The sequence below is a fragment of the Miscanthus floridulus genome, chromosome 18 (assembly GCF_019320115.1).
Source record: "Miscanthus floridulus cultivar M001 chromosome 18, ASM1932011v1, whole genome shotgun sequence".
NCBI lineage: Eukaryota > Viridiplantae > Streptophyta > Magnoliopsida > Poales > Poaceae > Miscanthus > Miscanthus floridulus.
In genome coordinates, this window is record NC_089597.1 from 74,343,173 (window position 1) to 74,415,261 (window position 72,089).

The window sequence follows — 72,089 nt, forward strand, 5'->3', positions numbered from 1 at the left end:
CCGGATGATCACCAAGCTCCCAACCACCAAGCCGTCTAGGTGATGGCTGATCACTAAGAGTAACTAGCACAAACTATCACTTGACCAAGACAAGCCTAATGAAAAAAGTGGATGCACACTTGTTACTCCCTATGCACTAATGAGGTCCTTAATCTTGGATTATCAAATCTCAATCACCCCACTAGGCTCTTGCTCTCCCTTGCACTCCAAAGGTGTTTCTCAACTGAACAAATGGGCAAGAGACCTCAAATGGATGAGTGGGATATGTATTTATACTCCCCATTCAAAACATAACTGGTTGAGGTCCAACTCAGCAAGTATCGAGATGACTGGACGCTTCGGTCAAGGTGATCGGACGCACTAGTTAGTGTAATACGTCAGCGTGTCAGAAAGAGCCATTTGCTCTGACCAGACTCTGGCCTGTGTCTGGTCAGCCCCCACCGAACATGTCCGATCATCAAAAACTATCTCTAGAACCTTACTGTTACTGACCAGACGCTGGCACCCAGAGTCCGATCATTTCTCTATTTAGCGTCTAGTCTATGGTCAATAGCTTGTCCACGCTGCTATAGATACGGCTAGCGTCGCATCCGATGAGCACTGGTGTCTAGCATCCAGTCACACTCTGACTGCTGCTACCAATCAAATGAACTGACCGAACTCTCCAAGCTGTGTCCGGTCACAACCAAACCAGCGTCCGATTAGTCATTTGACTCTCTATTTACTTCCAATTCGAAATTCTTTGTCAATGAAGTTGACTTCTATCGATCTTAGGGCTATTCCTGAGCTACCTAGTGCTAAGTTTGACAAGTGTGCACCACACCTAATCCATTAGACTCACCTAGGTTAAGCTACTAGTCCATACCTGTCGATGTTTGACCACTGATAGCCTGCCATAGGGGTACCCGGGGCAGTATGTTCAGGCTTCAGCATATGTAGAACTCGATGGTAAATGCAAGAGACAGTTGATTTATCCTGGTTCGAACCCTCGATCGTAGATTGAGTAATAGCCCTACATCCATTCGGCGTTAGCCTTTGCGTTGGATTGATCGTAAAGTGTTGTGTTGTACAATTGTTGTCTGAACTCTCAATCCAAGGAGCCCTGCCCTCCTTTATATAGTCAGGAGGCTAGAGTCCTAGTTAGTTTACAGTGAGAGTTCCTAGTAGGATTATAGAATAATACTACTACTAAGATTACAGGGGAAGAATCCTAGTTAGGCTAGTTCTTCTCCCTTCCTTGCGGGGTATCCCATGGGTCTTGCATCGACAAGCCCCCGAGCACTTCATGGTTGAGTTTTGGAAGCCTCGTCTTGTTCCTTCAAGTCTTGTCGAGCAAGAACAAGCATCGTTCGAGTGCTTTCTTGAGCAAAACTATGTAGCGCTTCGTGAGATCTTTGCGTGGTGTGTACCTTTTTGAAGAAAAAAGTACTCCCATTTGAATGTAGCACCCGAACCTCTTGCTATTTGGCACAAAGAGCCTGAGGGTCTTTTTTTGAAATCTCTTTGATTCTTCGTTGAAAGGCTCCTGAGCATATACCCGGTTTCTTTGTTAAAAAGAGCTCTGATTTAGCTATGTTTGGGTTCTTTTTGTCAAAAAGAGCTCGGATATAGCTATGTCCGGGTTCTTTTTATCTTGTGGCCTTGAAGTCATCTATCTTGAAGAAGTGTTTTGAGTGACTGTGCGTTTTTTTGAAGGAAAAAGTGCACTCACTGAGTGTAGCCCCTGAGCCTCTTGCTATTTGGAACAAAAAGTTGGAGGGTCTTGAATCTGAGTTGTTCGAAAGAACTGTATACCTTTCCTTTTGCAGCCCCCGAGCATATATCTGGGTTGTTTTGTTCAGGAAGAACTCGGGTGCGGGGTCTTGGTGTATTCTCTGGTAGTCTGCTGTTGTCAGATGTAGTTGTATGGTGGTGGTTGAGTGTAAATGCCTTTTGTTCACGGGTTGTACTGTGTTGGTATATTCTCCCGAATATGCTTGTTGTTGAGTACTGTTCCTTCACGCCTGAGTCCTCTTTCATTGAATTCTGTCTTTTCACTGTGTCCTTTGTTAGGCTTGTTTCGTTGGTGCTCCTAGTCCATGTGTACCGCTCCTTCGGTCTATAAATACCCTCCTGAAGTGTTGTTTTGATTCATTGAGCGTTTTGTTGCTTGTTCTGAAGTCTCTATAGTCATGAATATGGTAGTTTGTGAGGTAGAGCAGCCCCCTGGGCGCATTTTGTAGTTCTCATATGTCTTGTCAGTAGCTGGAGGAAGTCTTGTGATAGGGATTAGAGGATAGACTAATCCCACAGCAGTAATGTACCTAGGATGTACGTGGCAGTAGTTGGAGGGAGTCTTGTGATGTGGGCTTTCGTTCCTTCATCTGACAGTTCTGGGTTGATCAGTCGCCGCTTGTCTTGAGACTGTCCGGTGTAGATCAACACCATATCCAGCATCACATCAGACTTGGGTAGACAGATGCCTACCAGCCTTCTCTGCTCCATGTTGTCCTACCGTTCTGCTGATTTCTACCTTGGGTGCACTGCATCCGTCCTTTGAAGAAAACAGTGTAGCCGAGTGCGGTTTGTTCTACCGAGTAGCGATTTAGAACACGTAGTTGTTCTTGAGCCTAGTTGTTTCCAGGTTCCTTTTTTGCTACTTGCCTGTCATAGTTCCAAGTTCGTTGGGTCTTGTAAGATGTGTAATCTTGTATCTTTCGAAGTCATTTGTAATAGAAAGAATCTTGTCTTCTGAGTTATCTTTTATTTTTCTACTGTAGTCCTGGTTGTTCATTAGATTCCCGAGTTCTTTCCGTAAGAATTAGGTTCTTATGTTCCTTGTGAGGTAGCCCCTCGGTTCTTCATGGTTGACGGGTTGTTCTTGTAGTAATCTGATAACTCCGCTATAGTGCTGGATGGATAAGTCTAAAATCTGCCTATTGAATTGTACCGTTGTGTGGATTTGTGCCCTCTGTCATTTTAGCTGTGTCAGTAAATGGACCGTTGCGTTCTCACACCATGCTTTAATGGGCCTGGTGAGCCATTTTTATCGCTATAAAATCTATTTAAAGACCTTTCATCTTCTTTTTCTTTACTGCCCTTCTCTTGCCTTGAAACCCTAGCTTTCAGAAATCCACCGTCGCCATTGCCGCCGCCATCTTAGCACCACCATCCAAGCCTTCTCTTCCCCTAGTTCCTTCTTGCCTCCATTAGTACATGGGTAGGAAGAAGGCTGCGAGCAAGTCTTAGGCAACCTTCGTGGACGAGGAGTCGTCTCTTTTCCGTGATCGAGAACCAGGAGTTTGTAGCCATGAGAGCTACCTAGAAAGCTTGGCCAGCTCCGACAACAACTGAAGACCAGCTTCGCGAGCTTGCCGACGATGGTCTGATCCAGAGCAAGGGCATTGCTGAATGGAGAGTTCTAGGCGAGCATCGGGTCCCTGCTCTAGGTCCTGGTGAGATTATCCTTTTTGTCTCCTTTATCCATGCCAGTCTTTGCCTTCCTGCTTCCGCCTTCCTTCATCAATTTCTTGGTTATTTTGGGGTCAGTTTGAACCATCTAACTCCCAATGCCGTCCTCCATCTTCCTATTTTCATACATCTCTGTGAAGCTTTCCTTGGAATTCCTCCTTGTCTTTCTCTTTTCTGTCACTTCTTTCGTTTGAAGCCTCAACCCTGCCGTGAAGACACCAATGTTCTTGGTGGCTATGGGATTCAGTTTTGCCAGGGTCTTAAAAGCAAGTTCTTTGACTATGACCTGGTTGATTCTGTGAGGGATTGGCGTGCTGATTAGTTCTATGCCGCCAATTTGATTCCTTCTCTTACCGTGCATTCTGGATCTAGTCCCTCGGTTAATGGCCGGTGGGAAAAGAACTCCCTGACTCTAGACGACCTCCAGGCGATCCTAGCCGTTCCTTGAGCAGATAAGCACTCTGAAGCAGCAGGGCTTGACTGGTTTCAGAATCGTCTCAAGCTTTCTTCGTCGTCATGTTTAGCCTCTAAAGGAGCAAGAGAACCTTGGTTTCAAGTACTCTAGGGCTGAGGATCCTTCGTGCATGGTCCCTACCCTTGAGTTGACCAATGAGGAGCTACTCGAGCGTCTCTAGAAGATGCTAAAAGGAGCAAGCGTTGTCCCGCTTACTATCTCCGAAGTACTCTACCAACAACCCGCCTCCAGCTGTAAGTCATTTTCTCTTCGTGCAGGTTCTTTCTATATTTCTTTTGCTGCATCCATTTTTGCTTAATTTTCCTTGTCTTGTTGTTTTATTCGTTTCGCAAGAATTGGGGCACAACTTTGTTGACCCGATTCCCCTTGATGTCCTCCCTGCCATGGTGAATACTAGGGGAGAACCTTGCTGGGGCTTCTGTAACTAGTAAGTTCCCAATCACCATAGTGTTTCCTAGAGCTTCTTTCAGAGTTGTTGATGTATATGAAGAATATGTTCCTCATCCAGTCCCTTGAGGTCCTTAGTGTCTCGAAGAGGGGGCGAGCGGATGGTTCTTCATCTGGTTTACCTGCTTCCAAGAAGTCTCGCCAGCCAAGTACTCATCTAGGTACCCCAATTGTAGCTAGCATGCTCTTAGGTGAGCATATTAATACACTCTGTCCCTTTGTCTTCTTGTTTTTGTCTTGAACCGAGTACTTTTCGTTCTTTTCTCAACTAGGAGCTATGGTGGCCTTGGTCGATACTAAGGAAGAATAGGGCGATGATGCACCCCTTATCATGCAGGCGGTGAGTTATTTTCTTATTTTGCTGCTGCTGAATCCCTTCTTTTTGTTTGACTTTGGTCTTGATCTTTTTGTAGTAAGCAGTCAGTCGGGTATGAGTTCCTCTGAGGCTCCTGCACCGGGTTCGTCTATGGCTCCGGTGCTGAGTTCTTCCATAGCTCTGGTGCCGAGTTCTTCTAGGACTCCGGTACCGGCTATACCGCTCCTGCCGCTTAGTGGCGGGGATGTTTTTGCTGCCGTGGTTCCTCCTGCAAGGTCTTCTTTTTGTTTTACAAAGAAGAAGATAGTTGGGTGAGTGGATTCTGGTTTTGTCTCTTTGCTTCTGTTCTCCTTTTCTCTTATTCTCATTGGCGAGTTCTTTTATCAACTTTCAGGCCTTTGTCTTCTCTTGTCCCTCCATCGACTTCTTGCCAGCCCTCTATTGTGCCACCAAGTACTGAGCCTCAGGACTCACAGCGCACTGTTAGTGAAGTGGTTGTGGGGGCGACAAGGCCTTCTGGTGACGATGTTGCTGCTATCTTGGTTGCCCTGGAGGTGACCGTGGCCATTGTGGTGGATTCATCTAGGGAGGTAGCCAGGACTTCCCATGATGTGTCCTTGATCTTGCCTTCTCCACATCAGCCATCTTCTCCCTCCGCTCCTCTTTCTACTGAAGATGTGGTTCATCAATTTGATGCCACTCATCGGTTGTCAGAGTTGACCACTTCTTGGGGAGACTTCGTGACTTCTTTTGGAGAAAAACTCCAAGTAGTTTTCTGAAGTTTTTTCTTTAGATGCCCATCTTTCTCCTATTCTTATGCCTTCTTTCTCTCTTTCTTTTTTGTTCAGTCCTTCTCTCGGGACCATACCTGCTTCTTCTTCTCATCAGAAATCAGAGAAGAAGTTGTCTTCTGAGTTGAGCGCCCTGAAGGCAGAGCTGGATCTCTGCTAGGCCAAGATGGAGGCTTGAGCGTAAAATGCATCAGAAGGAGGAACAAGGTCTTCGTGCCCTGGGTTGTTGAGGTCGAGAAGCAGAGGGATGCTGCTATCTAGGATGCTTTAAAGAATTCGGAGGTCCATGAAGAACTTGGAGGCCATGAAGAAGGAGCGCAACTGGTATTGCGGGTTCTTTTTGTTTCCTTCTATATTCAAATTCTCCTTTCTGCTGATTTGTTGTTCGGTGTCTTGTCCAGCTCTCTGAGTTGAAAAGCAGAAGCTCTCGGAGGGCATTGATGAAATGAAGACTCTTGTTCGTTCTAGTCACAACATGGCTGAGGAGGTAATTACTCATGCTGAGGAAGAACTTGCGCTTGCTAAGTTGATTAGGTGTAGAGCTGATAGAGATCTTGTGCAGGCCCAAAAAACTATTGAAGACTTGTCTAGCAAGTTGGCGACTGGCTACTGAAAACTAGAAAGCTTTGTGGAAATCCTTTCGTTCAGTAGCCGATGTTCTCCGAACTCCAACGGATGATGGACAATCTTGGGCTTAGTTAATTCCTCGAATTCTGACTTGTTTCCAAGAGTTCGTGAAGAGGTGCCGCCCTAATTGTGTACCAAGAATGTCCTAGCCCTAGGTCTGGGTTCTTGCTCTAGAGGTGCCTTTGTCCAAGATAGTAGAGGAAGCCAATAGTCAAGAGTACATTAATGCCAGTTGAGAGGATGGAGCCTGAGGTCGAAGAATTAGCCAGTAGAATTGTAGATAATCTTAATATTGTTATCTCTTCTCCTGATGATGACGCTTGATGTATTTGACCTTTATGCCCGCGCCTTAGTAATATGACATTATACTTCTTCTTGAATGAAAATTTTTGTTGATGTCTTCTTTGCCTGGATGCCTTGTTTATTCTTTGGATGAGTTGTCCAAGTGATCAGGGTTACTCGACTTGCCGAGTACTTTGTCTTGCTTTTGTCTTTGCCATGTAAACAACTCTGCGCATTATCTTGGCAAACTTTCTTGATTTGTCGAGTACTTTTCTGTCCTTCCTCTGTGCCATGTAAACAACTTGTTATATGTAGGTCTTTGTGTTGACAACCTTTCTTGATCTATCAAGTGCTTGTCCGACTTTCGTCTGCGCCATGTAAACAACTCGGTATGGAACATTGTCTTGACAAACTCTGGGCTCTTGTTAGTACTGAAAAGACTGAGGACTACAGATCTCAAACATCTTAAGCTTCTCCTTTTTGGCTTTTTCGCTTAACTCAAACTTTGTTCAGCATCTGTCTCTTTCCTTGAGTGTAGCCCCCGAGCCTCTTGCTTCTTGGCACAAGGAGCTAGAGGGTCTTGTCTTGAAATTGCTCTGATTTATGCTTCAGGCTTAGTTTCAGTCGCTTTGCTTTTTGGTTCTTGTGTTAGCTTGTTAGCTACCCTCATCGGTGGGCTCAAGCATCTTTTCAGCTATTTTGCTCTCGACCGGAATGCTTAGGTGTATTTTCAGCCATTTTGCTTTTTGGTTTGGGTGTTAGCTTGTTAGCTACCCTCATCGGCGGGCTCAAGCGTCTTTTCAGCTATTTTGCTCTCGGCCAGGATGCTTAGGCGTATTTTCAGCCATTTTGCTTTTTGGTTCGGGTGTTAGCTTGTTAGCTACCCTCATCGGCGGGCTTAAGCGTCTTTTTAGCTATTTTGCTCTCGGCCGGGATGCTCAGGCGTATTTTCAGCCACTTTGCTTTTTGGTTTGGGTGTTAGCTTGTTAGCTACCCTCATCGGCGGGCACAAGCATCTTTTCAGCTATTTTGCTCTCGGACGGTATGCTAGGTGTATTTTTAGCCATTTTGCTTTTTGGTTCGGGTGTTAGCTTGTTAGCTACCCTCATCGGCAGGCTCAAGCGTCTTTTTAGCTATTTTGCTCTCGGCCCGTATGCTCAGACATATTTTTAGCCATTTTGCTTTAAAGAAACAACATGGGGAAAGCCATAATGAGACATATGTTTGTCGAGAAAGAATCATCTTTATTGATCATGAATATTGATAGGTCACAATGGTACATATGTTTTTGGTGAGCGCTATCTTTGTTGATCATGAATGTTGTTCTCTTGTGTCTTGTATACATATTTTCCCTTGAGTTGTTTTCATGCGTAGAATCTTCATAGCTGACTGATGTGCCATATATTGTTGACTTCTTTTCTGTCTTCAGTTATGAGCTTGTATGTGCCTGGTCTGATGACTTTTGTGATGATAAAAGGACCTTCCCATGGACTGAGTAATTTGTGGCGTCCGTCGGTTTTTTGTATTCTTCTTAGTACTAGGTCTCCGACTTGTAATGATCGTGACTCGGTATTCTTGTTGTAGTGGCGCCTTAGTCCTTGGAGGTATCTTGCTGATTGCAAGGCAACATTTACTCTGACTTCTTCTGTACTGTCGAGTTCTAATCTTTAGGTGTGTTCTGCTTCTCCTTCGTCGTATTGCTCTATCCTTGGGGACATCCAGATCAAGTCTGCGGGTAGTACAGCTTCTGATCCGTACACCAGGAAGAAAGGTGAGTATCCGGTGGCTCTGCTTATTTGAGTCTGTAGCCTCAATACAACCTTGGGTAATTCTTCGATCCATTTTGATCCATAGTCTACTAGTTCTTCATATAGTCTTGGTTGTAATCCAGCTAGTATGAGTCCATTTGCCCTTTCTACCTGTCTGTTGGCCTCTAGATGTGCGACTGATGCGTAATCTATTTTGAAACCATAGTCTTGTGCCCAACTTTGGAATTCTGTGGCCGTGAAGGGAGAACCCAAATCCGTGTTGATTCGATTGGGCATGCCAAAGTGGTGCATAATGTCTTGGATGAACTCAACTTTTTGGCTACGCTGTATTTTGCTAGTGGTTTGAATTCAATCCATTTGGTGAACTTGTCAATTGCCACGAAGATGTACTCAAATCCAGCCTTTTGCTTTCTTGAGAGGTCCTACTTGATCTAGCCCCCAGCAGGAGAAGCGCCAAGCAGGTGGTATGCAGATGAGGTTGTGGGCTGGCACATGAGCCTGTCTTGCGAACATTTGACAACTTTTGCATCTTCTGACAAGTTCTTCTGCGTCTTTTCAAAGCGGTTGGCCAGTAGAAACCAGTGCAAAATGCTTTGCCGACTAGTGTTCTTGAAGCGGCGTGATTTCCATAGTAACCTAAGTGTATTTCGTCTAAGATTTGTTTGCCTTCTTCAAATGAGACACATTTTAGGAGTACTCCTAATGATGCGGCTCTTCTATAGAGCTTGTCTCCTACTAGGACGTAATTCTTGCTTCTGCGAACAACTCGTGTGGCTTCCTATTTTTCCGCTGGCAACTTATTCTCTTTGATATAATCAATAAAAACCTATGTCCATGAAGTGTTGATTACCAGAATCTGGTTGCCTTTGGCTGTGAGTTTTAGGGTTGTCTCACAGGGTTGTTTGATAGAAGGAGCTGATAGCTCCTCTATGAATACATCGAGTGGGACCTTTGCCCTGTCTGATCTGAGCTTGGAGAGGATATCTGCTGTAATGTTGGAATCGCGCAGGACATGTAGAATTTCCAATCCTTGGAAATGTTTTTTGAGTTTTCTAATTTTAGCGCAGTAAGCACCCATGTTTTCTTTGGTGCAATCCCAATCTTTGTTGACTTAGTTGATGACTACTGCCGAATCGCCGTATACGAGTAATCGCTTGATTCTGAGGGTAATTGTCACTCATAGCCCATGGATGAGAGCTTCGTATTCTACTTCATTGTTGGTAGCTTGCCATAATATCTGAAGGACATACTTGAGTTGTTTTCTATCTAGAGAGATTAGGAGAACGCCCTGCACCGGCTCCGCCTAGCTTGAGTGATCCATCAAAGTACATCTTCTAGTGGTCAAGGATTGTATTTGACATAGGTTGTTGAATCTCTATCCATTCGGCAACAAAATTTGCAAGGGCTTGAGATTTAATTGCTTTCCGTGGGGTGAAATCGATGTTGAGAGCATCGAGTTCAACCGCCCACTTGGATATGCGCCCTGTTGTGTCTTTGTTGTGTAAGATGTCTCCTAGTGGGAAATCTATCACTACAGTAATCTTGTGGCTTTCAAAATAGTGACAAAGCTTGCGTGAAGTGATCAGTAGGGCGTAGAGTAGTTTTTGCATATGTGGGTACCAGATTTTTGATTCTAACAGTACTTTGCTGATGTAGTATACTAGGTGTTGTACTTTATACACATGCCCTTCTTCTTCTCTTTCTACTACTATCGCCATGCTGACTACAGTAGAAGTTGCTGCAATGTATAGCATCATGTCTTTGTCTTTCTTTGGAAGTGTGAGGACTGGTGAGGATGTGAGGTATGCCTTAAGTTTCTTGAAAGCTTCATTGGCTTCTTTCGTCCACTCGAACTTGTCTGTCTTCTTTAGTAGTTTAAAGAAGGGTAACCCTTTTTCGTCGAGTCTTGAAATGAAATGATTGAGTGCCGCCATGCAGCCTATTAGTTTTTGTACATCTTTAATGCTTCTAGGAGGGCCCATCTCTGTTATGGCTTGAATTTGCTTGGCGCTTGCTTTGATTCCACGATGACTAACCAAGAATCCGAGTAGTTGTCCTGAAGGAACTCCAAATACACACTTGTTTGGGTTTAATTTCCACCTCCACCTTTTCAGATTCTCGAAGGTTTGTTTTAAGTCTTCAATCAGTGTGTCTGAGTTCTTTATTTTTACAACCACGTCATCCACATATGCTTCCACGTTTTCGCTGATCTGATCACCAAGGCATGTTTAGATAGCTCTTTGGTAAGTGGCTCCTAGCATTCTTGAGTTCAAACGACATGGTCTTGTAGCAGTAGGCGCCGAACGGAGTGATGAAAGATGTCTTGCTCTGGTCTTGTTCCTTTAGTGCGATCTGGTGATATCCTGAATAGCAATCAAGGAAGGATAATAGGGTAGATCCTGTTGTTGAATCAACTATCTGATCAATGCGTGGTAGCCTAAATGGATCTTTTCGGCAGTGTTTGTTGAGATCTGTGTAGTCGACACACATGCGCCACTCGTTCGTATTCTTTTTCTGTACCAAAACTGGATTTGCTAGCCAATCTAGATGGAGGATTTCTCTGATAAATGCCAGCTGCCATTAGTTTTGTAATTTCCTTTTTAATTGTTGCCTTCTTGTCGGGAGAGAATTGTTGTAGTCATTGCTTCAAAGGCTTGGAGCCTTCATTGATATCAATTCTATGCTCAGCCAACTCTCTTGGGACCCCTGGCATGTCGGTTGGCTTCTAAGCGAAGATATCCTTGTTGTCCCGAAGAAAGTTGGTGAGCGTGAGTTCCTATTTTGCCGATAGGTGTGCACTAATGGTTGCCTGTTTTTGAGGGATCACCGGTGCCTAGGTCGATTTGCTTGACGTCGGCTTCTTTTGGTGGTGCTAGGATGCTTGGCTTTTTAGCCGGTATCTTTAGTTCTTCTTGGCTTATTTCTACGGCAATAGTGGCTATTTCTTTTCTTCCATCGTTTGCCTGTGCTTTTGCTGCAATTTCAATTGCCTGAACGTCGCAGTCAAAAGCGCGCTTCAAATCACTTTGAAGAGAAAGGACACCGTTAGGTCCTGGCATCTTAAGCAGTAGGTATGGATAATGTGGTATTGCCATGAATTTTGCTAGCGCTAGGAGCCCGAGGATTGCATGGTATGATGAATCGAAGTCCGCAACCTCAAACTTGATGAACTCTATATGGTAGTTTGAGGGAGTTCCAAAAGTAACTGGTAGAGTAATTTGTCTGAGTGGCATGGCTGCCTTGCCGGGTACTATGCCATAAAAAGGTGTACTTGTTGGTGTAATCATCCCGGCGAGTTGTAGTCCCATCTTCCTTAGAGTTTCTGAAAAATGATGTTGAGTCTGGCTCCTCCGTCGATTAGTACTTTCGTAACAGTCATACCGGCAATGGTTGGATCAAAAACCAGTGGGTAATGGCATGCGTTTCCTACACTGGTCCATTGGTCTTCTGTTGAAAATTGGATTGGATACTCTGACCAATTGAGATATCTTAGTGTAGCAGGTTCTGCTGCCATGATGGTTCGTAACGCTAGTTTTACTTGATGTTTGCTTCTGGAATCTGGAACCCTGTTGACACCATTTTTTGCACATGTCAAAATGATCAGAGTGGGCTAATCGGCAGGAGGAAAGTTACTGTATACACTGACAGCCGATGAAAATCAGCTTGTAAAGATGGTTGCCGATGAATGGTGGTGATCGATGGAGAGGTTGATTTAGACTAGGGCGTTGCCAATAAGGTTGGAGATGTTATTATCAATGCCGATGAAGGAAGGCTTGAAGGCTACTACCGATGAAACAGGAAGTATGCCGATGGAAAGGAGGTCGGTGAGATTTCCATCGTAATCGAGGCGGACAGGGAAATAGATAGGAGTTGATTTCCTTTTCTATATTTGTTAGAGTGTGATTCATGTAAGAGTCGCGTGTTTCCTTAGATTTGGACTTGGTGTCCTAGTTGTGTTTGGCTATGTCTCTTTAGATCAGGGTATAAATATAGATTGAGGGGCAATGTAATAGATATATCAATCAATATCAAAACCAATTTTTACTCCTATTTTGCATCTACTTACTTTTCGGCGATTTTGTCAATTTGCATATTTTCCCTTTTTACGAGTTCTCATTGATTCGGCAAGTTGCATAGCTTCAGTGCGACCTTCGGCGATTCTCGAGTTCCGCGTGAGTACCTCTTGGTCATGACTTCCGGGCGTATCGCTGTTGTCAGGACCAAAGTGCTCGTATCTTCATCCTTGTCGATTAACAGGTCAAATCGACTAGCACGCTTTGGATATCGATTCGGGTATTAGCCCTTTGTGTTTGCAAGATCCACTTTTGCATCAACACATCTTTTGGCACGCTCGGTGGGACAAATCAATCCGATCAATATGTTCAATTCCGAGATCGATTTAGGGAACATTATCACGGTATCAGAAGAAGATCTTAAGGAAGAGCAGAGGCAGGCTATGGAAAAGGCTGTAGAAGAATACAGGCAGCTTTGTCTGAAATCGTTTAGCCTGAACAAGAGTGGACAAGTCATCCAGAAGCAAGATTTGCCGTTGCCTCGGTAGGTTACCTTTGACTCCAATCCTGGTAAACTTCAAGAGATGGTTAATTCTGCAGTAAATCATGCTTTGATTAATCATTCCAATGTACTGTCCAATACTGTTCATAATGCTATGGTTCGAACTCTCAAAGAAGGACAAGCGTCACAGCATTACGTTGGGCCTGCCTATCACCAACCAGAGCCGGCATCTGTTAATACTCCATCGGCTCCCTCGGCCATTGTGGGTACAGAAGTTACTTCTCCTCCAATATCGGCAGGCTTACCTAATATTCAATCTACACCGATACGATCAGATCTGGTACTATCAGGAGGACGAGTTCAGCTTAATACAGATCTAGCGGCATCAGCTATGTCAGGCCCTGTGTCTCAGAATAGCCAGATTCCTACTAATTGGTGGGGATATGGTATGCCTCTAGAGTCATCTGCTTTCAATCCTGGGTTACCTCAAGTGTTTGACGCAGTAGGAAAAGCTCCTATACCATCGGCTGTTTCGCCAATGGCTCAAGTGCCTCAATATGCCACAGCAACTACTGTGCAACCAACTCCAGGAGGTTTCCAGATGCCTTTGGTTCAAACACCCAATTCAAGTCCATCGGCAAGCTTACTGCCGATGCAGCGGAAAGCCCCTGTTATGAGTCAAACTGGGGTTCAGTTCATGCCTCAAGCTGGTTATAATTATCCAACAATGTCAGCAAATTACCAGCCATCGGTGAGTTTTGTACTGATGAGTTCTAATAATGGTTGGTCAGGACAGATACCTATTCAACATATAGTTCAGCAAAATCAGCAGGTTGCAGGGATTCAACAAGGTCATATGCAAGCTGGTTTCCAGAATCAAGCATCGGTAGCTCAGCCGATGAATCCTTTCCAATAGGTTAATGGGCCACAAGTAACGGCAAATATGCCGATTGCTGGAGATCGTGGGCCACAAAGATATGTGGAGGGATATCAGCAGGCACCTCCCGTAGAAATTCAGCCAGTTCGTCAGCAGGAGGCTGATGCTTTTTGGGCCGATAAGATAGCAGAGATTATGAAGGATCAGTTTGGAATAAAACCCAAGGTCAATACTTATTCTTATCGGACTCCATACCCTCCTGCATATGATTTAATTCCTCTCCCAAATCGGTACAAGGTACCAGATTTCACTAAATTCTCTGGGCAAGATGACACATCAACAATGGAACACATCAATCGCTTCATTATTCAATGTGGAGAGGCAGCTAGCAGAGATGAATTAAGAGTTTGATTATTTTCATCATCTTTGTCTGGATCGGCATTTACATGGTTTATTTCATTACCACCAAATTCTATTATTACTTGGGTTGATCTAGAAAAACAATTTCATAAGTATTTCTTTGCTGGAATCCATGAAAAAAAGCTTACCGATTTAGTAAAATTGAGACAGCATAATGATGAATCGGTAGAGAGCTTTGTGCAAAGGCTACGAGATGTAAAAAATAAGTGCTACAGCCTGGTGCTGGATGATCGGCAGCTTGTCGATCTGGCTTTCCAAGGATTATTGCCACATCTTAAAGACAGATATGCTTCTCAGGAGTTTGAAAGCCTCAGTCATCTTGTGCAAAGGATCTCTGATCAAGATACTAGGGTTTTTGAGCCTAAAAAGAATTGGAGTAAAAAAAGTATCATTTGTTGAAGAAGTAGGAGATTCTGATTCTGATGAAGAACCAGTTATCGGCTTAGCTGAGTGGGTTAAGAATAAAAAGCCGATATCTTGTCCCTTTGGTCAGAAAGAACCAGAAAAGTTTACCTTTGATATCACCAAAGCCGACAAGATATTCGATCTTCTGCTTCAAGAGGGCCAAATTAAGCTGTCACCTAATCATGTGATCCCATCGGCAGAAGAGTTAAAGAAGATCTTGTACTGCAAATGGCACAATGCAACTTCACATAGTACAAATAAGTGCAAGGTGTTCAAGCAACAGTTACAATCGGCTATTGAATCTGGGAGAATTAAGTTTGGTACTTCCAAGGCCCAGAAGCCGATGAAAATTGATCAACACCCTTTTCCAGCAAATATGTTGGAGGCCAAAGGGAAGACCAAGGTATTGACGTCAGAAGCGGCTGAGAAGAACGCATCAGTAGATCCCCAACATCGGATAACTACCGATGATGCAAAAAGTAAGGGTTTGCTGGGAGAAAGCAGTAGTTCCAAAAACCCTCCTCGACCTAGCATTGTGATTACCCATCGAAGGCAGTAGGAGGATTGGCGTCAGCGTAAGGACCGATATCGACAACAGCAAGAAGAGAGACGTCGGGAAGAATGGTATCGGCATAAAAATCATTGGAGGTGCCCGTTTTTCATCCATTGTTGGGAAGAAGGTATTAAATTGCCAACTGTTGAAAATTGCCCTGAGTGCAATGGTTTTTATGGGGTCAATCGGTCAGAAAGGAGGTTTCAACCTGGCAATCAGGGTTTATTCATCAATGAGCCGATCAGAGGCAGAGCGTCAGTGCATGATCGGCTGGGGGGCAGACTTAGTGTACATGAAAGGCTTGGTAAACGCGCTGGATATTTTCCAAGGAATCAAGAGGAGCTTGAGGAGATGGCAAACGCAAGAGTTCCCGATGAAGAAATATTCTATAGGGACCCTAATATACGCCGTGTAGAATCAACTAGGACCTGTTATCAGCTAGTTTGGAAGACCAAGTTTCCTCGATGGTGCCCGGAGGGTCTGACAAAGACACAGAGAAGAAGGATGCAACGTGAGCATCAGGAGGATTTATACCGAGAGGAAAATTCCTCCAATGAGAGGTCCGGTCATCAGCAGTGGCAGGTAAAACACAAAAATAAGGGTCCATCGGCAGATGTTAATATGGTATTCATGTTGCCGATGGAGTTTTTGGCACTATCTGATAATGAGGACGAAGTTGTTCTCTGTGATCAAGTAGCTCAGTTGACACTAGATCCAATGATGGCTATTTTTGAGAAACCTACTGATGACGAGAGACAGCATCTTAAAGCTTTGTTTGTGAAAGGCAGAGTTGATGGGCAGCCTGTATCTAAGATACTTATCGACGGAGGGGCTGCAATTAATATTATGCCTTATGTGATGTATCAGAAACTTGGTAAGGGAGATCAAGACTTGGCCAAAACCGATATGATGCTGAAGGATTTTGAAGGCAATGTGTCACCGGCTAAAGGGGCGGTATGCGTCGAATTGACTATCGGCAGCAAAACCTTGCCGACGACGTTCTTCGTTATTAATGGCAAGGGTGCATATAATCTGCTTCTAGGGAGGGATTGGATTCATGCTAATTGTTGTGTTCCTTCTACAATGCATCAATGCCTCGTACAGTGGATTGGGGATAAGATTGAGTTTGTCCCTGGTGATTCTTCTTATATCATCGCATCGGCAGAATCAGATACTTATGAGCGAACTAAATGCATATCAGGAGAAGTTTAGGAAAAAGAGTTCCTTAGAGTTGCTGATTATGAAATTCCACCGATCCAAGCAGTCGGTTCTGAAGAAGAGTTTTAATGGATAGGTTTGCCGATGATGGAAAATTAGGTCAAGGGTTCACATCGGCAGATGATTTAGTAGAAGTAGATATTGGTGATGGCGATAGGCCAAGACCTACTTTTATTAGTGCTAAGTTAGATTCCAAGTGTAAGCAGCAAACGACTGATTTGTTAAAAGAGTATAAAGATTGTTTTGCTTGGGATTATACTGAGATGCCTGGATTAGACCGATCGATAGTTGAACATCGGTTACCTATCAAATCTGGATTTCGGCCACATCAGCAGCCAGCGCGCCGATGCAACCCTAATATACTTCCTGACATTAAGGCCGAAATAACTAAATTAATTGAGGCAAAGTTTATTCGGTAGTGTCGATATGCAGAGTGGATCTCTAATGTGGTTCCTGTTTATAAGAAAAATGGAAAACTTCGTGTTTGTATTGATTTCAGGAATCTTAACAAAGCCACACCGATGGATGGCTATCCAATGCCGATTACTGATTTGTTGATTGATGCTGTAGCCGGACATCAAATTATCAGCTTCATGGATGGTAATGCAGGTTACAATCAAATATTCATGGCTGAAGAAGATATTCCCAAGACTGCTTTTAGATGTCCAGGTCATGTAGGGTTGTTTGAGTGGGTAGTCATGATGTTTGGTTTGAAAAATGCCGGCGCTACTTATCAAAGAGCTATGAACTTTATTTTTCATGAATACATCGGCACATTAGTGGAGATCTACATTGATGACGTAGTGATTAAGTCTGGAGATATCACAAAACATCTAGCCGATTTACGAAAGATATTGGAGTGCACAAGGAAGCATGGATTGAAGATGAATCCTAATAAATGTGCATTTGGTGTATCGGCAGGTCAATTTTTGGGTTTTATGGTGCATCAACGGGGCATCGAAATTAGTAGGAAGTCTATTGATGCAATTAACAAGGTGGTTGCTCCTGCCACTAAAACTGAATTGCAATCTTTAATCGGTAAGATTAATTTCATTAGAAGATTCATATCTAATCTGTCGGGAAGGATCAAGGCTTTCAGTACATTACTTAAATTGAAAGCCGATCAGGAATTTGTATGGGGAGCTGAGCAGCAGTTAGCCCTAGATGAGATTAAGAAATATTCAACAAATCCTCCAGTGCTAGTTCCACCTCAACACGGGAAACCTTTCAGGTTGTATTTGTCAACTGATGATACCGTTATCGGTTCAGCTCTTATTCAAGAATTTGAAGGGAAAGAGCGTGTTATTTATTATTTGAGCAGAAGATTAGTGGATGCTGAGACAAGGTATTCGGCCATCGAAAAATTATGTCTGTGTTTATACTTTTCTTGTGTCAAATTAAGACATTATTTGTTATCTGCCGAATGTACGGTCATATGCAAAGACGACGTAGTCAAGTATATGCTGTCGATGCCGATATTAAGTGGTAGAATCAGCAAGTGGATTTTAGCATTATCAGAATTTGAACTACGTTACGAATCGACTAAGGCAGTTAAGGGGTAGGTTATGGCTGATTTTGTCACTCAGCATTGTAATACAGTGGACTCTCTGGAGGTTGCTCCTTGGACACTTTTCTTCGATGGGTCCACATGTGGTGAAGGAGCAGGTATCGGCATTGCGTTGATTTCACCTCAAGGAAGGAAGTATGAGTTTTCATTGCCGATTGTTGCTACGTCAACAAACAATCAAGCTGAATACCAAGCCTTAATAAAAGAGTTGGAATTGCTGAAGGAGATACGTGCCGATGCTGTTGAAATCTTTGGTGATTCTATGCTAGTTATAAATCAATTGGCTGGGATCTATGAATGCCGAAGTGAAGTTTTAATTTCGTATTATGAAAGATGTTTGCAATTGTTGAAAGGGTTTAGAGATTTTCGTCTTGAACATATTTCTCGACTGCATAATGAAGAGGCTAATCGACTAGCTCAGCATGCTTCAGGGTATCAGCCTATTCAGGAAGTGCTAACATCGGCGGTCGATACCGATGACTGGAGAAAGGAGATTGTCGATTATTTAAAGGATCCATATAAAAAGGTTGAAAGACGTATAAGGTTTCAAGCTACCAAGTATGTGCTCCTCGATGATGAATTATATTATCGAACTATAGATGGAGTTTTACTCAGATGTGTTAGCAGTGATGAATCGAAAAGCTTGATGGGTGAAATTCATGAAGGAGTATGTGGAGCACATCAATCGGCTTTCAAGATGAAGTGGATGATCAGAAGGAATGGATATTATTGGCCGACTATTCTTGAAGATTGTTTTAAGTATTTTAAAGGATGTTAGGGGTGTCAAAAGTTTGGTAATATTCAAAGAGCGCCTGCATCGGCTATGAACCCTATAATTAAACCTTGGCCGTTCTGGGGATGGGCTATCGATCTCATCGGTCAGATTTATCCGCCATCGAGCAAAGGATATAAATTTATTCTGGTTGCTACCGATTATTTCACAAAATGGGTTGAGGCAATTCCTTTAAAAAAGGTGATGTCGGCTAATATGATCGATTTTGTAAAGGAGCATATTGTTTACCGATTTGGTATTCCTCAAACTATCACTACCGATCAGGGTACTATGTTTACATCGGGAGAATTTGATGAGTTTGCTGTAGGTATGGGAATTAAAGTTTTAAATTCTTCTCCATATTATGCTCAAGCTAATGGTCAGGCTGAGGCTTCTAACAAAGGGATCATCAAACTTATTAAGCGCAAAATTAAAGAAAATCCTAAGAGGTGGCATACAGTATTAAATGAAGCCTTGTGGTCATATCGGATGTCATGTCATGGTGCAACCAAAGTAACGCCTTATCAGTTAGTATATGGACACGACGCAGTATTACCTTGGGAAATTAAAATTGGCTCTAGGCGAATACGTTCTCAAAATCAGCTGATAGCCGGTGATTATGATACTCTTATGAAGGATGAGTTGGAAGATGTGGCGGGTCATCGGTTAAGGGCTTTAGTTAGCATCGAAGAAAATAAGAAAAGAGTAGCCAGATGGTATGACAAGAAGGTGAAGGTAAAGGAGTTTGCCGATGGAGATCTGGTCTGGAAATTGATCTTACCGATTGGGACTAAAAGTTCGAAGTTTGGAAAGTGGTCTCCTAATTGGGAAGGTCCATATCGAATAAATCAGTCTGTTCCTGGTAACGCATATATTCTAGAAACCCTCGAAGGGGTCGTGTTTCCCAGAGCATTAAATGGAAAATATTTAAAGAAATATTACCCTAGTATCTGGATGGATGCATAAAAGTATAAGTGCCGATAACAGTACTATCGGCTAGAATTATACAAGGATGTCAATGTCTCGTAAAGTGCCGATGCAATAGACAAGATTTACAAGTTTAATAAGGATTGGATAGCCAATATCGCATGCAGGCGAATCTGGTCGGCTTCCTTCATTTCTTTGATGTCTTCATCAGCAGCACCCTCCACAGGCTTGAGTTTTTTCTTCATGGCCAAGGCTTTGCGAGCCTGGGTGTCTCTTTCTTGCTGAAAGGCCTTGATGGCATTGGGTAGCTGGCTTTCTTCTTGTTGAGCATGAGTTAAGGCTACCTCGACTTCTTTCAATTCAGCCAATAGAGCCATCTTCTTTGCCGATAAATCTAAGATTTTCTGCTTAAGTTCAGCGCCTAAAGTCTGCAAGTTGCCGATGCCCTTGTGCTTCTCATCGGCAATTTGTTTCAGTTGTAGCATCTCTTCTTTGAGTTGAGCCTGAGCTGCTCTATCGGCAATGCGTTGAGCAGCCCGTTGATATTGCAGTTGGCAGCTTTCTAAATGGGCTGCTGGGAAGAGTACTTCTTCAACATCGGTAGGGACCTGGCCACGGATTGTTTTGAAAATTGCCTTTGCGGGGTCCGAGTCATCTACCAGTTGGGCGGTATCCTGCTGTAACAAGTTCAGGAGAGCTTTCAACTTGGACTTAGTTTCTGCCGATATTGTTCCCAGTGCAAGGGAAGAACTTGTTTCCTCTCCATCATTGTCAGAAACGTCAATGGCAAAGGAAAATAGGCTGTTTGGGGAGTCTTGTTCCTGAGGAAAAGAAAAAGAGGTCAGTTAAGGATAAGTATGAATATTATAAATCGACTAGGTCAATCGGCTTACCTATTTCAAGGCAATTTCCTGTACTTGGCTGGAGGAAGCAGCCTAGAGTATGCCATGTGGAGGATCGGCTGAGCTTGCCGATGGGATATCCTTTGTGACCTCATCGGTGGTTGGCTCTTGGGGTATGATGATCGATGGTATGTCCTGTACAGGAGGATTAATTGCTTGCTCAGTTGCATCGACTGATTCTAGGCGAATTGTAGACATTGGGGCAGATGTGGGGATCGGCATGGATTTCTGTCGTTTTGGCTGTGCCTCGGCATCTGTTAAGGCTTTGCGCTTTGCTTGGGCATCAGCAACGGTTGGCTGGGGGCATCGGCACTTGTTGGTTGTGAAGCTTGGACATCTGGTACGCTTGCTGATGTACCCATTTGTTGCTGCAAAACAAGTGTAAGGTATGATATTTAACAGATAAAATGTGAAATCAAAGGGATACCTCTGAAGGTTTGTCAGAAGAAGTGGTGCTTGATATCGGAGGAATTGCCGATGACGATCCAGCAGCGGCTCTTACACCCTGATGATTAATGTTAATACAGTTTATGATCGGCATGAGTAGAAATAAACAGGGTTGTTACCTTGAATGCCTTGACCAGGGTTGTAGCAGCAGCCGATGGAGTGGCCCTAGCTGTAGCCAATTTGGACTTGGAGGTGATGGTCTTGGCACGGGTCTTCTGGTGAGTCAAAGCAGCTAAGGTGGGGGCGTTGTAGCCGATCGGTGATATCGGGGAAATAGACCGAAGATCGAAGGGTTTCCCACTTTTGCTCATAGTTGGTGCTGGGTTGTTAACCTATCATGAGAAGGTTAGTTACCGATATATGAGAGGAAAAAGCAGAAGAGAGTTAAAAGAAACTTACTGCGTCATCAGGAATGGCGTATTCAGGGTCGATCATGTGTCGATATGTGTGAGCAGATGTTGCAAACAGTTGTTCCCTCCACTCTCACCACCATTGCTTATATGACTCGGTGATGAAAGATACTGGTGTCCAGATGGATAGATCGACATCTGTAGTATCGGCATCAGGGGAGAGTCGCACTACCTTGCTCCAATCTGTTCCGCAGGTGATTGTTTCTCTGGGTTTGATCACATCGGCAAAACAAAGTTTGATTGGCAGTTGCCCAAAAGCCAATTGACGGGATACTGCCGATGGATTGTAAAACTCATACGTGATATTGGTGTTTTTCCCGCTACCGAATGTGTTTACTGGGATTGCCCTGGGAGTAATGATGGCCATCATGAGTTCATTATCCTGATTCAGAGTGTCATCGGCAAAGTTGAAAAGAAGGGGGAATCTATTTTCTTCGTCAATATAAGGTACCCAGGCCCTATGATCACGAGAAAGACCATTGTAGAAGCTTTGGAAGAATCTGCCGATCTGGTCTTCATTGGCCTCTGTTCCAGGGAGGACAATTATGGCTTTACCAAAATTGAGGGGTGAGCGTGTTGCCGATTCCTCATCCCCAAGTACATGGTCTTCAGCAATTTCTCATGGGAATTGTTGGGCAAAGAAGTCCCATTGCAAACGTTTGTGCATATGGGTATTCAGCCACATGTTGATAAACCACCACGGGCCTCCTAAGTTGCCGATGGGTTCGCCAAGCAAAAGTTTCTGAGACACTTGATGAAGAAGATGATAAGTGGAGCTCAGAAGGTATCGGCCAAGAGGGAACCTTACACCATTGGCCAAGAGTTCAGCCGCGGGGAGGAAGGCGTTGGTTGGTCCTACTGATCGACCACAGAAGATAAATTTTTCTAACCACATATTCAAGAATGTGGCATGTTCCCTCTGGTTAACTGTCCCAGTCTTCTGGCATTCTTGAATGTATCCTGTCCAACCGCCGATGTTGCGGGTATTCACCCTATATTCAGATTTTCTGCCATAGATAGAGCCTTCATCGGTAGTTGAAATATCCAAGCCAGTGAGCATGTAGACATCGGCAAGTGTGGGAGTAGCTAGGCCATGTCCAAACATGAAAGTGTTTGTTGTGTCTAACCAGAAGTAAGCAGCTGCAATCATCATTGACTCATTCTTTTGCATATCGGCAATAGATAGCCTAATGCATTGGTCTAGCTTCCGTTCTGCCCAGTGTACTTGCATCGACCTATTAACCCTCAAGTACCAATCTTTCCACCCTTTGGTGGTTTTGGGCCAAGATCAGAATGTATCTTTCCATAAATTCAGAGAGAAATTTTGGGCTATAAAGGGGATTCTGTTAACCTCTGCATTAATCAGATCAGTTGGATCTGGGTTGCCCATTGGTCCTAGGCATTGGACATGCGGCTGATCGGTTGGAATAACTAATTTGTTGCGCAGTTCCTAAGTTTAGAGGATCCAGAGAATAAAAGAAAAGAAAAATTACCAACTGTATGAACTCGCAAAAACTAGAGGAATCGAGGTAAAAGGTAACGGAAGTGGAACGAACCGCAGGGACGTCGAAGTTGATTGCCATTATCTTGAGGTAGATGGGGGCATGAGCCGGAGACTTGAGGTTGACGCTGGAGAAGAGTTCTTGTTGGTTGAGGTCGCGCAGTTGTTCGTCGGAGTCGCCGCCGGAAAGAGAAAATGTCAAAGATTGGAGTCTGAGGGTAGAAGGCGAGCGTTTCGGAGAAATCTATTTATAAGTCGCTTGGAGTAGGGGTATTTTGGACTTATCTCTATGCTGCGCGCATGTAGGTCAAGGTGGTTTAGATGGATATGGTAATTGTTCGCACGATAATCAGGGGATTGTATAGATGAGTTGATGGCAAGTAATCATGACTTGGAAGAGATATCGGTACAGGATATTTTAATTCTAAAAGTGGCGGCATTATTATGTTAGGATCTTGCCGATGGATTATTGTTTCGGTATCTTAACCATAATCAAGGCAAGAGTGGTTGGCAATTGTGCGATATTTACTGAGGTGCGTGAATCAGGATTAGATTTGATTAGATTTGATAACAGATCAAGTTTTGGCTTGGAGGATGAGTTACGGTAATTGGGCGAAGGCAAACATTATCTGGAGTAAATTTTGGAGCATTAATGGTTTTATACTCCGAAATTGGGGGGCATGTGTTGACACCGTTTTTTGCACGTGTCAAAATGATCAGAGTGGGCTAATCGGTAGGAGGAAAGTTACTGTATACACTGACAGCCGATGAAAATCAGCTTGTAAAGATGGTTGCCGATGAATGGTGGTGATCGATGGAGAGGTTGATTTAGACTAGGGCATTGCCGATAAGGTTGGAGATGTTATTGTCGATGCCGATGAAGGAAGGCTTGAAGGCTACTGCCAATGAAACAGGAAGTATGCCGATGGAAAGGAGGTCGGTGAGATTTCTATCGTAATCGAGGCGGACAGGGAAATAGATAGGAGTTGATTTCCTTTTCTATATTTGTTAGAGTGTGATTCATGTAAGAGTCGCGTGTTTCCTTAGATTTGGACTTGGTGTCCTAGTTGTGTTTGGCTATGTCTCTTTAGATCAGCGTATAAATATAGATTGAGGGGCAATGTAATAGATATATCAATCAATATCAAAACCAATTTTTACTCCTATTTTGCATCTACTTACTTTTCGGCGATTTCGTCAATTTGCATATTTTCCCTTTTTACGAGTTCTCATTGATTCGGCGAGTTGCATAGCTTCAGTGCGACCTTCGGCGATTCTCGAGTTCCACGTGAGTACCTCTTGGCCGTGACTTCCAGGCGTATCGCTGTTGTCAGGACCAAAGTGCTCGTATCTTCATCCTTGTCGATTAACAGGTCAAATCGACTGGCACGCTTTGGATATCGATTCGGGTATTAGCCCTTTGTGTTTGCAAGATCCACTTTTGCATCAACAAACCCCAGCAAAGATTACTGCCACTGTCCCTCTAGATTTTTGGAATCCCTTGTCTTCATGGTTGTCTTCTTCTTTTTCTGATTGTCTTCTTTATTGTTTCCCTTGCTATCTTTTCTAGTGTATCTTTCGTTGAAGGTGTAGCAATTCCCGATGGTGTGCTTTCCATTGGGGTGCAAAGGGCAACGTATGTTCTCAATGTCGTCATACCTTCTAGGCTTGGTAAATTTCTTTGATTTGTTAGCCATTGCTACTGTTTGGTCAGGAGCACGCTTTCTCTCCTGATGTCTGTTGTTTCGAGGATTTTGCCTATCCGGGTTGTCTTGATTGTTTCTATCCAAGAATCTTTCTCGTGTCTTCTCCTCTGCAGTAATTATCTTTTCCACTGTCCGTCTGAATTCTTCGTTGTTTCTTGGATTTTCTTTGTAGAAGTCTTGAAATTGCCACCTAGCCATGATTCCGTGAGAGAAAGCTTCGATTACTTCTCGTTGTGTGATGTCATGTACTTGAGCTCATAGTTCGCCAAATCATCGATAGTAATTTCTAAGACTTTCACCTCCTTTCTGCTTGAGTCCTTTTAACTCTGCGTGGGTGATTGGGTGTGTAATAATACCCATGAAATTTTCATAGAAAGCTCTTTGCAAGTCTTCCCAATTTCTGATTGATCCTGGATTCAATTTGTCAAACCATTGAAGTGGCATGGTTTCTAGGGCCATGGGAAAGAACAAGGTTTTGATGTCATCGTCTCATCCGGCTAATTCAATCGATTATGAGTAAATCCTAAGCCATTGCTTTGGTTCGGTCTTGCCATCATACTTGGAGTGGTTGGACGGTTTGAACTTGTGAGGTAGTCGTATTGAAGCAAGTCTGTTTGCGAAATAAGGGAATCTATCGTGCATTCCGGCTTCTGTGTATTCCGATTCGGTGCCCCCTTCTTGCCAACTATCGTCTTGGTGAGAGTAGTTCTGCATGGCTATCTGAGTAGGTGCTTTGCTTCTGTCCTTTCTTGGTTGTTCAACTCGGTTGTTTTGATTATGATTTCTTCGGCTCTCTCCGTTGTGACTTCCACTTGGTCCAAGTCTTTCGAAAGCAAACTTTCTTTGATTTTGATCTTCCTGTTCATGAGATGTTGCCCTTCCGTCGTGCATCCTAAGGACTATTGATCGAAGTAAGTCCCGGAGCTGTTCTTGTTTTTCATTGGGATATGAGGTCGCCCTGAGTTCTTCTAGTGCTTCTTGGATCTTGTCGTAGGGTGTATTCGCTGCTCGTCCTTCTTCAACCTCTCGCTCTATTTTTCTTCTGTTGTACTCAGCTAGATCTAACTCATATTTGATCCAAGTGTCCTTTCGCTGCTTAGCACAGCGTTGACGTCCTTGTTTCAATTTATTCTTTCTTTCTCTTGCTTGCCTCTGACCCTCAGTCTCACCATCATGCCCTTGGATAAATGGTGATATGTTGGATTCAGATTCATCTAAAGACCTCACATCGGGTACTTCTGGGGGGATCAATGGTGATTGAGGACGGCGAATTATGAATACTTCTCTAGCGTGAGTTGTTCTGTCATCATCATTGATTTCCATACTGCCAGAGCTATTGATAACTTCAGTAGAGGTTTCAAGGTCATAGATCGAATCTCCTTCTTGGTAGGGTAGAGTTGCTGTTGTCGTATCATCGACTAGTTGGGTGTCGTCATCTTCAGGAATGGTACCTGGCCAGTGAACGATGCAGTCTTGAGATGTTATAGTTAAAACAAGACCTTCCTAGGCTCCCTTCAATGGCATTCTAAGCACTGGATCGAGGAATCCTTCAGGCCGTGTCTGATAAGATGTTGCCATGTTATGGAGTCCGAATGGAAGAGGACCCGACTTCTTTGAAGTACTCTGAGTGTACTCCGAGTAGTATTCTTGATAGATTGATGTCATGTTCTAGAGCTTTGTTAGAAAAGAACTTGGGTTTCCGAAAGAACTCGGATAAGACTTCATCTTGGAAGCAGAACTTGAGTTTGAATTGGATGCGTGAAGTCGTGAAATCCGAGTTGGATTGGACATCACGAGCTACGCGAATCTTCCGGCAAGCTGATCTGTCGTTGTCACCAAAATGGAAAAGTCCTGATGATGGTCTGAATCTTCGAGGAGATGGCCTTGGAGCTTGCCATCGTCGCCTGCCTCGTAGATCCATGAACTGAAAATAAAGGTTGATCCCGTTAAGAAGATCATGTTGTCGAGGTCCATCGAGCTCTCGGATGCAAAGTCACCAAAAGCCCCTACTTGGCATGCCAGCTGTCGATGTTTGACCACCGATAGCCTGCCATGGGGGTACCCGGGGCAATATGTTTGGGCTTCAACGTATGCAGAACTCGAAGGTAAACGCAAGAGACAGTCGATTTATCCTGGTTCGGACCCTCGATCGTAGATTGAGTAATAGCCCTATATCTAGTCGGCGTTAGCCTTTACGTTGGATTGATCATAAAGTGTTGTGTTGTACAATTGTTGTCTAAACTCTCAATCCAAGGAGCCCTACCCTCCTTTATATAGTCAGGAGGCCAGAGTCCTAGTCGGTTTATAGTGAGAGTTCCTAGTAGGATTACAGAATACTACTACTACTAAGATTACAGGGGAAGAATCATAGTTAGGCTAGTTCTTCTCCCTTCCTTGCAGGGTATCCCGTGGGTCCTGCACCGACAATACCCCCCTTAATAGTACGACCAAAGGAAAAACAAAGTTCTATACTACTCTAAGTGTCTCTCCAACACCAAACAACACTTAGAACTAGTCCATCCTTAACCTTGTTATCCATCCTTTGAAAACCAAAATGATTTCCATCGATAGGGGCATGACAACCATGATTGCCCAATCAATTTCCATTACTATGACATAACTCCAATTGCATCTGCAAAACACACGTTAGTCATAGTAATCTCGTGTCCTCATTAATCACTAAAACCCAACTGGAGGCCTAGATGCTTTCGTTATTAAAACTTGATAAACTCTAAAACATGACCCCAAGATTTGGCCATGACTTTTCTTGTGAGATTGGTTTGCATAATCTTTATTCCTTGTCTTACACTTAATGCTTGTAGAACCTTATTCAAATAGGATAACATTACCTAAGTTGTTGTGAAGTGTGATATAATGATGACAAGACTAGTCCTTTCTAATCAAGTGTTTTGGAGACTTTTGTTTTGAACAAAATTTAAAACCATGGCTTCATAACTCCTCTATGGTATAACTGTCCTACTAGAGCCATAGGCAATATCTTGACAAACCCACACTTTCTTGCTGCTTAGATTTTGTTTTGAGTTTTGTCAAATTATGTGACCCTAGTGAGTGATGCACCATGCTTACATAATCAAGATCGCATACACTCCACTCGCACTTATGCTATGCTCTTACACTGAGAGCTAGCACAAACATTCCTTTCCACCTCTCCACAAACATGCCTTTTCACCTTTCCACAAAATAAAGACTCCATGTATCTAGGATCTCTCTCCATTCTCCATACAAGTCTGAAAAAAAGAGACATGGGCTATATGCTATGAGAAAAAGAGAGTTGGAAAAGATGATGAAAAAAGAGAAATGAGTGAAAAAATGTGTCGGGCAAAAAAAGAGGATGAGCATCAAAGATAGCCCATGATCTCAATCATCTAGATTTGGAGAGAGAATCTTTAAGGAGTCAACCTTCCACTCATATCCACACACACTTGCACACTTGATCATGTTTGTATGTTGTTTTCCTCTAGGGATTCATGCTTTGACTTTACAATATAAACATTCTAAGTATGTCTTTCAAGTTCTCCTACCCCAAAACTCTACATATAAGCTATAGTTGTAGGGCCTTGAGGCAAAGTAAGATCTTGGTGAGGACACATACACAAAAACCATTGAGTGATTTGAGAGAACCGTATGAGGAGTAACATGAGCTATGTTTTGTTTAAAAAAATATATTGTCAAAAACTCCAATCTCACTTGAGAAGGAGAAGTGATCTGTCTTCAAGTCAGAACTGTTCCATTTCTCAATCGCCCAAGGTGTTGTTCTAGCCACTTCAAAACCCACAGGTATGAGTATGTGACTTGGAATATCTTTTATGCTTGCATCATATCCTGAGAAAGTTGGGTATCAAATCCACCTAAATCTTTGCTTGGTACTCTTTCTTGTTCGAATCCTTTACTCGGGACAAGCAAAGGTTCGGTGTGGGGGAGCTTATTGACGATCACTAACACCCATTTTGACCATCAACATTTCACCAAAAAGCATGATAAAGTGAGATAAATCATGAACACATGTGTTAAATTTTGTTTATAATTCACCTAGTTCCACTTGTACTTGTAGAATTATTTGTATGTAGGAATTATAGCAAAATTTATGCAAAATGGTGAAGAAAATGGACAAGGGAGGCAAGTGGACGTGGCAGGGAGGCCAAGGGCCCACATGCCACGCTGGCTGGCCCTACCATGGCATCGTCTGGTGTGCCAAGTGGCTTGGCCACGTCACCGATCTGTGGGAGCGACTCCCAAGCCCTCTCAAGCATTGATCCAATGTCGGTTTGCACTGATGGTCACAATGGAGTGGTCTTGGATCCATGGTTCCACTGTCATAGACTTGGAGCCCTCCAATCGACCTTGAAACCGCCTTACCTACCAAATTTCGACATGTGCCGACTTCACAACCGCCTTTGGGAGCCAACCAAGACCCTACGATCGAAAGGCATTGAAATCAAGGGCTGACCGGTGCCCAAGTTATTACTTCCACCGACTTACTTGATGTCTATAAGTACCCCCGTGCAGCAACCAACCTTGGAGAACTATAAATAGTGGTGTGAGGTGCCATTTGTAAACATCACCATCTCATTCCATCACTCCAAGTAAGAGTAGTAGCTAGGCAAAGCTCTGTAGCTCTACTACTTAGAAGTATAAGATAGGGAGAGAGTGAGGAGATGCTTGGAGAAGGGCCAGGGTTGTCGGCATCCTCTCCACTTGTGCTTCACCGGATGAAGCTCTTCTTCGAGTGAAGTCTGGCATCTTCTGTGTGGTAACTCTACTCTTTTGCATTACTTAAGTATTATTTATATTATTGTGTTTACTGGTTTCACCGCTTGGTTAGAGTGCTCTAGTCTCATTTCATCGTGTATAGGATTAGAGTAGTCAGTCTATAGATTAAATGTGGTGCTTAGGCTATAGCTTGCTTGTGTTTACGTCTAGGCCTCTAGATAGATTGTGGTGGGTGGCAAGTGGTGACATCCCTGTCCATCCTCTGTATTCCACCATGATTGGTCTAGTTATTAAATCGTAGGGCTTGTGGCAGACCTTGTCTAGTTATTCCCCCTGATTGCTAGGCGGGCTGTGCCCCGAAGTAAACAACCGTGATATAGTATTCCTTAGTCTTGCCTTAGTTTAGAGAAACCACATATATCCTCACTACCTATTATTTTACCCTTGTTCTATCCTTGGATAAACTTAGTTCTTACATTAGATCACTTTATGCTCTCCGTGGAAATTCGATACTCTAGAATACTCCTAGGTGAAAGCTATATTGACATCCGTGTGTTTGCGGATTTATCTGTTTGCCATATCTAGTGTCAACATGTACTAGAGTGAAAGCTGCTTTTCCCCAAATTAGCTATAGATTACCACCCCTTTAGTTAGCTTTTGTTTTTTAATAGTAAAAGCAGGTTGAAAAGCCCAAGCAAAGAGGTACTAAGAGTCCTAACTAGTTTTACTAATTAAGAGTGGTAATACATGATGGATTAGAGATCAGAGTTCTGCTCAATTTTATTGTCCATTTGTGATTCTAACTTACCACCCATGCTTCGAGTTAGAATAATGCGCATCTAGCCATGGTACAGAGTCCAATTATAAGATATATTAAAACATGCAAGTTATACGTTTTCGTTGAAACACATAAGTTTATTTACTAATATTTTATAACTAGCTATAATCAATCTAAAAATACATAAAACTAGGTTAAGATAGTAAATGGTTCAAATTTTTTATAAAACTAGGTAGCGTGTCCGTGTCTTGCTACGGGATAACTAACAATTTATACTAAAAACACACGGATCGCATGATAAGATAACAATACTGTAAAAATTAAATACCAACGTTAAAGTGACATTTAATTTAAAAAGCAAAGTTTATGAATTTAACACAGTTACGGAGTGCGCGGTGTCACAGGCTCACAAACTCTACTTTATATACCTTTCTGTGATGTGGCTAAGATAATATTATATATTGGTAGGAAGAAATCTCTGATATCCATTTCTTTCATCGTAATCCATTTATCTGGACAATGTTTGAGGTGAGGGCACGATTATAGTTTTTAGTAGCTTTACGATATTGTTCGAAGCTATGAGATAATTGATGTTTTGAAATGATCCTTTTATTAATTTAGTTTTCTATCTATGTTTAATTATTTATTTAGTCTATTTTATAGGCACGCCGGTAGATAGTGAATGACAAAATTCAAGCATCCATAATTTATCTCTTTGACTTTGAGCATGAGTTTTGTTTTTATTTTTTAATTGATATATTGTCATTTTGTTTTTACCGTAGCGTTAGCACGTGCATGTATGAAAAACGAAAATATCTTTACTCTGCAGAAATCTTTACGCTACAGTGTCGTTTTGTTTTTATTAGGTAATAATTGTCCAATCGTTGACTAATTAGGCTCAAAACGTTCGTCTCGCAAAGTACAACCAAACTGTGTAATTAGTTTTTGATTTTGTCAACATTTAGTACTCCATGCATGTACCGCAAATTTGATGTAACGGAAAATTTTCTTTTTACATAGTGTCAAAGTTACGAATTTGGTGGAACTAAACCGGCTCAAAACGGAATTGACTGTGGTCGTACCGAGGCGCGGATCCTGTGGGCCCATGAACGAACTCAAAAAGTGGCACCGTTTCGAAAAAAAAAACGCAATTAACGGAATGTATCGGGGGTAAACTGAGAAAAGATTAACTTCGTCAGGTAGTGCTGCCCTGCCGACTGCTGCCCGCCTCCGTCCCGTAGAAGACAAAGAGAAGGAGAGAACTGGACGGCGGCGGCGGAGACTACGATGCAGTGGTACTTGGTGGCCGCGCTCCTCACCGTCCTCACCAGCTCCCAGGCAATCCCAAAATCCTACATATTTCGTCGTTTCACCTAATTTTTTTTCGTTTTTGGCTTGAATTCTATTACATCATAGCGTCTTAGATCTGTCGACAAGCTGGGTTTCGCTGTGGAATTTCGGTTGCTTCCCATTTGGTTCTTTGATGAGATGCACGGTGGAATAGGCGTCGTAGGTTGCTGGATCGGCAGTTTATCTTTTCGAGCGGAGTCACCATGCCCTTTGTGAAGAGAGACGCGGTTCAGATGACTCGTGACTCTTACCCTGGATTCCTGGAATGGGCGGATTGATTGTCGTCCAGAAGCTTGGTATTGGTTATGTGGTGAGGCACAGGGGATGATTTGTTGGAATTGTGGAATGGGAAATGACATGGTTGCGATGTTGTGCTGTGAAAATCTCTCTCAAGTGAGGGAATATGATCATGTGCTGTTGGCAGAATCAAGTCATAGTTAAACAGACATGGAAAGTTGCACATGGTTTGTTTTGGTTCTTTTAGTTCCAATGTGTCTAATTGGCTTATCTATATGTGCAGGGAATATTGACCACCCTTTCCCAGAGCAATGGCAAATACAAGTATGATTATGCCACAATTCCTTTTTTAGCAGAGCTCTTCAAGGTACGTAATTCAAATTACATTTAATCTTTTGATAGCCTCATACTCATTTTTTAATTAATTATAGATGAAAACGTGTATAGGACAGTGCAGTGATTCATCATTTTTTTTGTGATGATAACATTGCTCTGTTCTTGATGCAGTTGTCTGTCTCAGGCTTCTTCCTTTGGAAGGAATGTCATTCTTCATCTCCACCAAGGATGACAAAGGAATGGAGGAGCGTGCGACTATATCTTGTTCCTTCAGTCATATACCTCGTCCACAACAATGTTCAGTTTGCGACATTGACCTATGTTGACCCGTCTACCTACCAGATAATGGGAAACCTGAAAATTGTCACGACTGGGATTTTGTTTAGGTGCGCAACTTGTCTGCTCACTCTTTTATGCTTAACACCATTCGCATGATAGAATTCCTATTTCATTTCCTATTATGCTCTGCAGAAGTGACATTAAAATAGTTAGCTGATTACAATCTAAGCATTGGGGGAGTTTGGGTTTGTTTCTACTATAACCTTAGGCAGTTACCTCACATGTACTACCATTTATCATCTGAATATCATGTTTTTTAAGATTATGCTTGACCACAAGACATCACTTCCACATCGCGTGCCTTGGGGAGATCGATCTTCGTCGGGGGCAACACCCTTGTTTAGGTGGCAGATCCTATTGATATGCCGCCTTCATTGTCGTTCTAGCATAGGCCGTAGTGGCAGATCGCCTACCACCTATCAGTCTATCACCACCAGCCTATTCCTTGCACTATTCGTTTGTTGATTTACATCTCAAAGGAAGATTCTTTTCACATAATGTTTGCACTTTTTTGCACACTTTATTGTTGAGCTTCCAGAGTTTGCTTATTGCAGTAACTTTATGTTTGTGTGTCCTGACTTATTCAGAGATTTGTTGCCAGGAAACAAGTAGAGTCAATATGATAATGAATGTGTATGCTGTGCTATCGTTGATGGATCTTTTTCCCATCGACTGATTAGTGTTCTTGTTTTGTTCTCTGCAAATTCTACTAGGCTTGTTCTAAAAAGGAAGTTATCCAATCTACAATGGATGGCAATTGTTTTATTGGCTGTTGGTACAACTACAAGCCAGGTTTGTTAATATTATCAAATGATCTCTCTGTTCCTAACTATTGTTCACTTTGGCTTTCTCCTAAGTCAAACTTTTCTATCTTTGACCTGGTTTTTGGAAAAATATATTAACATCTAGAAGTTCAAATAAATGCACTGTCAAAATCTATTCATGTACAATGTAATGAAACTAATTTGATGTTATAGATGTTATAGAGTTTGACTTACGACAATGCCAAAGTAAACTATAATTTCGAATGGAGTATATATCTTATTTCTCAAATGATATGGTTTTTATTACCTAAAATGTATTTAAAGTTGACATTACTTCTTAGGTTACGTTTTAATGGATGGTCACAAGAATTGTAAGCATGTAATTAGGAACACCATTTGTTTTTGTGGGGTTGGGGCGTTTGACCTACTCACAACATATATGCTCCAAAGTTTCTTCATAACAATTTGCACTTATACATTATGTATAATTTCATTGGTAGATACGGTGACCTATTTTCCAGATTCACACTAAAATCACAAATATAACATAATTACTGAATGTTTTTGGAAGTTTGTTAAGCTATTTGTATAGTTGACCGGCGGTATTCTTTATATGTAATTAAACTACTCCATTTCAAAATATAGGCCATGTTAGGATTTGCAAAAGTCAGACTTTGTAATTTTTGATCAGGAATTATTTAAATTATATGCGCGCTTAGTAGATAAAAGTCATGATGATAGATTCACATTGCACATATATTTTAATATGAATTAATTTGTAACCACTGATGATATATTGTTGTCATAGTACATTTCTAAGGACTTTCCTGGATCCTAATACGCTTTTTGAAAAGAAACAGAGGGAGTAATAGCCTATCAATGCAAATTGATTTCTGTTTGCAACATTTGATATTTTCATTCAAATGAAACACTGTATGGATTAACTTATAATATTTATATTGGTTGTAGCTGTGATTTGTGTTTAGTAACTAGATTTTGACTGAGATTAAACATACTATCTCTTACAGGTGAAAGGATGTGGAGATGCACCATGTGATTCTCTTTTCTCAGCACCATTGCAGGGTTACATGCTTGGAATACTTTCTGCTTGTCTTTCAGCTCTAGCTGGTGTGTACACAGAGTACTTGATGAAGAAGAATAATGATAGTTTGTACTGGCAAAATGTACAATTATATACGTAGGTATCTATATCTAACACTGGTTCGTTATCAGTAATTTCTCGTGCCCAGAAACCATGTGTGCAGCTATGCATACATCTTTATCAGCAATATGTTTCAGCAAGCACGACAAACTCTTTGATGTTCTCTTATGTGCAGGTTTGGAGTTATGTTCAACATGGGCTGGCTAATTTATGGTGATTTTAAAGCTGGATTTGAGCTGGGTCCATGGTGGCAGCGCCTTTTTAATGGTTATTCGATCACAACATGGATGGTAGTGTTCAATTTAGGATCTACTGGTCTGCTAGTATCATGGTTGATGAAGTATTCTGACAATATAGTCAAGGTTAGATCACTCAGGTTCCCTATGCCATTGAGGTGGATTATTATTGTTTCAACCGCTTTAAAGTTTTGGTGTGTATATAACCGCTTCAAAGCATAGATCAGTCATTACAGAAACAACAGTGGGACAATAGGTAGCAGAATATATGGAACATTAGGTTAATTTCCAAAACAAATTACAATCTATTTTAATTGCTTTCTGCTGCAGCTTAGAAACAATTGCAGCACAACCACCATAAACTAACCCTCAGTCTTATCACTTTATATGCACCGCTAAAAACTTTGACCATATGTCTGTTCCTAATGCCTGTAAAGTGAAGCTATATTTGTTTTCTTATGTCAAGTTCCTGTGTTGGTACTTGTTTAACAATGGTTTATGTGACTGTTCTGGCCTTTTTATTGCATGCCTAGGATGTGCTGTACATCTATTCTTAAGAAACACGCAAAGTGAACTATGTACATCCTGTGTCTGACAACAGGATTTATGAAGCAGTTCATAGTGCGTGACAAGAATTTTGCTCTATTGAAAATTTAAAATTTCTCATAATTGGGTTCGGTATTTTTAGAAGAATTTTTTACGGAAGAAGAGCAAGTTTTTTCTTTGATGTTCACCAAAACCAAAACAATTCACTTTTATTTCCATGGATCACACAGTGAGCGTATTTGGTATTTGGATATTATCCAAATCAATGACCTGGTGAATCCTCTTACTCTTAATTAATCATTAGACAAAATTAATAAACTAGAAAAGGTCGATAGCTAGATAAAACTTGTACATTTTCCATTCTGAAATGTTCCATAGTAGGTGAATCACTTTAACTAATTAAAAATTCTAAAAATTAGTGGACTTCCTCTTCGGAATAGAAATTGGCTATTTCTACATAGGCAATTTATTGTGAGTTGGTTTGGTACATTTATGTTGTCAAAGCTTGTCCCTGAACTCACTTGACCTTTTTAATCGGATGATCATTGAATGTTGTTATGCGGTCTATTTAATTTTATACCTCTGTTTTAATAGGTGTACTCAACTTCAATGGCAATGCTTTTGACGATGGTTTTATCTATATATCTTTTCAGTGTGAAAGCTACAATTCAGGTGCTATACTTTGGCTGTATTGTAGTCCTGTTGCATTGGGGTTCTTGTAGTACTTTATTTGTACTCACGTGCTTTAACCCTCTTTTTGCAGCTCTTCTTGGGCATTATCATTTGTATAATTTCCCTGCAGATGTATTTTATGCCTGTGCACATGCTTGTTGAATTGCCACAAACTTTGCCAGTAACATCAAAGTAGGTTCATGGCATTGTTAGCTAACCCATTGATCAGGAGGGTAAGGCACTGTTGATTGAAGGGTTAATTGACTATCTGCAGCCCAGCTCTATTTGAGTCATCTGTTCAGAAATTTATGGTTGTAATCTCAACAGCTATGGAGCTATGGTTAGTTTAATGTTTCAGAAAAGGTCAATCAACTGTGCAGTGAGCATGCAATGCCAATGCCAATTGATTGAAAGTTAACACACGTACAAGCTTTCCAATTTTTAGCCAGGTAAAAGATGGAGGCTGATTGATCTTGTTGTCTAGGGAAAGGAAATCCATGCAAATGCAAATATTCTTCAAATAGAGCAAAACTACTCATTCACCTTGTATCCACAATTTTGCATTAATGGAGTTGGTACAGAGCTGACAAATGCAATGAATGAGTTATGTCATGTTTGCAAAAAAGTACACTATTTTGCTCCCTACGCCAGCAGTCTTATTTTTGCTTATAATTTATCATGTAGTTATCTTTTCAGGAAAGATTCAAACTGGACCAAGTGCTCATTGGCCAAATCCTCAGTCATTCATGTCTTCCAAGACCTATGTATGTTGTGATAATTTTTCAACTAGGAAATCTCTAGCATTCATCATCATACTGATTTTTTTATTATCATCAGTTAGAAATGGCTTTCCATTCTAGCATTTGTCATTTATTTAATTAAAAGAAAGCACAACACTGTTACTGTGATTAATTTCACGAAAACCATAGCATTGTTAAATTACTTGATTCAGTATGTACCTAATAAGGAGCACATGTGCATAATGTGTCACCTCGAGCCAACCCTTGATCTGAAGCATATGCATTGTAATTTGTGAGATACATGCCATGACATGCGAATAAAGCCCCCATCTGGGATTATGGAAGTCTTTGCAAAATGTATACATGAAAAAAAAAATCAAATATGCATATTGGATAATGATTTTATTGCAGTTGTTGGGCCCCAATGTTGCAAACAAGTGATTGGCATGGCACTTGTTGCAGTATCTCAGGTAACTACGAGACAGTTATTGATGTACAGTAGGTGGTTTTATTGGCTTCTCACTATTTGTTTGCTCTAGCCTTCCAGAATCTATTGAATAGTGTGCCTGCTCTGAGATTCAAATTCAATAACTCCATTTTAGGCTCTACATGTATAGATAGCTTGCTTCATCGGTACATATATAGCAGTATGCCAGTATCTGTTTAGTTGCTTGAGTCTGAATTCTCTCCTTGGGCCAAGTACTCTGCCACTCTCCGCCATTGGAAACATACACTCTATGCTGTATCTTTTTATCCGCAGTATTGAATTGGATTCTTCCCTCTTCCTCAAGAATTTTGGCTTCAATGTGGCCCAAGACACTCTGGGCTATACAGGCACAGGCGCGCAGCCATCTGACCTTGTGAGTATTGGACCTTGCTTTAATTTCGCAAGGATTGGTCAATAGATGACTTGCCCAAGTCCCCAACCCAGCTACAACAATTTCAGATTGAGTTTTCATATACTTTGCTTAGCAAGGATATATGCTTGTTTCTTCATAATCTCATGTGACAAAGGTAGACAAAGTTGTCAAGTTGAAGTCTTTCCTAGGTTGGACATTTAGTGAACCTTTCCAGCCTTCTGTGAAAAAGCTTATGAACATTAGAGACAGTCTCTTAAGAACATTAACACTGGGCATAATGATAATATAGTTGGTCAGTGCTTAATTGAGGAGCACCTTTTCTTCTTGAGCACAATTCTATGTCTTCTGTGTCACTAGGACGAGTTAGATTAAACCATGCGGTGAATCTGTCCATTGGGTACAGCATGCTTGAATCGTAGTCGGTTTGTCTAGTATTTTCTTTTTTACGTTGATGATGCGACAAAAAGGAGGGAGGCAAGGCAGCCTGTAAAGTTAGCATTTTCCTTAGATATTCCTTTTGGGTACGCTTCATCTAGATTCTAGAGTTTGCCTGTGGAGATATTTCTTCTGTTCACAGCGCAGAGCAAAAGCTCATGCTGGAATCAAGCTTGAAACGGCATCCGGCCGTTTTTTGGTGCCAAATATCCGTGAATGTTGGCAGTTGTTCTAAGTTTGCAACAATGTAATGCTGCAATTAAGAAACATCAGATGAAGACAGCAACTGATATGCTGCACGAAGGAAACGGGCGACTGATCGATAAGTGGAACTGAATCTGGTAACAAGCTCTTGTTCGGACGGTGGTTCCCCTCTTCGCCGGGCTCTTCTCGCCGTGCCCTCGTTGCCTTCTTAATAAGAGGGAAAAAAAGGCTTCACCATGTACGTACATTGTTACCCTTCTGTGAACGGCACCATGTGAAAAGGATCGATGTGCCAATGTGAGATTCTCCCTTGAAGATGTGTCCTTTTTAATTGCTTTGGATTGGAGAGATGTCCATTTCGGCTAGACAACAAAATCGAAACTAGGAGAGAGAGCCGTGAAACAGATTTGCCGAAAGGAGGTTTGCCGTTTGGAATGCCCCTAGTTTGGCGTCGCCAATAGTAGCAACGCCTTGCCAGCAGATACCTGAGTGCTACCGCAGCACGTCACATCTTTTGTGGAACGGAAACGCTTGCAGGGCAAGCCATTCTGCAGTGCACGCCGAACTCATGCAGCCTCATCCTAGCTAACCAACATCCCCGAAATAAATATTTTTTTATTGTCCTTTTCTTTTTTCACATGAATATAGAGATATACCCACAGATTTTATTTCCTTTTTTTTCTTTTCCCTGGAGAATGCGTGCCAACAAGGAGGGCTGGTTCTGTAAACATTCGATAAAACCGCCTCTCACACCTACACAACTCTCCTATAAAAGCACCTCTACGCCAGAGCAGCATCACTCAAAGCCACCAAGCAGCGGCAGCCTCTCGCGCAGAGTGTTCAGAGCAGCAGCTCCCACTTCCACCCTGCGCGCATGGGATCCTTGGGCCCCACCGTGAGCTTAAGCATCATGGCCAAGCCCGGCTGTGGCCAGCTGCCGGAGATGGAGAGGAAGGAGGGCGGCAGCAGGTGCGGCGGCTGCGGCTTCCGGATGCCGCTGCACTACCCGCGCTACAAGAAGGCGGACTACGAGGCCATGCCGGAGTGGCGCGTCGACTGCCTGCTCCGCGAGTACGGCCTCCCCGCCGACGGCGACCTCGACAGCAAGCGCCGCTTCGCCATGGGCGCCTTCCTCTGGCCCGACCAGTACTGATCCAATTCCAACCAGACAAGCTCAGCGCTGCGTGCCGGCCGTGATTCTCGTCATATTCAGAGGATCAGCTGCATCTGCAAGCGGCATCAGTTATATATAGCGAGACCTGATCATCTCGATCCTATACTCTCACTATTTACATGTTAATTACCATCTGCTTGTAGTTGTAGCGGCCGGACATGATACATTCTAAGAGCCCGTTTGGAGGGGCAGTACTGTAGCATGGAGCCGGAGAAGCACGAAATCGTGGCTCCACCGGCTCCTCCTCTTCTCAGTTCATTTTCTACCTCGAAATCCAAAACGGCTCCATACTACAGTGATTTTACAGAGGAGCACCTGCGAGCTATGCCAAACACAGCCCAAGTATATATAGCTGAGCTGCTGTATCGTAGTATAGCTATGGAATAAGAGTTGTTTATTTTGTCAGAAATGTGGCGTTCTGCCATCTGTGCACGCTTTGATGTTCACAAACTCTCAGTTGTGTTGCAGGCAGAGGCAGGCATGAAGAAATGTCTCTCTGCCTGTCTCTGTAGTCTCAACTGCTCCAACTGGAAAACTCTGATATGTTTCAGAAACTGAATCATGATAAAGAAACAGGGTTCCAACTTCCATTGTCCGGACTGTGAGCCTATTGTTTCAGGAACCTGTGATCCAAACGTAGCGGGGTTTCGGAAAGAATTCAGGCGGATCCATGGCGATAACCGGGGCATGCAAAGCCAAATTAAAACCGTCCATGGTTTTGCAGATCAACTAACGCCTCTCGTCCGGCAACACCACACACAGACTCGTGCCCACGAAGATAGCCTGCTACCCCGTGCCGAATTCTCTAGAAGCATCATAACAAGTGTTGTGAGTATGTGACGCAAATCCCTGCACGCATCTAGTGGATGCCAGCGTTACCTAGTAACTGAAGCGGCTGTAGGTGGATTTGCGGTTGCTATAGTTGGTCTAGCGGATAGACGGATACACCACCTTTCCCCATATATGAAAAAAAGAAACACTCATAAAAAATATTAAAAAAAACATTAGGAATTTATTTTCAGGGGGCGGATACACCATAATCTTTCCCCATAAAAAAAAAGAAATACTCATAAAATATCGAAAAAAATAAATTAGGAATTGATTTTTAGTGATGGTTGGCTTGATAATTAATACTAGCAAACATTCCCGTATGTTGTAATGGGAGAAAAAAGCTATTACACGTTTGACCTCTTTGCTTCAGTTTGTTGCACAGCTGCAGCGGCTAAGCTTAATTTGTATATGTGCTCCTTTTGATGTTGTGAGTGGTTGAAGCAATAATCACTCGTTAATAGAAACACAAGTAGTGATTTATGTTTATAATTCACATATTTCCACTTGTACATGGAGATCTTTGCTCATGCAGGAAAACTATGCAAAAATATAAAAAATCAAGCAACTAGAAACAATTAGAGCAAGGTGGGCCACCATAGGCCACTTGGTGGCGTCGTCCGGCCCCACCATGGCGCTGGCTGGCATGACACTTCAAGTGTCGCCTCACCAATCTATGGGAAATGGCCAAGAAACACACCTCCAAGCCCTCTCCACCGTTGATTCCAAGTCGGTGCATGATCAAGGGCCGAAAAGAGGCATCACATGGATTGCTGACTCATCATCCGGTATGTCAGGTGCTCAAATGGACAAATGGTGTTCATACCGACACTCTACTACATCCCAAGGGGCCCCAAACCAAAGGAGGAGGGCCCACTCCACAGTGACACTCCGGGTGGCGCCCTCACCGCGCCGCCTGGCACGCAACTTTCATTCCACCGCCTCTCCTACGGACACATGCAAGGAAACACACTTAGGAGCAACATATTGCGTTGATTTATGGCGGTTCAAGGTTGGTTCGATCCAAGGGCAAGGAGGGGATGTCACGTGGATCACTGACGTGGCGATGGAGTAGCCCCTACTCCACCTTAGGCTATAAATAGGACCCTCACCCCTCACTTGTAACACACACCTACACATAAGAGATGTAGCTCTCTCTATACTCTCTCAAGATGGAGCTCTAGTAGTTAGTCTTGGTGGGAGCTCTGGAGCAGTCTTCAGGAGTGTAGTATAGCTTTGTATCTCTTTTGTAAGTACTTTATTTATTAGTATGTTACTTTCTATGCAAGTACTATTTCAAGTCTTTTACTTTATGTACTAGTCTTGTTCTCTAGTTATACTTTGGTTATGCTTATAATTCCTATGATAAGTGGGCTCTCTGTAGCATGGGATGTTCGTCACTAGTTGATGCTCTAGTCTTAACGTGAGGCTAGGGTAGTATCAAATAGTGTAAGCATGGTGCTTATACTATCAGGTACCTTGCAACATGGCTAGGTCTCTGGATGGATAGGGGTAGTTGGCAGGTGGTGACAGCCCTGTCCATGCTATGTATTCCACCATGATAGATCTAGTTGTTAAATCATAGGGCAGAGGTGCTTTGTGCCCAATCAACCCTCTGGGTGAGTTTGGGGTGGGCACGTCCGAAATGTTATTGCAACCTACCTAGCATTATCTTGGTTTATCTGTATAGCCATAGTCCCTAGCTAGAGTAGTGCTTGAATAGAAGCAACTTAGGATTCTTGTGTTCCCTTTGTTATTGTCTCCCTGTTTATTTATGTTTCCAATTTACCTTCCCATGATTGGATCCTAGTGTGTCACTCCACTTTATTGTATATCACTTACCCCCACTTTAGTCTAGTCGGTATACTAGTTAGTAGATACGTGATGGTTAACTATCACCATCTTTAACCATTGCTTCCCTGTGGTAAAATATAAATAACGATACCTGGAATACTCCAGGGTCAAATGCTATAATGATATTCTGTGCGCTTGTGGAATTATCTACTTGAGCATAAGAAATATCGATAAGCATTTCTAGCGCCGTTGCCGGGGATACAAAACCTGGTAGCGATGCTTAGAAATGTCAACAAGCATTTCTGGCACCATTGCTAGGGATACAAAACCTAGTAGCGACGTTAAGAAATGTAAACAAGCATTTTTGGCACCGTTGCTGGGGAAGCAATTGGCATAAAGATTTTGATATTGACCTTGATGTCTGCTAATCTAGTTTACCACTAGCTTTTGTGGGATTATCCTTGTCGGGGTTATGACCCCGGGGTGTCTCAAGGCACCGATTAGTTGGCAGGCCACGTGGCCCACAACTCAATGGGTTAACAATGGCTCGAGCATCCGAGGCATAGCCAGGACTAGCACGCCGAACTAACGCCTAGGCTAGGGTTGGCCACAACCCCTTCTCCTGCCTTAGCCACATGGAAGACGCGCGACCTCTCCCCATCATGACCCCTGGGGCAGGACTGGGAGAGACTGATCGTGGCTCGGTATGTATGCTCTAACAAAAACAAGCATGCCGCACTGACCTCACACAGTCACCTCGGTCCGATCAGAAGCCATCCCTGTGCCACATCGCACCAACAAAACAACACCGCACGACGGCGACAATGGGTATGACAACCACCATCCAGATACGGACTGACAGGACACGCGTAAGATCCCACCCACTATGGAGTGGGATCCATGGCAAGGGCCTCGACCTAGAGAGCTCCCTGGCTGGCAGAGTGCCCTGACCCCAATGATCGGGGTCGTGGCCCTTAGCCCCATGAAGCGACCAGGAGAGCAACGACCCAGGGAGACTACCTACTATGGGTACGACACCCCGGGAACCTGGAGACAACGGCGAAGACCATGATGGATACCGTGTTGCACAGGACAGCTGACGAACTATCACCATGGCTACAGTGCTACCATGACCAGCACAGTAGTGCCACGTTAGACCCTACCGTAATGTGGCCACAAGACCATGACGATAACCACGCCCGGGCAAGCATCAAAAGACGGCGTAGCTTGCAAGCCAAGTTAGCTAGGATCTCCCTTAGACTCTCAACCCCTCAATCAAGGGAAGCTCCTCTTTGTAATAAGCCCTAGCCCCGAACTCTATATAAGGGCAGCCAGGGCTCCCATCTCGGGGATCCTCACATTCTTCATCCTCTACCATTCCATCCATAGAAGTAGGGCTCCTAGAGCTTCTCTTCGGGCTGCCCCTCGTCTAACATAGGTTCTACCATCTCTTTCACCATTCTTGCACCCCCATTGTAAGAACTTCAGAGCATTCAAGCAAGGAACACGCACTCGATCTCCTCTGAGACTAGACATAGGGCTCTGGCCTAAACCAGTATAAATCCTCGTGTCTATTGGATGCTACCATCGTCTTCCTAGAGCAGCGCGACAATCGTATAAATTTACTAGTCTAGTTTACGAAACACCGACAATCCTTGTCCCGTTGAGTGTGAAATAAACTGGGCAATATCATCCATTCAACCTTTTGGCGTATTTCTACAAGAATATCATCAAGTGCCCAGGGTGTCTGGTCATTCATGAATCATCAACACCTTCACCCTGCCATCTCATAGGTATGCATATATATACATTCTAACCATGTGTAGATGGAGAAAAGGTCACCATCAAGAGGAGATAAAATCATCATATGTGACAGAACAAAAGCGTTGCATCACTCACAAATTTCATCTCAAGTTTTGGGTGATAGCAAAATCGATCAAGGTATGTGACAACCTACCATCCTGAATTTATGTTTCCATTTTATTCTTACCATTTCGTGTTTGCTTGAATCATTGAATGTTTAGTGCTTTCTTTGGGTAGCTCCTAGTCTATGAGCTGTAGGCGGGCACTATGCCTAGTCTAGGTAGATGGCAAATTTCCTTTGTTATCTATCTATTCATGTTCTTAGTCTAGCTTCACAGTAGACATAAGTTAAACGGGCTCAACAGATTCATATGTTGGCTGTGCCATTCGGTATGATATCGGCTGATGGTTCGTGCTATGGGAAAAAGCTAAGGCCTAGACATTTATGCTTAAGCATTCATTTAGTTAGAATTCTTGTTTTAAAACCATATCATTCATTTAGTTAGCTTTCCTTTCTATAGCATGCTTGTTTAATTGGTTCGCCATTAATTTTCTCATCTCCGCTTGAATGAATCTTAATATGCTTTCATGCTTCTTTCCATTTATGCTAGTATGTTCTAGTTTGGAAGTAGTGATCAAACATCTATAGCCTTTTAATTAAACATGGTGCCTAGTTTAAGGTTTGGATGCGCTGACCACATTTCCATAGGCTTTTAAATTAAGCATGGTGCTTAGGTTAAATAGATTTCCTTAATCAAATTAGACATGAAATCTAGTTTGGTTATTGAACTAAAACTACTTGTGTAGATATTGGTTGCATGTAAAATTGTAAATATGAATGGGTAAGTTTTTGAGATAAATTCAAATATGGAGATAAAGTCTTGTGATACACCTCAACAAATTTTGCACATCATCAAAAAGAGTCACCTCTCATCTTTGAAGGGTGCGTTGAAAATATTTAACCCTTTTTTATGTCATGTTGTGCTTTGTGGAAGTTTTTGCAAGAACTAGGTGAACAATAAACAAGAACTAAAGAACATGGGAAAAACTATCCATGCTAACTGAACAGGAGTGCCAACTTGTCGTTATCATAGAAGAGTACTTTTAGCCCCAATGACAACAATCACCCTTGTTTCTTCGAGAATTTCTTCGGGTATGTGTTGTCCACTAACCTTTACTGGAAATAGAACTCAATGAAGATCAAGATGGTGTGGCGGAAACAAGAAATTCAAGCTAAATTCAATGGGGAAGTCATGCTCGACTTGACACAATAAGACCTCGCCGACAGGTAAATCGGTATGTATCCCGTATTTAATTTTCGCATATCTTTTAAATTTTAAACTCTTGCATGTTTAGCTTTAAATATAGTCCCTTTTCTTACATGCATAATAAATTAGAATAATCTTGTCTTAGATTTAAAAAACTAAAAATAATAAAATAAAGATCTACTTGCATTGTTCGTTTGCATAATAAGCTTGCAACCACTCCTTAAATAAAGCCTCTCTTAAAAAGGGGCAATTAGGGAAATGCTTCTAGGACAAGTTCCTTGTGGGTATCTTTGTTCACTAACTATTTTAAGATTAAAAAGGAGGAGAGTACCATGTCTAAAAACATGATTCTTGCATCAACTCTAAACATCTTGATATTTTTGGCAATGGAATATACTTCAAGATATACTCCAACACTTACACTTGGATTTTTATTGCACAAAAGTCCAAGTGTGGGGGAGCACATTTTGTCCTGATCCATCATTGCTAAATTTTATTTTGAGTTAAAGATGTTGCACCATGCCTTGTTTTCTGAAAAAAGAGTTCAGTCTCTTCTCTTTGTTCTCACCTAAAAAAAGTAACTTTGTAAAGTGAGAACAAAAGCATCTTGTAGAACTTGTATCCTTCGGGTATTTGTCGCTAAACCTTTTAGGCTAAACACAAAAGGATGAAGGGTCAACACTACAAGGTGACAACAACTTGAGCAAAATGTCATTCAACATTGGAGTACACTCTGAGGGATGCCCCAACATCTACACTAGGGTTTTAATGTCGAATGACATAAAAGTCCTAGTGTGGGGTAGGCTATCGATTCCTCTCTGCCACCTCTTAGGCCTCCGCCACTTTGGCACGCTAGTTTGCACTCCCTCTACCCACTCTTGCTTTATTTTTATGTTTAATGTGTTGAAAGATGCTATATATTAAAATCAAACTTAAAATGTGAATCATGCCAAACTATGAACATGATTTTATAAAGATTGGCCCACATAAACTTTATTCCTTGTTCATATACTTGTTACTTGTGGACATATCTTTATTAGGAAAACATGTCAACTAAGTTGTTGTGAAGTGAGATATGGTAAAGACTAAAGAAATACTATCTTTCTATGCAAGCCCTTGGAGATTTTTGTTTTGGTAAAACATCAAAATTAAAAGCCTCACTTCTCCTCAATGGTGAGATTTCCTACCAAAGCCAAATATAATGCTATATGTTGAAAACCTTCCACATATGTTGCTTGCCTTTGTATTGAGCTTTGTCAAACTTTGTTGACCTTTGTTGAGAATTTTATCATGCTCTTAAGATCCATGTTACATACACTCCAGCAAATATATGCTATGCTTCTACACTAGAACTAAGCAAAAGCATGCCTTTCCATTTCCACCAAATAAATACTCCATGTTTGCTAGCATGATTTTTCTCCATCATTCTCATAAATGAGGCATGGGCTAGTATTGAAAAAAAATAAAAAAAATTGGGCACATGAAGGTCCATAAAAAATGTGTGGACACATTTTTGTCCAAAGTCGAGCAAAAAAAAAAAAAACTAGCCCTGCTCTCAAATAAAGGATGGAGAAAGAATAATTCCTATGGAGCAATCATGATCATCCTATTTCCACACACATGCACACCTTGATCTGAGTGTATGATATTTTTCTCCATGGATCCATTGTTTGACTTAGCAATATATGCAATGCAAGTATGCTTTATCCTTATCCTACCCTAAACTCCACATAAGCCTATTAGAAGTAGGAAGGAAGGCAAAGCATCAATGCCTTGGTGAGGATACAAACACCATTGAGTGACTTAAGAGTACCATTTGAGGAGAAGTATGAGCTAAGTTTTCAATTGCAAAAGTTATAAAAACTCCAAGAATTCTTCATAGGGGATAGTGATGACTTGGTGTCAAAGCTGTTCCACTTTTCAACCGCTTCAGGCGACATGGTAGACACTTCAAATCCACAAGGTATGAGGTATGACTTGGTATATTTTTATGTTAGCATCATATCTTTTGAAGTCTTGTTTCATAATAAGTTGCACCTGAATTTTGCTTTCTCACTTTGCTCGGGACAAGCAAAGGTTTAGTGTGGGAGAGCTTGTTGACGGTCACTAAATGCCTATTTTGACCATCAACATTGCACAAAAATGGGAGTAAACAACAACACAAGTAGTGATTTATGTTTATAATTCACATATTTCCACTTGTACTTGGAGATCTTTGCTCATGCAGGAAAACTATGCAAAAATATCAAAAATCAAGCAACTAGAAGCAATTGGAGCAAGGTGGGCCACCATGGGCCACTTGGTGGCGCCGGCTAGCCCCACCATGTCGCTGGCCAGCGTGGCATTTCAAGTGCCACCTCACCAATCTGTGGGAAATGGCCAAGAAACACATCTCCAAGCCCTCTGCACCATTGATTCCAAGTCAGTGCATGATAAAGGGTCAAAAAGAGGCATCACATGGATTGTTGACTCACCTTTCAGTATGTCAGGTGCTCAAATGGACAAATGGTGTTCATACCCACACTCTACAACATCCCAAGGGGCCCCGCACCGAAGGAGGAGGGCCCACTCAATAGTGGCACTCCGACCGGTGACCCCACCACGCCGCCTGGCGCCCAACTTTCACTCCACTACCTCTCCTTCAGACACATGCAAGGAAAAACATTTGGGAGCAATATGATGCCTTGATTTATGGTGGTTCAAGGTCAGTTTGATCCAAGGGCAAGGAGGGGATGTCACGTGGATCCCTGACGTGGCGATGGAGTAGCCCCTACTCCACCTTAGGCTATAAATAGGACCCTCACCCCTCACTTGTAACACACACCTACACATAAGAGATGTAGCTCTCTCCCTCTACTCTCTCAAGATGTAGCTCTAGTAGTTAGTCTTGGTGGGAGCTCTGGAGCAGTCTTTAGGAGTCTGGTATAGTCTTGTCTCTCTTCTGTAAGTACTTTATTTATTAGTATGTTACTTTCTATGCAAATATTATTTCAAATCTTTTACTTTATGTACTAGTCTTGTTCTATAGTTATACTTTGGTTATGCTTATAATTCCTATGATAAGTGGGCTCTCTGTAGCATGGGTTGTTCGACACTAGTTGATGCTCTAGTCTTAACATGAGGCTAGGGTAGTATCAAATAGTGTAAGCGTGGTGTTTATACTATCGAGTACCTTGCAACGTGGCTAGGTCTCCGGATGGATTGGGGTAGTTGGCAGGTGGTGACAACCCTGTCCATGCTATGTATTCCCCCATAATAGATCTAGTTGTTAAATCATAGGGCAGAGGTGCTTTGTGCCCAATCAACCCTTTAGGTGAGTTTGGGGCGGGTATGTTCGAAATGTTATTGCATCCTACCTTGCATTATCTTGGTTTATCTGTATAGCCATAGTCACTAGCTAGAGTAGTGCTTGAATATAAGTAACTTAGCATTGCATTTGGCATTTGCATTTCATGAGCACAAACATCATCCATCCATTCATGAGCATGAGCATATGAAGTTTCATTTCATTTACCTTCTCTTTATCACATGTGATGTTGCTCATATACTTAATTATGCTTGTGATCATATGTGACCAATGCATGAGATGGTTGTGAGGCCACCAAAATACCTTAGACACATCTAGAATGATATTTGGAACAATGTTTATATTCATGACTTAAGTCAATTTTGCTTCAAAGTGTTGGTTTACTTTGTAATGCCATTTTCATGATGCTAGTTTGACCAAAGTTGAACAGTAGCTTAGATTGTTTGCATGACTATGTGACCTAAATAAAAGTTGTAGTTCACATCATGGGTAACAAACTTTATTTAAGGGCCATGAGCTACTTCAGTGTCTAACATGGTCAAATAGAGCTCACAAGTTCCAATAAAATGCTTTTATGTCTAACATGGTTAAATAGAGCTCACAAGTTCCAACAAATCACCCTAGCCTCATAGGCCAACTTCCTTTATCAAAGGAAAGCCCCAAAGCATTTTAAGCCTCCTATGTTTTACAAAATATCACTTGAGTCTTTTATGTTTGATGCATTAGGTTATAAGAGTTGGTTGGAAACACTTGATGCATAGACCTACCTTGTCTAGATATATATCTGTAACCCTGTGTAGGTCTAGGATCGAATACATGCTTAGCTATGCTTAGATCGATAGAAGTCAGGTGATTTCCTGTCACCTGTGAGATATAGGTGGGCACTGAACCATGGTTGGCTATATTTGCTATCGTGTAAAAGAACCATGGATGTTGTAAATAGAGGCCAGACGGAGTCTATGTTGTAGATTGACTCATGTGATTCTGTTTGCACCGAACTATTGTTGGTCCTCGGTCATTTTGAACGCATGCCTCTCACTTAGCTGGCCAGATAACTCGTTCCAACCACAAAGCCGAGTAGCTCAATTCAGGCCAGGCCCCATTTTGTAAGAGTGCACACTCTAGATGGTAGTAAGGATGTGCGAGGAGCTAGACGCGATCTAGAGGGCAGGCCGGGCCTGAACGTCTTGGCAGCTGGTTGTCCCTAATTGTGTGGCGCTGATTGAACCAGCGAAATGTGGACCTGAGTTGTACCAAAGGTGACCTAAGGTGACCATTGATCTGGTCTGCCTAGGTTTGTGTTAGGAATAAATTCCCAGCTAGTTGAAATCAATTTGAATCGCCGTCTCTCCCGGATAGTGAGAAACTTGACTGAGCTTCCTTCTATCGTAGTGTTAATGGCAAGTGGAATGGTTCTAAGAATGAAATATTAAATGGCTATGGTTATTATTGTGATGTCATTAACAATATACTACATGTTTGGCACATGTTAGTCTCTAATCTAGAGATGAATAGCTATAATTAACTTGATGACCGAATTATTAAAGGTATAGTTGAATTAGTGGCTCTTTATGCAAAATGTTGTCAAGCTAGCTCCACTTATAAAGCCTTGCATGATCCTTGGAGTCACTTTAGTTTTGGTTTGTGACGAGTAAGTCTAGCTGAGTATCTTCTTGTACTCAGGGTTTATTTCCTATTGTTACAGATAATATGATGTATCATGGCTACTGTAAGAACTACTTCTGTCCCGCCATGGATGAGGAGTAGGGCTCTAGTCAAGGCATCTCTTGTTAATCCCTCTCTTATGCTTTTGTGGGATTGTGATCATGAGTGGCACAATATTTGAACAACGATGGAGATGTTGGTTTCAAACTTTAATTGCTTTCGCTACTATTTTACCTGAACTTGGTTTGTAATAACTTTTAATCGTACTCTGATGTATGGAACTGTATTTGTAAACTTTATATAACGTGTGACATGTATGTTGAATCGTGTACAGTCTTAGTTGTATGTTGGTTGAATCAAGACCCTTCGTGGTACTCGACGGACTTCTGGGTTTATATGGGCTCAAATATGACAGTGCGACCGCTTGTGGGCTGCTATTGTACTTGTGCTCTTATAAATTGGATGGTTCTGCTATAGCTGGTATCGGAGCATTATTCAACATTAATTGCCACATGTGTATTTAAAACAAAGGTTTTTGTTTTTCCAAAACTAGTTTTGGCAACTGATATATATATATATATATAGGTGTTTAAACCTAAAGTTTGAATCTAAAGTATGGCAATGATCACTTCCTTTATGCCCAGTTAAGGATTTTAGGTGGCTAATTAAGTACTAACTTGGGGGTTTTATTTTTGTTGTCCATATGGTGTGCTATTGTGTGGATGCCATTCACTTGAGTGGTAATGTATGGATCAATTGCCTCTATGCCCAAGGTAAGATGATGAGTGGCATGACCGCAAGATGTGAGCATACGGTCTAATGGGGAGAGTTAGCTTTGATACTAAAGTATATATATGTCTCATATATATACAGAGGTATTTAATTATGGGTTAACTTTGATACGACTGTATATGCATATTTATATGTATATATGGGACATATTTACTTTTGGGTAGCTTTGATATGGAAGTATTTAGCTTGCAACCTAGAGCCTAGATTTTTATTTTTGAATATATACTTGTGAGGTTGGGTTGAAATAAAATTCTTGTGTAGGTACACTAACAGTGAAACATGTAGCCCGACTAGCTACGTTATATATGAGAGAACAAATGTATGCCATTGTGCATGTCGTTAGAAGTTTAATTTTCCTAAGTTTGTGAGGACGTACAAAACATACATGCATCATGATCAATCATTCATTACACACTTGCATTGTTCCTCCCCTTATAAGTCTCTTTTTCGGTTAAGTAACTCTTTTCTATTATAACATTGTTCTCATGGGAGTTGCACCATTTTGTTGGAACAGATGGCAACATTAGCTGGGAGTGAGACTTTCTTGGAAATGTTTGGTACCCCTACCCTACTTTAGAGGGTCCTACATTATGCAGGATATACCGAACCGCCTCTCTATTCCTAGATTGAGGTATACCTAGAAGGTCAACCATGGTATGAGGTGTAGCTAACCATACTAGCTCGTACCCAAGCACCCCTATGGCAGGAGTGAAAGGCAGAATCTAAAGGAAAAACTCCTCGGGAAGGTGCCCATGTGGTTGCTTTTGAGGTGCTGAGTCAGATATGTCAGCAGCATGGGGATGAGCTTACCGGCAGTGTTGCTGGTACTTTTCCTCAGGTGGATCCATCCACAATAGTATGGGCACATCGCAATAGCAACGCATTGATCCATGATTGGGATGAGTGGGTAGATAGTTCTAGTCCCGCTATGAGTGCAATGTTTACCGTGATGAAGATGTTCTATACTCGTTAGGATACCTAGGACTTTTGGTAGGAGTCCTATACCACTTTCATGGATAGACTCATGGGGGCCGAAGCTACACAGCGTAAGCTGAGGAAGCATGTTCACAAGCACAAAAAAGTAGCAAGTGAGACTCGATGGGACACCAACCAAGCTTTTGTAGCATTGGGAGAACTCCACACTTAGATGGAACAGGTCGATCAGCAGAGAGTTGTTGCCCAAGCAGCAAGAGCTAATGATCAGGCAGTGCTAGCAGGGCTATGGGGGCAGCTAGAGGTCGCTCGCGTTGAGGCACTCATAGCTACACGCCAGCAGATCTAAGAAAACAACCGTGCTGCCATGGCAGAAGTAGCATGAAATAATGTTGAAGCCTTAGCCGTGCAGTAGGACTAAGTCAAAAGGGAATTGCACTAGCAGCTTGCACATACCCAGAATGTGGTGGTTTATCTTCAGCATGAGGTGCATTATTTGAACAACCAACTGCACCCAATCCTAGATGAGGAAGAAGAAGATTCAGAAATGTTTGTTGAAGATGACGGTTGGGAAGAAGAAGAAGCGGTTCCATCTGATGAGGATGATGCTATTTCTGACCTCGACAGCGAGCACGCTGAAGAGTAGAGCCATCTAGGGACTAGTCAATGCACTAGTTGTATCCCTGCTATCCGTCTAATGGACTTGTAGTTTGAATTTTAGTATTCATGACTTAACTTTGGTGTAATATTGGCACTTTGCATGTTGTGTCATTACGGATCGAACTTTGATAAAATTCCTACTTTGTTTTACTAGTGAAATACGACATGCATGTTAACGCATTGCAAGTATAATAAGTGATCTAATTGGTGATGTTATGTTGCGAGAATGAATTATTATGCCTCTATTTATTGTATGAATTTAAGATTCTCTCTAGTAATTTCAATTTGGCAAGATTACACAATTCATCTACAATCTCCTGACATCAACCAATAATCACTTATGGTTGTAATTTTGCAGATGACTCGCACCCATGCTAGGGCAGGCACCAGCTAGGGTGGCAATGATGGTGATTTACCACCACCACCATCACCTTCTGTGAATGAGTTCTTCGCACAATTTCTAGGAAATCAGAGAGCTATGGAAGAGACACTATGCCTCATTATGCAAAACACCGCTTAGGCCCGCCAGCAACATCAAGGGCCTAAACCAAATCAGTATAGCTCGTTGAAAGACTTCCAAGACACTAAGCCCCCTATCTTTAAAGAGGCCAAAGAATCGCTCTAGGCGGATGAGTGGCTTAACATGATAGAGCAGAAGTTCTGTCTGTCGAGGGTTACTGAGCATTTGAAGGCCGAATATGTGCCCCATCAACTATAGAGACTGACAGGGATATGGTGGACACATTTCCTGTCTTCTCTACCTGTAAATGCATAGGTCATATGGGAACAGTTCAAGTTAGCCTTTAGGGGACATCACATTCCCCCGTGGCTGATGTGCATGAAAGCCACCGAGTTCATGAGACATACTCAAGGGACCAAAACCCTTACCAAGTATATGCATGCCTTCAACAATCTATCCAGATATGCCCCAGAGTTTGTCAACATAGAGGAAAAGAAAATAGAGAGCTTCAAGAGAGGCCTTGGCACCATACTAATGAAGACCGTGGCCAACTCAAGGTGTGCCACCTATAATTAGTTTGTTAGTGATGCTTTAACCTAGGAGAATCAGAACAACTTGCACGCAACAACAAAGGGCCACAAAAGAGCAGCTAAGGCAGGTGCCTCAGGGTCATCTCAATCTAGAGCTCTAGTGGTAGCCAGGCCATAGTTTTGTCCACCAGCACCTAAGTATAGGCCTCCATAGCCAAAAGCTCAAGCCAATCGCCCTCAGAAGACATTCCATAGTGCATTCACCATTGTCATACCTAAGGGCAATGTAGGCCAGGGAAGCTTAGCAGGACCAAGGAACAACCAGCCATGCTTCAACTACAATTAGTTGGGTCATTGGGCCAAGGAGTGCCCCATCCCAAGAAGAATGGCAATCAAAACCAGGGTAATCAGAAATAGGCCAATCTAAAAGCACATTCTAGATAGGTGCATTATACAGCCATGGAAGAAATTCCTATGGGAGAAGTTGTGACCGCCAGTATGTTTCTTGGTAATAAACATCCCACCATTGTTTTATTTGATTTTGGAGCTTCTCACTAATTTATGAGCTAAACATTTGCATCTAAGCATCATCAGAAGATAATTAAGGTAGACAAGGGTGGTTATAGTATAAGTTCAGCTGGGGCCACTATTTCTACTAATCAATTAGTGAGAGATGTGCTCATCTCTATACAAGACAGGGAGTACACTATGGATCTTATAGTATTCCTAGGATTAGCAATAGATGTGATTTTGGGCATGAATTGGATGAGGGTCATGGAGTTCACATTGACACTACCACTAGAACAATTATATTGAGAGAACTAAAGGGGAGTAATGCTTTTCTAGTACCACTTCCCTGGAGTTTTGATCTTCAAAACTTGTCATGTGCTATTGAAGCCACTACCCTATTTGATATTCTAGTAGTCTATGAATTTCCTGATGTATTTCCAGATGAGTTGCCGGGTTTACCGCCTAATAGGGATGTGGAATTTAAGATCGAGTTAGTGCCGGGTACAACACCTGTCTCGAGAAGACCCTATAGGATGCCACCAAATGAGTTAGCCAAATTTAAAATTCAGCTACAAGAACTATTGGACAAAGGTCTCATTTGACCCAGTTTGTCTCCATGGGGTTGTCCAGCTTTATTTGTAAAGAAGAAGGACAAATCCTTGCGGATGTGTGTGGATTATAGGCCGCTTATCACATGTGATGTTGCTCATATACTTAATTATGCTTGTGATCATATGTGACTAATGCATGAGATGGTTGTGAGGTCACCAAAACACCTTAGACACATCTAGGATGGTAAATGGAACAATGTTGTATTCATGACTTAAGCCAATTTTGCTTCTAAGTGTTTACTTTGTAATTCCATTTTCATGATGCTAGTTTGACCAAAGTTGAACAGTAGCTTAGATTGTTTGCATGGATGTGTGACCTAAATAAAAGTTGTTGTTCACATCATGGGTAACAAACTTTATTTAAGGGTCATGAGCTAATTCAGTGTGTAGCATGGTCAAATAGAGCTCACAAGTTCTAACAAAATGTTGTTTTGTGACTTAAAATTTTTCTAAGTGTAGAATGCTGATTTCAGTTTTAATGTAGCCTATTTTGGAGCCTTATAGTTTGAAAACCATTGTGATATAGACAAAACTCCTTTAAGCAATCTTGTAGTACTCATGTAGCTCTACACTTTGTATTAATGAAGTTTTCACTAATTCACCACGGTTTGGGAGATTTATGGGTTTGAAAATGCGCTATTAGTCAGCTCCTTCACTCACCTGAACTGGCTAGAGCAGCAGCGTCGTGGCCGACCGTGCTCAGGCCATGGCCACCACCTGGTGGCCGTACGCCAGTGCTAGCCCCACCAATCAGGCCAGAGCAGGCGGTAAAGAGCACCGCATCACGCGCACCGCTCACATGTGCTCACTCTCGCTCTCGCCTCCTCTCTCGCCCGTGTGCCGCTCCAGAGCCAAACCATAGTGCTGCACCATCGCCGTTGCACCTTTGCCGAGCTCACTTGCTGCCACCACCATGCCATTGTTCGATTGGTCGCGCGCACCGCTCGGCCATCACCTCCTCCACCTTCCCGACCAGTTAGCTGTGTCAATCGAGCCAAGGTGAATGCCTAAGGGTGAGTTCGCCATAGCCGCACCCTCGTCGGAGCACCGCCGAGCTTGTGCTTGCCATGGGCGTGCTTGCTGGAGCCCCCACATTCTCTCTCTTCTAGTGTTAGGGTTAGCCTAGGGTCAGGTCTAGGTCACGCCGCTGGCCATTGAGCCAACGTTGGCACACCGGCACCGGAACATGGTTGTGCACCGCCGTGCACACACCGCCATGCACGTGGCCAAGCTTCGCCGCCGCTCCACCAAAGTCCCAACTTAACCCTAGATCTCTGCTACGCCACCAGGAAGCCATAGCCGTGCTCATCAAAGCTTGCCATGGCCGAAAACGACTAATGCGCCACTACAGCGCTACCGTCGTCTACCATTAGCACCGCCGCCATAGCCAACCACCGTTAGGGGTTCACCCACTTAGCTCATTAGGTACGAAACGAGGAGGGGAACACAACAGCGGTGACTGTGTCGCCAGTGACCTTGTCGTCGGTGAGTTCTCATCTGTCAAAGTGTCGCCACTGTTCTGTTTCGCTGTCATGTGGGTCCAGGTTGACTGCGGGACCCGCACATCAGTCACAGCAGGGTGTATAGACCAAGTGCACCTAGCATTTAGGGTTTAGTTGTTTTTGCAGCGGGATCTATTCCTTAGGTGGATCTAGCTACGGTAGTTTGGAGGTAGCATGACCTCATTTATGTGGTGCGGGACCATGATGAGCAGGCACAAAGCTTGAGTCTTGCTATGAGTGCTATGTTTGCTGTCCTGTAGTTGTTTTATGCCCGAGAAGATGCCTGCTATTTCTAGCAAGAGTCTTATAACATCTATGTGAACAAGCTCATGGAAGCTAGGGAAGTACAACGAAGGCTGAAGAAGCGTGTGCGTAAGCACAAGAAGATAGCTAGGGAGGCTCTTTGGGACACTGATGATGCTCATCCAGCATTGGGAGCCCTCCATACTTGGATGAAGAATGCTATTGCAGATAAGAACGTAGCACAGGCAGAGACACGGGCCGCTCATGCTTAGAGGGTGCAGGCCATCCAGCAGAGGGATGAGGCCTACCATCTTGTAGAGGCTAGAGAGGAGGCTACGACTAGGACTATGGTTCTAGCTGGGTGGCTGGAGAATGACTTTCGTCAGAGGGAGACAGAGTACTGGCGTTAGATTTAGGAGCACTAGAACACCATTACGGAGCTTCAGCATGATGTTCATCGCCTCAACAACATCGTTAATCCTATTCCTCCCCTAGTAGCCACGAAAGAAGAAAAGGAAGATCCAGAAATGTTCGTGGAAGATGATGGTTGGGAAGAGGAAGAGGAAGAACAACTTGTGCCTGTGGACAATGACGAGGCAAATGCTATGTCCGGTGTTGACAGTGACCACTTCGAGGCATAACACAACTATAGTGCTTAGCTAGATGCGATAGCTCCTTATCTTTTTCGATCTTTTATGTAATGGACATGTGATTGAAGTTTCGATCTTTAGATGTATCGTTAATGTAATACTGGAACCTTGCATGTTGGTCCACTATGGGTCAAACTCTAATGAAATTCTAGTTTAGTTTTACTGGTAAAATGTGACATGCATGCGAACATATTACAAGTACGATAAGTGATCAAATTGGTGATGTCATGTTGTAAGAATGAATTATTGTGCCTCTGTTTTATTGAATGAATTTAGATTCTCTCCAATAAATTCAGTTTGGCATGATTACACAATTCTTCTACAATTTCTTGACATCAACCAATAATCACTTATTGTTGCAATTTTATAGATGACTCGCACTCGCGCTGGGGTAGGTACTAGCCAGGGTGGCAATGATGGTGACCTACCACCACCACCTCCACCCTCCGCAAATGAGTTTTTCACTCAATTCTTGGGGAATCAGTGAGTAATGGAAGAAACACTATGCCTCATTGAACAGAATACTACCCGTGCCCGCCAGCAAAATCAGGAGCCAGAACCCAATCAATAAGTACATTCAAGGACTTTTTGGAGACTAAGCCCCCTATCTTTAAAGGGGCAAAAGAACGAGTGGTTGAACACTATTGAATAGAAGTTTCATCTATTGAGGGTCACCAAAATGATGATGGCCAAGTATGCATCGCATGAATTGCAGGGGCCTATAGGTATCTGGTGGACTCATTATTTGTCTGCCTTACCTATTGGAGCAAATGTTACCTAGGAGCAATTCAAGACAACCTTTAGGGGGCATCATATACCCCTAGGGCTGATGTGGATGAAGGCCGCTGAGTTTATGAAGCTAACAGAGGGGACAAAGACTCTCACTGAGTATATGCATGCATTCAACAACTTGTCTAGATATGCACCAGCATTCGTGGATACCAAAGAGAAAAAGATAGAAAGCTTCAAGAGAGGCCTTGGCACCAAGTTGATGAAAACCATGGCCAACTCAAGATGTGCTACATATAATGAATTTGTCAGCGATGCCCTCACACAAGAGAACCAGAACAACTTATATGCGGCAGCAACAGGCCGCAAGCGAGCTGTTGAGGCGGGTGCCTCAGGCTCATCTCAATCAAGGCAACCAAAAGCAAGCCAATCCTAAAGCACGTCTTGGGTATGTGCATTATATATCCATGGAGGAAATCCTCATGGGAGAAGTTGTTATATCTAGTATGTTTCTTGTTAATAAACATCCCACAATTGTTTTATTTGATTCTGGAGCTTCGGATTCATTTATGAGTCAGACTTTTGCATCTAAGAATGATCATAAAATAATTGAGTGAGACAAGGGTGACTATAGTATAAGTTTAGTGGGGACTACTATCTCTACAAACCAATTAGTTAGAGATGTGCTTGTCTCCATAGAAGAGAGGGAGTATACTATGGATCTCATAGTATTGTCAGGATTAGCCATAGATGTGATATTGGACATGAGTTGGATGAGTGCTCATGGAGTTCTCATTAACACTACCACTAGAACAATTATGTTGAGAGAACCCAAAGGGGGTAATGCTTTTCTAATACCACTTCCCTGAAGTTTTGATCCTCAAAACTTGTCATGTGCCAACCAAGCCACTACTCTCTGTGATATTCCAGTAGTTTGTGAGTTTCTTGATGTATTCCTAGATGGTTTGCCACCTAATAGGGATGTGCAATTTAAGATTGAGTTAGTGCTAGGTACAACACCTATCTCAAGAAGACCCTATCGGATGCCACCCAATGAGTTAGCCGAACTTAAAATTCAGCTACAAGAACTTTTGGACAAAGGTCTCATTTGACCTAGTTCATCTCCCTAGGGTTGTCTAGCCTTGTTTGTGAAGAAAAAGGACAAATTGTTACGGATGTGTGTGGACTATAGGCCGCTCAGTGCCATAACCATAAAGAACAAGTATCCTTTGCCTCGCATTGATATTTTGTTTGACCAACTAGCAAGAGCAAAGGTATTCTCTAAGATCGATTTGAGATCAGGCTACCACCAGATTAAGATCAGGCCAGAAGATATACCTAAGACAACTTTCTTAACTAGGTATGGCTTGTACGAGTATTTGGTCATGTCTTTTGAACTAACAAATGCTCCTACCTATTTCATGTATTTGATGAATTTGGTATTCATGCCTGAGCTCTATAAGTTCATGGTCGTGTTTATCGATGATATCCTGATCTACTCTTAGAATGAGGCAGATCATGCAGAGCATCTGAGGAGTGTGTTGTCTAAGCTGAGAGAGCATAAATTGTATGCAAAGTTTAGCAAGTGTGAATTCTAGCTAAAGAAAGTACCTTTCTTGGGTCATATATTATCTAAAAATGGAATCTCTGTAGACCCATCTAAAGTGCAAGAGGTCATGGAGTGGAAGGCCCCGACTTTGGTTTGTGAAGTTTAGAGTTTTCTAGGGCTAGCAGGCTATTATCATCGTTTCATTCTAGATTTTTCCAAAATAGCTAAGCCCATGACCAGATTACTCTAGAAGGATGAAAAGTTTAATTGGACTGCAGAGTGTGAGGCTACTTTTCACACTCTACGAACCTTGCTAACCACTACTCCTGTTCTAGCACAACCCGACATTGAAAAGCCTTTCGATGTGTTCTGTGATGCATCATGTATAGGTTTAGGGTGTGTGCTTATGCAAGAAGGTCGAGTTATTGCATATGCTTCTCGGCAATTGAGAAGGCATGAAGTCAACTACCCTACCCATGATTTAGAGCTTGCCACAGTTGTCCATGCATTGAAGATATGGAGACATTATTTGTTGGGGAATGTATGTCACATATACACTAATCACAAAAGTCTCAAATACATCTTCACTCAACCTGAACTGAACATGGGACATCGTAGATGGTTAGAGCTGATTAAGGACTATCATTTGGAAGTGCACTATCATCTAGGAAAAGTCAATGTTGTAGCAGATGCACTTAGTCAAAAATCTCATTGTAACACCTTAGAAGCCTTGTTGGAAGATGGGTTTAATCTGTTGCATCCTATTGTGCTACACAACATTACTATTAGTTGTTCACTTGAGAGCAAGATCATCGAACTATAGAAGACAGATGTTGGTGTGTTTCACATCAAGAGAGAGATGAAGGAATAGGAAACCAAACATTTTAGGTTAGATGAAAGAGGTGTACTATGGTTCAAGGACCTGACTTATGGTACTGAAAGACCTGTGAACTTAGAAATCAAATTTTAGATGAAGCTCATTCATCCAAGTTGTCTATCCATTCGGGTAGTAGCAAAATGTATCAAGATTTGAAAACTCATTTTTGGTGGACCAAGATGAAGAAAGAAATCACTGCCTATGTTGCTAGATGTGATACTTGCAGTAGGGTCAAAGTGGATCATCTAAAACCGACTAGACTGCTTCAACCATTGTCCATTCTAGGCTAGAAATGGGAGGAAATAAGTATGGACTTTATTATAGGTCTCCCACACACGCAGCAGGGCCATGATTCCATATGGGTCATTGTGGACCGCCTCACTAAGTCAGTGCATTTCGTATCGATCAACATAAAGTATCCCACTTGAAAGTATGCCGAGCTATATGTTTCTTAGATCATGAGGTTACATGGGGTACCAAGGACCATAATCTCAGATTGAGGACCATAGTTTATAGCTCACTTTTGGGAACATTTAGCATAAGCGTTGGGAACTAAACTAATTAGAAGTTCAGCATACCATCCGCAAACCTCTAGGGCAGACAGAGCGAGTGAATCAAATCTTAGAAGATATGTTGAGAGCATGTGTTGTATCCTCTAAGGGATTGTGGGAGAAGTGGTTACCTCTGGTGGAATTCTCTTACAATAATAGTTACCAAGAGATTATCAAGATGACTCCTTTCAAAGCACTTTATGGCAAAAAATGTAGGACCCCCTTGAACTGGGTTGAGCCCGGGGAAAGGAGGTACTATGGTATTGATTTTGTCAAGGAAGCCGAACAACAAGTTCAAGTTATACAAGGCCATATTTAGGCAAGCCCAAGCACGACAAAAGAGTTATGCTGATAAAGGAAGAAGGCCACTAATCTTTGAAGTGGGAGATTATGTGTACTTAAAAGTTTTGCCCATGAGGGGTGTATAGAGATTTGCAGTAAAGAAGAAGCTTGCACCTAGATATGTAGGGCCATATTAGTTATTGAATGGAAGGGAAATGTAGCCTACCAGTTGCAACTTCCACCAGAGATGAGTGCTATCTTCAATGTCTTCGATGTTTCTCAGCTGAGGAAATGTCTTCGCGTGCCTGATGAGGTGATTGAACCCACCAATATTAAGCTCCAATCCAATTTGACTTATGAAGAGATACCAATCCGAGTGCTAGAAGAAATGAAAAGAGTAACCCAGAGCAAAGTCATTAAGTTCTACAAGGTGGTGTGGAATAACCACGGTGAACAAGATACCATGTGGGAACATGAGGTTTATTCCACCTTTTATGAAAAATGGTAGGTCATCCAAATCTCGGGATGAGATTTCTATAAGGGGAGGGGCTGTAACACCCTTGTGTTAAGCATTGCATTTGTCACTTGCATTTCATGAGCACAAGCATCATCCGAGCATTCATTTACATGAGCATATGGAATTTCATCTTATTCTTACATATTATCACATGTGATGTTGATTATATACATGCATATGCTTGTGACAATGTGTGAACAATGCAAGAGATGGTTGTGAGGTCACAAAAACACCTTAGACACATCTAGGATGGTAAATGGAACAATGTTGTATTCATGACATGGGCCAATTTTGCTTCTAAGTGTTGGTTTACTTTGAAATGCCTTTTACATGATGCTAGTTTAACCAAAGTTGAATAGTAGCTTAGATTGTTTGCATGGCAGTGCAACCTTAATAAAAGTTGTAGTTCTTGACATGGGTCACAAACTTTATTTAAGGGTCATGATCTAATTCAGTGCCTAGCATGGTCAAATAAAGTCCACAAGTAGCAATGAAATGTTGTTTTCAAACTTAGAAATTTTGCTAAGTCTAAAGCTGGTTTTCAGTTTCAAAGTAGCCTAATTTGGAGCATTTTAGTTTGAAAACCATGATGAATTAGACAAAACTCCTTTAAGAAATCTTGTAGTACTCATGTAGCTCTACACTTTGTATTACTGAAGTTTTCACAAATTCGTCACAGATTAGGAGATGGTGGAGAGGGATGATGGTGGTTTCAGTCGACTGAATTGGCTTCACCGATTCAAATCGGCCAGGCTCAGTGGCCGACCACGCGTAGGCCGTGGCCACCACCTGGTGGCTGTATGCTAGCACCGGGCCTACTGGTTAGGCTAAAGGGGAGTGAAGAGGGAGGTGACGCCACTGTTTCCTCCCATTCTCACACTCTCGCCCTCGCTCTACCTCTCTTGCGCTCGCCAAAGCAAAGCGGAGCACCGCACTGTCACCACCGCCGCGCTCGCTCGCCGTCCATGCAGCACCACCACCCAATCCACCTCACCCATAGCTCTGCTATGAGCCACTCCACCTTCTCGACCCGCCAGTGCCACCATCCGAGCTAAGGTAAAGCCACATTTCACGTCATCGTCGCCGCCATGACCACGGAGCACCGTCGAGCTCCGAGCTCGCCTGTGGCCACCCACCACCGTAGCATCTTCGACCTCTCTCTCAATCATTTGGTCATTGCCGTAGGGACTAGTTGCTAACACCATGGCTGGCTTAACTGCTACCACCACCATTGTGTGGGAATGCGCCGCAGCACCGAGCGTGCCTACCATGGCCGTGAGCCCACACTTGCCACGACCGGCACTCTCTAGATCCCGTCTTCCCCTCCTGTGTTTGTTTTCTCACCATTGTTACCCGTAGCACTTTCTCCTATGATGGAGACCCATTACCAACCACCGTCTTGTCAGAACGGCAAGCGCCGCCACGTGCGCTATTCGCCACCATGCCGCCATGCATGTTGCCAGAGCTCACTGTCGCTTCACCGTGGCTCGATCCGCACCATAGAGCTCCACTAGGGTCTGTAGAAGCTATAGTCGCGCTCGCCTGGCCATGCTGTCACCGAAGATGGCGAGTCCACCACCATATGCCACCGCCGAGCCACCATGCTTGCCGATGAGGTTTCTCTAGTGATGAGCTAAGCCAACTGAGGGTACCCCTCGAGGCGGCTTGACAAGGTGAGTATAGTGGTGAAGACCTCACCGCCGGTGACCTCACCGTCGGCGAGTTATCACCGGTCAAACGCCACGCTCTGCTCCTGTGTCACTAACATGTGGGACCGGTTGACCTACGGGCCCCCACTATTAGCCACCGTAGGTGCATGGACCAAGTGTACCTAGTTGCTAGGCCCGATTTGAAATTGAATTTCTTTATTTATTTTCACATATTTGAATGCAAACTTCAAAAATTTATATCTTGAGTTAGGAGTGTCCAATTTGGGTGAACCAAATTTTGTTGGATTCATCATGAAGTGTAATATTTGATAAAAATATGAAACCTACTATTTTTGGTTTTTCCTAAGGGAATTAAATTGAGCTAGATAATTGCTTTTAAATTTGTTTCAATCTTGTAAAATGTTTAACTTGAGCTAGGGAAGTGCTAAAATTGTGATTCCAATTTTGCGGGTTTTTGTATTGTCATGCTCTAGCTAGGAAAATACTCAACCTATAGAAGACATACTTGAAACATGGTCTTTCTATTTAACCTTGATTATTTGTTTGTTTCTAGTGAAAATAAATGGGGTAAAAATATATAACATATGATCATTCAAATTTATACACAGTGTTTTTATGCTAGGATGAAAGTAATAAAAATATTAAATCTGTTGTTTGACACTTTCCACTAGGCTAAACTATTTTTGCTAAAATAAGCCTATGCAACTTGTCATTTTTGTAGAGGTTGCTATACTTATCCAAATGGCATTAAATTTGTATAGTAGACTATTGGGGTTATATGTAACTACTGTAATTTTCTTAGAATTTATTGAGAAATGGAAATATTGATCCTCTAAATCACCCTATTATATGATGAAAATTAATAAATGAATATAAATAAATTATTTGGGCATAACCATGATGTTTTCTAGGATGCTTGTGATGCATATGATCTATTGATGTTAGTAGTGGAGCTTAGAAATAATTGGTTATAGGTAACTAGTTAATTATGGCTCTATAATTCAATTGGATGATTGCATGTATAGTTTCTGTTGTCATGGTGTTTTCATAATGAAGATTAAGTTTTCTGTGAATCTTGTTTATAAAAAAGTTTTAGATAACTTATTCATCTTGGTTGTACTAAAATTTCATGGTCATAGGTCTAATGGTTTAAGAGTTATAGCTGCTAGAAATTTGCTATGAGATTTGCTTATCCTTTGGATAGATCTGGAAGATTGAATTTTTGACCTAGATAGCTACTGAATCACCTTAAGATGATTAAAAGAGAGTTGTAGGAAATTTCATAAGCTTTCTAGAAAGTCCACAACCATAGTGTATAGATGTGTATAACTCTAGTTATGGTAAAAAAAATAGCTACTATCTTATAGCCTAGAAAATGCTAAATAGGTGTTTGTTTAATTACTAGAGAGGAGATATGTACCTACTCAGTAAAAGAAAGTTAATCTTGTTATCACCCTAATACCTTTTTGTTAAGGACATTTATGTTTATGCATCATATCATATTATCCATATCATTACCGTGCACTTTGTATCTTATTTTGCGCTCATTCATATAGGATCGCCAAAAGGAATCACACTCTTGGAGTTTGAGGTAGAGGAGGAGGAGAATTAGGAGGCACCACAGTAGGTAGCCCCTAAAAGCAGGGAGTAGGCTCCTGAGGCATTACCGGATTGCCCCGATCATAGGCCTACCTCCTTTCTAAAAGTCAAGCCCCGGAGCATTCTAGGCCTCCTATGTTTTTACAAATATCTCTTGAGTCCTTTATGTTTGATGCATTAGGTTATAAGAGTTGGCTGGAAACACTTGATGCATAGAACTACCTTGTCCAGAAATATACCTTGAACCCTATGTAGGTCTAGGATCAAACATATGCTTAGCAATGCTTAGACTAGTAGAAGTCGGGTGATTTCCTATAACTTACGAGATATAGGTGGATAACAGAGCACGGTTGGCTATATTTGCTATCGTGGAAAATAACCATGGGGTGTTATTAAGTGGAGATCGGGCGGGAACTTATATGCAATGGTGTTGGTTTGGCTATGTTGGTCCCGTCTATGTTGACTAAAGATCGTACTGTTGTTGGTGCTTCTATCGATCTTGAACGCATGCCTCTCACTTAGCTAGACGAATAACTCATTTTGACCACGAAGCTGAGTAGCTCAACTTAGGCCAGGCCTTGTTCTATTAGAGTGTGCAATTTGGATGGTAGTAAGGATGTGTGTGGAGCCAGACATGAGCCCAAGGGTAGTCCAGGCCTGAACATCCTAGCAGCTAGTTGTCTCTGGTTGTGCGGCGCTGATCGAACCTGCGAAATGTGTACCTAAGTTGTAGCAAATGTGACCCGATGCTAGCCCGATGGGGGAAGTGTGGGGTTTGTGTTAGGAATAACTGCCCAGCTGGTTGCAACCAATTCGAATTGCCATCTCTCCTAGATAGTGAGAAACTCAACTATTCCCAGCATCGTAGTAACTGGACTATGGAATTTGATGGTTATATTGGACATGGGAATGCTACACCTCCTATGGTTATTATTGTGATGCTACATAATGATATATCACATGTTTAGCATAGGTTTGTTGTTAATCTAGAGGTGAATAGCTATAATTAAATTAATACCCAAATTATAAAATGTATAGTTGAACTAGTGTCTTTTTATGCAAAATATTGTCAAGCTAGCTCCACTTATAAAGCCTTGCATGATCCTTGGAGTCACATTATTTTTGGTTTATAACGGGTAAGTCTAGCTTAGTACCTTCTTGTACTCAAGGTTTATTTCCCCACTTGTTGTAGATAGTACAGTCTATCATGGATATTGAAGAACTGCTTCTGTCCCACCGTGGATGAGGAGTAGGCCTTGGGCAAGGCACTTCTATATATCTAATCTATGATGCTTTTGTGGGATGTGATCACAAACTAGCAAGTATTTGAACAATGGTGTGAGATGTTAGTTTCAAAACTACCTTTGCTTCTGCTACTACTTCATTTGAACTTGGTTTGTAATAACTTTAATTATACTCCGATGTATGGTGAGGTATTTGTGAACTTTATGTAATATGTGGCATGTATGTTGAATCATATACGATCTTGGTTGTATGTTGGCAATGAATCGAGACCCTTCATGATACTCGACGGACTACCAGGTTTATATGGGCTCAAGTATGACAGTGCGATCATTTTAGTGGTTGCCATTATACCTGTGCTCTTATAAATTGGTCTATTCTATCACAGAAACTACCCACATCCCCTCGGGACTCTGACCCTATGGATCGACAAGCATAGGACATGGGCAAACCCTAAGGAATGACGAAATGCCACCTCAACTTAGCTCTACTTCTAATCATACAAGTTATATGAATGTTTAAGCATAAAGTTCTACATGTTAAGCTCATAACATACAAACTATATGCTAGTTCATATGTCAGAATTATAGCCTGTAGACTATACTCTAATTCAATAGCACAACTATATTCATAAAATGGAAGCAAGACTTTGGAAGATTTCTTCATATTATTCATACCAAAGATCCTTTCTCCCAAGGAGCAAAGCTCTCCTTGATAGCTCTTGCCTTGATCACAAATACTACTAAAAGTAAAAGAGAATACAAGTGGAGGTGTGAGGTGCATAGCTCCAAATGAGGTGTGTGTGTTGAAGGAGAGCTCCACCCCTCTTCTTATACTAGATGATGGTTGATTTGGTGCTAATAAAATAGGAAACTAGCGTAAACTACCACAACATGCCGCCATGCGACCGCCATAGGAGGCTAGGCCCATACCACACCGCCTGGGGTGCAGACGCACCCATGGTGCGGTCGCACCCTGGCTGGCTCGCCTGGCCACCACCTTTGCCAAGTGGGCTGGTGGCTGGGCCTAGGCTCCTCCCACGTTGGTGCTTGGCTCAGGTATGTTGCGTAGGTGGGCCATCTCCTTTTATTATTTCATGTTTTTTGCTTTACCCTTTTGTGAGTTGCGCCTTTTGATCATATTCCCATATATTTCTTGAATAAGTCCTACAAAACACTAAACCTCCAATACATGTGGAAATATGTCAATAGTAAATGCATATGTGTCAAAAGTTAGTTTATTTCTCTAGTTTTGGATATTAATTGGTAGTTGGTTTTCATTGTTAAGGACTGCCAACAATGGCCTTGACTTAAAACCATCCAAGCCAACACAGGCCATGACCCTAGAGCCTAGAATCATAGCCACCAACTCCACCATAGCAAGATGATCGGTGACTGGAGGTGGCTACCCCGGGTACCTCAAGGCATGGATTTGTTAGCCGCAATGGCAGCCCATAATATGCCAGTCCGCATGAGCTCAAACAATCAAGGCCTAGCCAAGCTAAGCGGGCTAGACCAAATCCTAAGGCCAAGGCCTGCCATGAACCCTTCCCTTAGCCTTAGCCGCACGCTACATGTTAACTCGTGACCTCTCACCATCTCGACCCCTATGGGGAACCAAGAGAGATTGAGCCCACCATAGCGCGCCTACTCTGATAGGAGCAGGCATGTCACACTAACCCTACAATGGATTGAGGGGACAACGGTCACCCCATTCTGGTCAGACGTCATCCCTGTGCCACGTAGCAGAGACAAGACAACACCGCCAAGCGATGACTGCCAATACGGAGAACCACCATCCTAAATATGGCCCAGCAAGATGTGTGTATGATACCACCTACTATAGGATGGGTTGCACAACTGATGGCCTTGACTTAAAGGCCATCCAAGCCAACATGGGCCATGACCCTAGAGCCTAGGATCTTAGCCATCAACTCAACCACAATGAGATGATCAGGCGACTAGAGGTGGCTAATGTCATAGAACCGACCAATTTATAAGAGCACAAGTACAAAAACAATCACCGAAATGATCAAATTCTCGAACTTGAGCCCATATAAACCCGGTAGTCAACTGAAATCTCGAAGGATTTCAAACCAACTTGCATACAACCAAGATCACAGTGAATTCAACATAACATATCGTACGTTACAACATTTCACAGACTGTTCGCAAATAGATTACATCATCACAGAGTCATTGTTATTACCAAACAGTCTTGTAAACATGCGGAAGCAAATAGTTTGACTTACACACCCGAGTTCAAATACAAATACTGGTTCACTGATCACAGCCCGCAAAAGCATTCAGATAAGAGAACAGAGATCATGCCCATGATCTAGTCTTCATCACCCGCCGGGTGGAGACAATACTTATAGAATTCCTGATATAGGAGGTCATCTGCAACAAGAGGGAATAAACCCTGAGTATGGGAATGTACTTAGCTAGACTTACCCGACGAAAACCAAACAAATGACACCAAGGATTATGCATAGCTTAATGTAGTGGATCTGGCTGACACTTTCTTTTTGCAGAAAAGCATAAGTAATAATGATTAACTCTTAACCTGAACTAGCAGTGACTTTTAGCCATTAACCTGTCAACTATATTAGCACCTGTACTAAGCAATCATTTTATTAGGGTGCAAACATTAATAACCATATCAGGTATTCATTGTGGCAACCTTATCATCATCTTCCATTTAACCATATCATTAAATTAATTGAATCTACGTTGCCGCTACTCAGTCAAGTTCTCACTATCCGGGAGAGACGGCGATTCGAGTCAATTCCTATCTAGCTGGAGGGGTATTCCTAACACAAACCCTGCTTCCCTCGTCAGGGATCGCAAACAAGTCATCAGTTGGTACAATTTAGAAGTCGCGAGTCCGAACAGTGCTGCAAAATCAGAGAACCACTCTGCCATGAGAGCTCGGTGACTTAACCCGCCCTTGGGCTTACGCCAATGGTTCCCTACACATCCTTACTTCCATCTAGATTTTGGACCCCTACTCGCGTCCCCGGCCTAAATCGAGCTACTAGGCTTCGCGGTTGGAACGACTTATCTGGCCAGCTAAGTGTTAGGCTGCGTTCAACAAGATATAAGGACGTACAGCGTATCGGTCCTTAAACGACTCAGACAGAGTCACTATGTTCAACCTACACAAGACTTCGCTCGGTCCTAATTCATTATTCACATGGTTCTTTTCCACAATAGCAAATATAGCCAACCATGATCCACCTCATCCTAAAGCTCGCAGGTGACAGGAAATCACCTGACTTCTACCGCACTAAGCATGGCTAAGCATTTAACCCTGTTCCTGAACTTAAATAGGATTCCAGTGCTGATATCTGGACAAGGAGGGATATATAATGCAGCAATTGGTTCCAACCAATTCCTATACTTAATGCATCATCAACGAATAAAAGATACTCAATGTATTTATGAAAACATGGGAGGCTTAATGTGCTCTGGGGCTTGCCTTTCAGGAATGAGGAAGGCTGGTGGTCAGGGCACTCAGGGCAACTCCTTCCGCGGCGACTGCTTCGTTGGCTTCCTGCACCTCGGGCTCCTCCTCCTGGTTGGCTCCCTCGAACTCCAAGCAACGTCACTCCCTCTGGCACACCTATTGCATGAATGCGCAAGATAAATATCATGGATGCACATGAACGAATGTTAGGGATGCTCGGGGAATGCACATGTTCGCTATAGTCTGCATATTCCAACTTAAGCCCTGTTCAAATCACTTTCACTTACCAAGTTTATACAACCTAATGTATAATTGCTCAATCTTCAGTTAATGACCTAGCACCTGCACCTAAGCATATTCTCAAGTTAGGCTAACCCCTAAACAATCAACGAGAACAGTGCATCAAGCATACACTCAAGCATTTGTATTTCAGAAAAATGAAGACTATGTAGCTGGTATAGTAAACTAGCCATAACTGGAGATTTATAAATCCAAATTACATGCAACAAGACAATATAGGAAAGCTTATGAAATTATCTACAATTCATTTTCAGACCTCAAAGCATGATTCAAGACTTTATCAAGTCGAATTCCTTGATCAACAGAACTCTGTCTTCACAAGACAGAGAGTAAGCAAAACTAGGAACCTAACTTTAAACAGCTGTAGTTTCTAAACTACTTAGGCCAAATGCCCTCAAATTTTGACAGGAGCTAGATACATAAATTGTCCACAACTTTTGTACTGCATCACATTCACAGAAAACCAAAATATCATGGGGAACTTTCTAAAGTCCCCAGATCTATCCAGAGGGACATAATGCAAACGGAAATAATTATTAACTTATGAATGTAAACAAATAATTAGGACAAAACTAACTCTACTCACTTATTACACATATCACAAGAACACCAGAAAGTAGGGTGTTCATCACCCAAACATTTCTTTGCATACCTTTCCTAATTTATTTAATTAATTAGAGGAAATGGTAAACATATATGAAAACTACACCATTAAATCTAAAAAAATTACAGTAGATACTACATGCTCTAAGTAGACTACCATAAACATTTCACACCATTTGAGTAAGTATAACAGTCTACACAAAAATGATAAGGCATAATGGCTTAAAATGGCATAATTAGGAAACCTTAGTGAAAAGTGTCAAGCAATAGATTTCATATTTTTTTCTAGCATCCTTAAGGTACTAAGAGACTACCCACCAAGTTTCATGGTCATAGGATTCCTAGATAATTTACAAAAATTCATACAAGTATCCATCAATGATAAAAGGAAAATCTATAACTCAAAAACTATACATGCAATGACTCTCAAATTTTAACTAGAGCTTCTACTAAGCAAAACTAGCTTACCCACAGAATGTCATAATTTTTGGATCACAGAAACTCAAGATATGATTTAAACAAGTTTGCATGCATTCAAAAACACCTTTCAAGTTCCTATTTAATTCATCCAAAATTTCTACATCATGTGCTCAAGACATATTTTTCTTAAATACTAGACCTCACTGTGAGTCTAACAAAATTTGAATCACACCAATTAGATCTACACATTTGGAGTTACAAAATTTACAAAATAGCATTCTAAACTGGAAATTTGAACTATCCTTTGGAACAAGCAGTCACTGACGTGTGGGACCCGGTTGTTAGCCGGACCCGCTTGTCAGTGAGACAGAATAGGGGAGGCGGCGTTTGATGGTGCGGCGGTGGTCTTGCTCGCCGACGGCGAGGACTCCAGTGACACCACGGCTACCTACTTGCTCTGTGTGAGGAGAGGAACAGATTGGTGCAAGTGGCACGACCTAAGACCTAGCGGAGGGGGCTCATCGCCTGTGATGGCGGTACGGCAAAGCTCCGATGTGAGCTGTCAGCGACGGCAAGCCATGGCTGGCTCAACCAAGCTCAGTACGAGCTTCAGGAGGTCACTATCGTGCTACCCACACAAAGAAAAGGGGACGGGAAAGCCTCGGTGGTAGTTGGGCGCGTGGAGCTCCAACTCCGGTGAGACACCATCATGGTGGTGGTGGTGAAAAACGGCAAATGTGCCCTTACCAAGACCCAATCGGCATGACTGAGAGGTGGAGGAGGTAGAGGAGAACATGGCGGAGCTATGGTGAAGACATAGTTCACGTTTTTGCGGCGGCGAGCGAGCTAGGCGATGGTGTGGCGTGCTCAACAATGGCAGAGCGGCAGAGCTCTATGCTTGCCCGTGGTGGAGGCGATGGAATGGAGAAAATGGACTGTGAACCGGTCAGCAGGCGCATGGGGGTGTTCATGTCATGGCCGGCTGTGCCAGGGCATCCACGGCGCGTGGCCTGCGTGGTCAGGTGACTGGCGACACGCGGCGTACATGCGGCCATCGAGTTCTGAACCTATCAAACACTGTAGCACCGTTTTAGTTAGGTCATCGACGTCTGACAGTGTTACTTGATGGCCCTTCTTCTCCTAATCCATTGGTTATCAGCGAAAATAGTCAAGATACAAGTTGTAGCCCTAAGTACCAGCTACAATTCATGTTAAAGGACCAAGACCTAATTCTCAATGGATCATGAGTTGTATCAAGCCAAAGTTGGCTCAATCAAACTAAAACTGCATTTAGGACTTAGAAAATTTTCAAGTGTTGAATCCACCTTCAATACTGACTTGTGGGTCCTTTTTGAACATGTTGTGCACATTTTCATGACTTGACTTCTAAACAAAGTTTGTTCCTTATCAAATTTGCTACAACGTTGTTTTAGGTTGCTTAGACATGCAAACATCCTAAGCTACACTTTTTAAACTAGTCAAACAAAAGGGGTTTAGGGGTCAAAACAAGTCAAACCACTTTTTGAAATCCTATTTAGGCAACATGATCAATATGAACAATGTTCCAATTGACATTCTAGGTGACACTAAGTTGTTTAAGAGAATTATTAGTCACACCACACCTAGGTCACACAAGAATCAAGCATCGTATGTATTGAAACAATGAAAAACACATGAAATGTTACATCTGTTTCATAGTCATGTTTCGCATGTTTCATGATCTTGTTGCATAGTATGAACTAACTTTGTTTCACTAAAGTGAGTTGCACATGTTGCACTTAAGTG

General features: G+C 42.3%; 2 protein-coding genes across 5 annotated transcripts; both read left to right on the forward strand.

Moving 5' to 3' along the window:
* Positions 1–31,082: 31,082 nt before the first annotated feature.
* LOC136520486 (CMP-sialic acid transporter 1) lies at positions 31,083–37,440 on the forward strand. 4 transcript variants are annotated; one of them, XM_066514024.1, is made up of 8 exons: positions 31,083–31,224; positions 31,757–31,840; positions 31,981–32,195; positions 32,862–32,940; positions 33,941–34,110; positions 34,250–34,436; positions 35,451–35,528; positions 36,213–37,432. In XM_066514024.1, the coding sequence occupies exons 1-8, from the start codon at positions 31,174–31,176 to the stop codon at positions 36,327–36,329; spliced, it is 981 nt and encodes a 326-aa protein (XP_066370121.1). In that variant the 5' UTR covers positions 31,083–31,173; the 3' UTR covers positions 36,330–37,432. The 4 variants fall into 4 exon arrangements, with proteins under 4 accessions (XP_066370121.1, XP_066370123.1, XP_066370122.1 ...); XM_066514026.1 differs by having other exon boundaries at positions 36,225–37,432; XM_066514025.1 differs by lacking the exon at positions 36,213–37,432 and adding an exon at positions 35,620–36,084.
* Positions 37,441–38,551: 1,111 nt separating this feature from the next.
* LOC136521859 (uncharacterized) lies at positions 38,552–39,503 on the forward strand. The gene has a single exon (XM_066515622.1). It carries the CDS (start codon positions 38,642–38,644, stop codon positions 38,918–38,920), a length of 279 nt encoding a protein of 92 aa, XP_066371719.1. The 5' UTR covers positions 38,552–38,641; the 3' UTR covers positions 38,921–39,503.
* Positions 39,504–72,089: the final 32,586 nt, after the last annotated feature.

What these genes read in the sequence shown, in the direction of transcription:
- LOC136521859 (XM_066515622.1), top strand. Translation starts at nt 38,642, where the DNA reads ATGGGATCCTTGGGCCCCACCGTGAGCTTAAGCATCATGGCCAAGCCC.
- LOC136520486 (XM_066514024.1), top strand. Translation starts at nt 31,174, where the DNA reads ATGCAGTGGTACTTGGTGGCCGCGCTCCTCACCGTCCTCACCAGCTCC. An exon ending in TTTTAGCAGAGCTCTTCAAG is followed by an intron (nt 31,841 to 31,980) that starts GTACGTAATTCA and finishes TTCTTGATGCAG; the next exon opens with TTGTCTGTCTCAGGCTTCTT. An exon ending in GTGTGAAAGCTACAATTCAG is followed by an intron (nt 35,529 to 36,212) that starts GTGCTATACTTT and finishes TTTATCATGTAG; the next exon opens with TTATCTTTTCAGGAAAGATT.